This window comes from Chenopodium quinoa, unplaced genomic scaffold, assembly GCF_001683475.1.
Source record: "Chenopodium quinoa cultivar QQ74 unplaced genomic scaffold, ASM168347v1, whole genome shotgun sequence".
Classification (NCBI taxonomy): Eukaryota; Viridiplantae; Streptophyta; class Magnoliopsida; order Caryophyllales; family Amaranthaceae; genus Chenopodium; species Chenopodium quinoa.
The window spans coordinates 3399671-3468632 of NW_018744080.1; the positions used below are offsets into that span (position 1 = coordinate 3399671).

The 68962-nt window shown below is 37.8% G+C and overlaps 7 protein-coding genes across 7 annotated transcripts; 3 read left to right on the forward strand and 4 right to left on the reverse strand.

Moving 5' to 3' along the window:
* Positions 1-15389: 15389 nt before the first annotated feature.
* LOC110691600 (DEAD-box ATP-dependent RNA helicase 35-like) lies at positions 15390-17316 on the reverse strand. The gene is made up of 2 exons (XM_021868556.1): positions 17076-17316; positions 15390-16012 (listed from the first exon to the last, which is right to left on the reverse strand). The coding sequence occupies exons 1-2, from the start codon at positions 17314-17316 to the stop codon at positions 15390-15392; spliced, it is 864 nt and encodes a 287-aa protein (XP_021724248.1).
* A 2520-nt stretch (positions 17317-19836) lies between these two features.
* Positions 19837-22668, reverse strand: LOC110691519 (60S ribosomal protein L35a-3). Its single transcript, XM_021868456.1, has 4 exons — positions 22514-22668; positions 21623-21851; positions 21491-21539; positions 19837-20072 (listed from the first exon to the last, which is right to left on the reverse strand). The coding sequence occupies exons 1-3, from the start codon at positions 22579-22581 to the stop codon at positions 21498-21500; spliced, it is 339 nt and encodes a 112-aa protein (XP_021724148.1). The 5' UTR covers positions 22582-22668; the 3' UTR covers positions 19837-20072; positions 21491-21497.
* A 2519-nt stretch (positions 22669-25187) lies between these two features.
* LOC110691520 (thioredoxin reductase NTRC-like) lies at positions 25188-35989 on the forward strand. The gene is made up of 10 exons (XM_021868457.1): positions 25188-25597; positions 27515-27722; positions 27826-27931; positions 29739-30004; positions 31943-32222; positions 33269-33376; positions 33943-34029; positions 34133-34237; positions 35234-35364; positions 35629-35989. Exons 1-10 carry the CDS (start codon positions 25315-25317, stop codon positions 35687-35689), a joined length of 1635 nt encoding a protein of 544 aa, XP_021724149.1. The 5' UTR covers positions 25188-25314; the 3' UTR covers positions 35690-35989.
* Positions 35990-36583: 594 nt separating this feature from the next.
* Positions 36584-37378, reverse strand: LOC110691521 (40S ribosomal protein S16). The gene has a single exon (XM_021868458.1). The coding sequence runs from the start codon at positions 37220-37222 to the stop codon at positions 36776-36778; it is 447 nt and encodes a 148-aa protein (XP_021724150.1). The 5' UTR covers positions 37223-37378; the 3' UTR covers positions 36584-36775.
* Positions 37379-38205: 827 nt separating this feature from the next.
* On the reverse strand, positions 38206-43857 carry LOC110691522 (short integuments 2, mitochondrial-like). Its single transcript, XM_021868459.1, has 8 exons — positions 43410-43857; positions 43201-43305; positions 42293-42370; positions 41276-41417; positions 41089-41159; positions 40742-40838; positions 39958-40172; positions 38206-38671 (listed from the first exon to the last, which is right to left on the reverse strand). Exons 1-8 carry the CDS (start codon positions 43572-43574, stop codon positions 38405-38407), a joined length of 1140 nt encoding a protein of 379 aa, XP_021724151.1. The 5' UTR covers positions 43575-43857; the 3' UTR covers positions 38206-38404.
* A 6099-nt stretch (positions 43858-49956) lies between these two features.
* LOC110691523 (mannose/glucose-specific lectin-like) lies at positions 49957-51944 on the forward strand. The gene is made up of 4 exons (XM_021868460.1): positions 49957-50051; positions 50806-51009; positions 51241-51507; positions 51642-51944. The coding sequence occupies exons 1-4, from the start codon at positions 50031-50033 to the stop codon at positions 51669-51671; spliced, it is 522 nt and encodes a 173-aa protein (XP_021724152.1). The 5' UTR covers positions 49957-50030; the 3' UTR covers positions 51672-51944.
* A 6312-nt stretch (positions 51945-58256) lies between these two features.
* On the forward strand, positions 58257-59682 carry LOC110691524 (horcolin-like). The gene is made up of 4 exons (XM_021868461.1): positions 58257-58372; positions 58496-58702; positions 59056-59319; positions 59445-59682. The coding sequence occupies exons 1-4, from the start codon at positions 58352-58354 to the stop codon at positions 59469-59471; spliced, it is 519 nt and encodes a 172-aa protein (XP_021724153.1). The 5' UTR covers positions 58257-58351; the 3' UTR covers positions 59472-59682.
* Positions 59683-68962: the final 9280 nt, after the last annotated feature.

Sequence of the window (68962 nt, forward strand, 5' to 3'; positions counted from 1 at the left end):
GGTTAAAGGTAGATGGAATGGGTTATGGGCTGGTGGTCTGGTATTTAGGGCTGGGTCTAGTGGTGTGGGATGGTGGTGTGGGGCAGTGGTTTGTGTGATGAGTGAGGTGCAACAGGTGGTGGTGTGGTGGAGTTTAAGGCTTTGAGGTGGTGTAGGATTAGGGGTTACTTACTTGGTTAGGGGTTACTAGGGGTTACTAGAGGGGTTACTTAAGTGAGGATACTAAAGAGGTTACTAGATGAGTTACATGGGGAGTTACTTAAGTGGGGTTACTTGAGGGGTTATTTAAGTAGGTTACTGGAGGGGTTACTAATGTGACACCTTGCCGCACTAGAAACTTATCGTTAACAAAGATTACAAAGATGAAACTTGGTGTGCTCAAATTCTTAAGCTAAACGGTCAAGAACAAACACATATCCGAACGCCAAAATAGGCATTGATGAATGATGATGACTGAGAACACATGTCTTATCCATATCCCTCTCACCAATTCCCTATCCTTATCTCACACTCTTATCCTACCTCTCACACCGAACACTCTGTTAGTTCTTCTTGTTGATGAAATCTCACTGCATTCTCAATGAGCTTGTAGTATATCAATATAAGATCTATAACCAAAGTCTATCAAGCAATCTAAACTCATTAGTCTGGTACAATCTTATGCTTCGTCCATTTCTTTTTAATCGCTTTGTTTGGAATTTTGCACTATTTACGTACTTCCTCTGTTTTTTAGTTGGTACACTTTCTAATAATTGATTACTTGCATTATACCACCATTCCCTACTTCGGTGTTTAAGATATTTAAGATATGTCTCCCCATGCCTAGATTCCTAACAAGTTAAGGGATTACAATCCAATGGGGAAAAATTTATTGGAGGATCCATTACGGGGTAAAACTTTCATTTTGTAAAATTGGCATCAATACTAGAGTAAAGGTTTATATCCCCTCTATCCTCCATAGCAACACAAGCTTAAACAGATTTACACCAGTGTTAACACTTGCTTGAAGACCTTGAACAAGCTACTCCACTACACCAACAACCTTATGCTTGTCCTCACCTTTGTAAAACTCCCATTAAAACCACTTTTCACTAGAGCTGTCAATTCGGGTAATCAAGTCGGGTTTGGGTCAGGTCAAATTAGGTCTCGAGTTAAATCAGGATCAGATTATGCCGGGTCAATCTAGCTTCAAATCAGGTTCAGGTCAATTTCAGTCCTAGTTAAAACGGGTCGTTCACCTTTTCAGATATAGGTCGGGTTCAATTCGAGTTAAAATCAGATCGGGTTTAATTTCAGGTTTGGGTTGTGTTGAGTCGGGTTTGGATGGGTTAACAAGATAGTACATTCGGGTTCGGGTTAGTGTTGAGTTGGGTTTTGGTTCAAGTTCAATTCTAATAAATATCGATGTGGCCAAGTTGAACTATATAATTACGTCTTCCATAATTTGATCAAGCATCATCAAGATTTAATTAAACCTATATACGAGTAATAGAGAACAAAATTATATAAGCTGAACAAAAGATTTTATTAAATCAAATTGAGGGTTTACAGAATTATAACAATATATAAGCTGAATAAAAGATATATAAAATTTTATTAAACCTTCCATGACTCGGGTTCATGTTTTAATTGGATCAAGTACTAGTTCGGTTCGGATTGTTTTCGGGTCGGATTAGTTGACGGTTACTATTAGGTCGAGGGCAGGTTCGGGTTCAAGTCATAAAGTATTGGATCAAATGGGTTTTTGGTTAAGATCAGGTTTAGGTCAGGTTACAGGTCACTAGTTTCACCCCATTTTTCGAGTACAGGCTGAGTTCAGATCTTTTCCGTTAAAATCGGGTTCTCGGGTCGGGTCAGTTTTTGATAACTCTAGCTATAATCCACACTTTTTGAGGAAATTTTGAAGTTTCGAGGCTCAGTGGCAAAAAGTGTTGAGACCCTAAGGGATATATCTCGGGGTCATATACTGCCGTTTGAAACCATATATGATCATTATATGTTGTCATAAACGTACGTGGTAGGCTTGAGTTTATGAAAACAATGCAAGTTGTGAACCCGTTTAAGAGCATATTGGACGGTTCCACTGAACCAATTTGACTCCCGGAGGATATAAGGGACCATGGTAAAAATCTCGACAATTTTTATTTCCGGGCGAAAAAAGGTCAAAAAATTACAAAATTGAAGGCTATAATCCACGCTTTTTAAGGAAAATTTGAGGTTTCGGGGCTCGGTGGCGAAAAGCCTTGAAACCCAATGGGATACATCTCGGGGTCATATAATGCCGTTCGAAACTATATATGATCATTATATGTTGTCATAAACATCTGTGGTAAGCTTGAGTTTACGAAATCGGTGCAAGTTGCGAACGGGTAAAATGACCGTTTCAGGACATATTGGATGGTTCCACCGACCCAATTGGACTCCCGGAGAGTATTAGGGATCATGGTAAACATCTCGGCAATTTTTAAGTCCGGGAAAAAAAAGGTCAAAAAATTACAAAATCGAAGGCTATATAATTCACGCTTTTTGAGGAAATTTTGAGGTTTCGGGGCCTGGTGGCGAAAAGTGTTGAGACTCTAGGGGATATATCTCGGTGTCATATAATGCCGTTTGAAACCATATATGATCATTATATGTTGTCATAAACGCCCGTGGTAGGCTTGAGTTTACGAAATCACTACAAGTTGTGTACGGGTAAAATGACCGTTGAAGGGCATATTGGATGATTCCATCGACCCAATTTGACTCCCGGGGGATATTAGGAACCATGGTAAACATCTCGGCAATTTTTATTTTCGGGCGAAAAAAGGTCAAAAAAATACACCGCCTTATTTTTCCGGTACTACAGTGACTGTATTAACAAAATCAAGGGGTACCACCATGGTGGGATTTCTTAGGCATTTTATATAGTTTAAACGAAAAAAAAAAAAATTACCGGTACCGCTTGCCAAATTTGGTACCACGGTGGTTTTGGAAAAATCGGGCGGTACCACCACCTTGTTACCAGATTTGGCAGGCGATATCGTCCATTTTTTTTTTTTGAATTTTTACCTCCGACGTTGGCATTAAGGGTGATTGGAAGTCATTTTCTTTGTCCGCCATGCTGTTTGACAAACTTCGTTGCGTTGTGGATTGGTGGTGGTGTGGTGGGGATTAGTGGTGGCATGGTGGGGATTGGTAGTGGTGTTGTGGGGATTGGTGGTGGTGTGGTGGATGGAATGGGGATTGGTGGGATTGGTAGTTCATTGTTATTTTATTCAAAATATGACATAAGAGCCAAATTAGGTTGCATAGTAGTTTCTTTTAAAAAAGAACAAGGGTAAAATAGGAATTCCCTAATTTGAAACAATTATACTTTTAAAATGTATTATACTCGTACTTAATATGTATTAAAATAAGTATAATGTAAAAGTATACAAGTACGTATACTCATGACGAAATACATTCAATAAAATGAACTTCAATATACTTATTACTTATTTTTATTAAATATTCCATAATTAAATTATTTAAGAAATTGAATATTTTATTTTTTTGATAACTAATCGAATACATATATTAATTCAATAAAACAATTCATTTCAGAATCATTTAAATATTCATGGTTAAATTATTTCAAAAGATCAAAATATTTTTCACTCTCCATATTCTATTATTAATATTAACTTAGATCTTTAATAAAATAAAACCGCTTAAATTTTAGAAATTTATTAAATAAACTAAACTTCAGTAATACTCAATGATAATTATTATTTGTTAGAAACATTTTACGAATTAAATCACATTATCAATGATACCCTCGTCGTTTTGACTTTTATCAATGATATCCTTCATTAAACTTTCATTATCAGCGGTACCCCTATAATTTTACCTTAATTGCTACAGTAACCATGCCGTTAAATAAATGTTTTGTATAATCATTTAACAGCTTTAATGGGGTGGAAAATGTCAAAAATACTTAAATGCCCCTATCATTCAATCTCCCTCCAAAAATCCCAAAAATTTTCCCTCCTTTTTTTCCTTTAATTCCCTCTTTCCTGTATAACCTTCACCCCTTATTTTTGCTCCTCCTAAAATCATACATTAGACCACTAAATGAAGTTGAATTCATAGTAGTGCCAACTAAAATCTCATACACAACAACATTTGGACATGTCCTAAACAACCTCATTAAGTCACCATCATCATCTATTGGCCAGTGTTTATCTCATCTATAAGCATAAGCAAAAGTAGGGTTCAGTATAACTACTCCCTTTTTTTTTTTTTTTTTTAACTTATCTTCAAATTCTATGATTAAATCCATTAAGTTACATTCATCTATCATCAGGGTCCACTTCAATATCAATTCTATGCACCTTATACTTAAATCGAAACACAACCTTCACATTCTCATTCTCATTCTCATTCTCATTCATTCTTTCTGCAAAATCAGTATACAATCACTTAATTTAACCACACCAAAACATCACAATACAATTTCACACACAACACCAATTTTAATATCTGAAAAGATTAAAAATTTAGCAATTACTTTGCAAAATCAGAAATAGCACTGTTACATGCAATCATAAATACAATTTCACACTCAAATGTATTTTAATATCAAAAAAAAATTAGCAATCTAACATGATCATATGTAAACTAAGCATAATTCAGAGCTAAATTTAACGTTTGTTTAACGACATGGTTACTGTAGCAGTTAAGGTAAAATTATAGGGGTACTGCTGATAATGAAAGTTTAATGAAGGGTATCATTGATAAAAGTCAAAATGACAAGGGTATCATTGATAATTTCCCAATTTTAAATTATCGAGGTAATTTAACAAGTTAAATACTAATCATTCAAATTAATTAATTAATTAATAAAAGAATTAATTGTTCTCGAAAAATGAGGACTGTTACAATATGAGTAAGCACCTGGTGCAAAAAGGACACAATGCTCCAGCATGAGGAGGCCTGAGAGTTAACATGATTGGCATTATACGTTTGAATGAACTTTGTGAATAATTTTATAATGAGTCAAAATTTATTAAAGTCTTGAACAATAATGCTTAAGAAACTCGGTCTATGTGTATAAAAGGCAGTAATTTAAGCAATAGGAAGAAAGGAAGCACACTATGATTTTATGAAGGTTGTTTTCTCAAATGTGTTTTGTAAATGAGATGAATTGAAACTGAAGACCCACGTATTGTTCAAGTGGTCCACTTCCCCCTTAACTGATTTTATATTTGTTGGCTTGGTTTGTATTGGCACTCTTTGTCTTCCATGGTTGACCCCATGTTCTACCAAAGAACTCGTCACATGACTCTTTGTTATACATTGACTCTTTGGTTTGAGTGGTAGTAATACGAAATTCAAACAATGAAGGAGGATGTGAAGAAGCAGACAACAACAACATAGGCACAGATGCTAAACTCGAATCAAGGATGAATTTGCTTATTTTGTAGTTGCTGGAACATTATCTACTTCCCTCAGACATCTTTTGGAAGCATTTTTATTAAGTGTTTGGGTCCAATTTAGTCCAATTGGGCCTAGGCATTAAATGATCCAATTAAAAGCCCAAGGTCAAGGTTCAACTCTCCAATTGTGCTAAAGTCAAAGGTCAGCCCTCAAAGCAAGCCAATTGGGCTAAGGCCCAACCTCTCCATGTATGAAGAGGTATAAAAGCCATCAATATTCATACATTCATTATTATTCATAGATTCATATATTCTCATATATTCAAGCAAAGCCTCAAGCAACTAATTCTCTTGCATAGTGTTCTCTTTCTACACATTGTACTGACTTTAGCATCGGAGGGGCCTTCCTCGGCAACACCCCCGAGGCTAGTTTACGTGTGTTTACTGTGCAGGAAACCTTCGGCCCAGCATAACTTGGACCGAATCCAGTCTTCTCCGTTTCAGCGGACCTTCGGCAAGGTCCCATTGTTTTCACCCGAAACAATTTGGCGCCGTCTGTGGGGAAGACTTTCAAAAATCTTTAAGCCAAATTTCTAACCAAGATCATCTTGCAATTATCTTAGTAGCAATGGCTAAGAACCGCAAGAGCAAAAGCCTCCGTCAAGGAGCGGGCGAAAAGCCTAAAACCCCTACACCATCACCCTCGCCGGACCGGAACTCTCCTAAGGGTGCCAGCTCGGGGGGGGGATCATACAAGGAGGATTCCCTTTCTCCCGTAATTCATGACTCTCATTATAGGCCGAGTCACTCTCGGTCTAGCAGGGGTGAGTCCGATCATAGGACACATTCAGTGCCCCAAAGCCAACCATCTGCTGCGCACCCTCATTCCCATACTCGGCCGAGGACCCCTTTGACGGGGCCCAGCTCGGAAGAGGTGGCAAGAGCGCTGGCAGTGCTCATGGAGGCGATGAGGGCACAAAATATGCCACCACCTCGTGATCGAACTCCTCCGCATACCCGGCATCAGCGGAGGAAGTTAGACCATGATGGTGGGAAGCTTCCTTCCTTCCGGGAACTGGAAGAGTGGGAAGAGGATTCCTGGAAAAATGAAAAAGAGAGGAAAAAGAACCCTCAATTTTTAAAAGGATCCTCATCCTCAAGACCAGAAGCGCATAAGAGCAGCAGCTCAGCTTCTCGGCCAGAATCTACTCACCGAGAACCTGAGACTGTTCGCCGAAGCGTCCTTGACCGACTCGGCGGCAAGGAACCGAGCGTGCGCAGTCGCCTCTCGTTCCCTGCAGCCGAGGCCCAGACTTCCCAGCCAGGGACGAAAACCACTCCTACCTCTCTAAGAGGGCGGAGCGCGGTCCCTTCGGCCAGGAACAAGGGCAAGGCCGTTATGCTACCCGCCAGTTCACCATTCGAGCAATGGATACTGGAAGAGCGCGTACCCACGGTTAAAATACCGTCACACATCACATATGACGGGACCTCGGATCCGAAGGATCACGTGGCCTCGTATGAGACTCATATGCATCTTTGCCCCAGATCCGAGGCGACTTGGTGCAAATATTTCCCAACCACTCTCAAGGGGGTCGCGCAAGCGTGGATCTCCAAGGGAGTAAGGCAAGGCTCCATAACAGGGTGGGATGATCTGTCCTCCAAGTTCAGGAGCAAGTTTTCCACGGCAAACCGCCGAGAGAAGACTACTGCAGAGCTCATGAGTCTACAACAGGGGGAAACCGAAAGCCTCCGAGACTATCTGACCCGTTTCAGTAACGAGTCATCCAGCATCTCTCAGCTGGACCAGGGGCTAGCCGTTTTTGCAATGCAGAATGGCCTTCAGCCCGGAAAGTTCCTAGACTTCATGGTCATGCATACCCCGCAGACCTTAGAGGAAGCTCTGAATGCCTCGGATAAATTCATCCGAGCCGAAGAATGGAACAAAGCGAAAACCCAACCTCAATTTGGGGGAGGGAAACAAAGGCAAATACCCTTATCTGAAGGCCAAGGCCATAAGGCAAAGGGAAAGTCAAAGGCCTCGGAGCAATCTTTGGCCAGCGACCCAAAGAAGGAAAGATCTGCCTCATACACAGGCAGATACGAGTCCTACACTCCGCTCTCTCTTCCACGCGCCAAAATTTACAGCGTGACGAAGGTGGAGCAGAGTTACCGAAAGCCGAGACCACTCCCAGAGTGGTATCAGCGAAAAAATAAAAATCAGTGGTGCGAGTTCCACGAGTCTTCGGGACACAACACTGAGGAGTGTATCCAACTGAAGGACCAGATAGAGGACATGGTCCGGAAGGGATACTTGAAAAAATACATCGCGGATCACCGCGAGAAAAAAGAATCCGAGAAGTCAGCAAAGGACTCTCGGCAAGACCTCGACTTCCCCCGGAAAAACAGTAAAAAGCCGGAGGGGAAATTCCCTCCGATCAATGTTATCTCGGGAGGAATATACTCTCGGAAGGAGCACAAGCGACACCTTAGAGCTTTGACTCACCAGGTGAACAACGCTGACATTCAATCTCCCCAGTCGCCGGTGCCGAACATGACGTTCACAGCCGCCGACTGCCGGGGGATTACGCTCCCTCACAAGGATCCGTTGGTGATCATCGCCACGGTGGCCAACCACGACGTCAGTAAGGTCCTTGTTGACGGTGGCAGCGGAGCAAACATTCTGTTCCGAAAGGCCTACAATCAAATCAAGCTGAAGCCCAAGCATCTTACGCCGGTACCCTACCCGGTATCCGGGTTCAACGGGGCTTCAACTTATCCAGATGGGAAGGTGACACTTCCTGTCACCATCGGCTGCGATGAGGCAGCCAGGAACGTCATGATTGAATTTTTGGTAATTGACGCTCCTTCAGTGTACAACGTGATTTTGGGGAGACCCATAATTCATGAGATCCAAGGGGTCGTCTCAACTTATCATCAGCTGATGATTTACGTCTCAGACGCCGACTTCCCCGAAAGGATACAGGGCAACCAAAAGGACGCCCGAAGGTGCAACTACCTCAAACCATCCAATAGTCGCCCAGATGACAAGGATGAGGAGGAGAAAGAAAAAGAAAGAGAGCCGAGCACAAAAAAACCAAAAGGCCTAAGTGCTTCGGCCCAAGGATCTGTACCCAGAGGTAAAGGGCCCGAAAGGGAAAAGGCTAGCTCTTCAGCTGAGCCGCAAGACTCAGAGAGCCAGCCGAAGAATAAAAAGACTGGGACACCTGCCGACATTGGCAGCAGGCCAGATTATGAAGAGTCCAGTCCATCAGCAATGGACATGGACCAACAGACTGAAACAGTTGAGTTGGCCGAAGGAGATGTTGAGAAATGTGTAACAATCGGGATGGACCTTGATCCGAACACCCGTTGTGAACTTATTCAGCTCCTTCGGGACAACAGAGATGTGTTTGCTTTCTCGGCAGCTGATATGCCCGGGATAAGTTCAGACCTCATCTCCCATAAGCTTAATGTTGACCCGACGTGTCGACCAGTTAAGCAAAAGAAGCGGAATTACTCCGCCAATAAGAACCGAGACATCGCAGCTGAGGTCAAAAAATTGTTGGAGGCGCTGGAGGAGCTCCCTGGAACCCTTTGGTCCCTTCGGACAACTGAAAAAGAGGCAACGGGCCACTCACCTTTTGAACTGGTGTATGGTGCCGAAGCCGTCCTTCCAGTGGAAATTGGCTCTGAGAGCCTTCGAGTGCACCACTTCTCGGCTGAGAATAAGCGACTGATGAGGGAATCTCTTGATTTCCTTGACGAAGTAAGAGACTCAGCCCGAGACAGGATGGCCGCTTATAAGCAGAGAGTCAGCAAATTTTATAACCGAAGGGTCCATGCAAGGCCTCTCAAAATTGGAGACCTTGTCCTTCGGAATGCTGCTGCAGTTCAGAAAGGCCGAATCCATGGGAAACTCTCAGCTGCATGGGAAGGACCTTATGAAATCTATGATGAGCTTCAGCCAGGGACATACCGACTTCGGCAGTTGGATGGAACTGAGTTGAAAAATCACTGGAACGCTGATGTACTGAAAAAATACCATGTGTAAACCCTTCGGGACAGAACAATCTTTGTAAGTACATTTTGAATTAATGAAAGGCCTTGGAGCCGCCATTTATATAAATATTTGCAACTTTTTATCCTTTCAAAGTTTTCTTCGTTCTATCTACTCTTTAAGGGTTTTTTATTCAGCCTCGTCTGAAACCTTCGCCTTCGGGTAACTGGGTTTCAGATTGCTGACAAAACTCGTCTTTTTAAAGAACACTGGTCTTTCAGCTGAAGTCAAACTTCAGTAAGACTTGTTCTCCAAAGACATGAGTCCATGGACAATTCTGGGATATTGCCTTAACTGAGCCTTGTATCCCAGAGAGCCATTATCCGAAACATTGCCTTAAGTTGGCCCTGTGTTTCGGGTATCCATTTTTCAAAGATAGACAGAAAATCAAGGATAACAGCAACAGTTGAAAATTGTTTAATCAGCCTCGTCTGAAACCTTCGCCTTCGGGTAACTGGGTTTCAGATTGCTGACAAAACTCGTCTTTTTAAAGAACATTGGTCTTTCAGCTGAAGTCCAACTTCAGTAAGATTTGTTCTCCAAAGTCATGAGTCCATGGACAATTCTGGGATATTGCCTTAACTGAGTCTTGTATCCCAGAAAGCTAATATCCGAAGCATTGCCTTCAGTTGACCCTGTGTTTCGGATATCCAATTTTCAGCTGAACTCAATCTTCAGTAAGACTTGTATTCCAGAAGCACTGCCTTCAGTTGGCCCTGTGTTTCGGATACCCATTTTAAAGAAGTGAAGAAATTGTTTATTCAGCTGAAGCCATACTTCAATTTCTGGGGGGGCAAGAAGCACTATCAGTGCAAGTTTATGTTCGGCAGAATGAAAGAAACAGTAAAGCATTCAAAAACAAAGCAGCTGAAGAAAAGAGCATTAAATTACTCAGAAATTGAGCTACAAGTTCAATTAAACTGTATCGGCAGCCGCCCACAAGCGGAAAATAACAGCTGCCGAAATACGTACATAAGCAAAAAAAATAAACTGTTGTACGACAAGGCAAGCTGAAGCAAAAAACAAGGCAAAAAATTCAGAAAGCGGCAAGTCTAAAGTTAAGCGCATGATGAACCGCAAGATTCTGAAGACGACTGCCCGAGTTCCTATGCTTCAGCCCGAGGATCAGACTGATCAGCGTTGTTGAGCCCCATGGTGGCCTCAGCCCCAGCAGCAGAAGAAGCAGGCTTTGCACTCTGCCGAGCCTCCCTTTCCCTCTGTTCAGCCTCCAACTCCATTCTCTCAGCTTCCTCTTCGGCTTCCTCAGCCTTAAGAATTTCAGCTTCGACTGGAGTTGCATACTTCATATGAGGGTCTTCAGGATTCTGGACCCATTCAGCACATTTGGACCAGTCCAGCTTCGGCTCAGCATGAAGGCAGACTCTTCGGCATACTCTGAACCCGTTTCTGAAACCCATTTCATATTCTTCCTGGGTATAGACACGGACTTTGAGTAGAGCCTCCGCATCAGCCAGCTTCTTCTGGGTCTCCTCCAAGTCTTCCTTGGATTTCTTCAGCTCATCGGCGAGCTTGGAGGAGGAACCTTTCAGCTCATTCAGCTCCTGCTGAACTTGGGAAGCCTTTGTCTGAGCCTGGGCCACTTCTACTTTTTTGGCCATCAGTTGATCCTCGGCCTCATGGAGTTTAGCTCTTTGAACTTCAGCAGCAACAGCAACCTCTGAGAGTTGGACATCCCTGGCTTGGAGCAGCTCTTCAGCAGCCATTCTGCTGGCTTCAAGAGCTTCTAGTCGTTGCTGCACTTCAGCTTGTGCAGCAGCTCCTTCCTGAATACGGCTCTCAACGGCAGCCTTAAATTTGGAGACGTCCACTCCCATGTGCTCCTGGAGGAATTTTTCCCCTTCCATCAGTGGGGGAAAAACTTCCTTCTCCATAGCGTCGCAGAAGGTTTTGAGGGCTTCAGCAGCTTTTTTCTCGTACTCCTCACCCTTCTGCTGCTTCTCTTCAGCTGCTGCTTGCTTCAGCTTAGCAAGCTTTAATTCCTCTTCAGCTACCTTCTTGTCGTGCTCGGCAGCATCTACCCTATCTTGTAGGGTATCTATCAGCTCTACAGTGAGAGTCTGATTGTGCACGAACTGAAAACAGGAGCACAAGTTAAAAAAAAAATAAAGGTAAATAAAAATAGAGCTGAATTTTAGAGGAAATAAAGGCAAGGAAAATCACCTGCATCATCAGCAGTTGGTTAGACCTGGCTGGGTCAGGAACTGATCTGCTGGATTCGCCCATCCCAGCAGTGGCCTTCAGCGACCAGATTCTTGCCCTATCTACTTCAGACATGCCAGCAAAATCGCCGAAGTAGGCTGCAGCACCTTCACGGTTCTGACCCCATATGAGGTCCCAGATGTGATCTGGGATTGGAATTCGGGGGGCCGAGAAACCCATTTCTCCAGATTGCAGAGTCTGGAAAGAAGGAAAGGATGACGATGGAGCTTCTTTAGCTTTGGATGGCTCAGCATCATCCTTCTCAGAAGAGTCAATTACTATGACCTCTTCTTCTTCAGGGGTGAGGACGAAAGCCTCAACCTCTCTTGCAATGTCTGCCGTGAAACCCTCAGCACTGGGCATCACGGCATCCTTATTTTTGTGCTCAGCAGCACTCTCCTGAATTGCTTCTTGGATCCCTCCCTTAGATTCGGGAGTTCTCTGATCCACCTCCATCCCAGGAGGTGGCGGAGGGGTCTTTTGAGGTGATTGGGGTGGTGGCCGGGGAACCCTCGGCGATCCATTGCCTTCCTCGGGTTCCCTTATTTCAACGCCGATGGTCATCGGCCTCCGCTGAAAGTCATGAGGGCCGATAATGGCCATTCTTCGGCGCCTTTTCTGAAGGGGCTGCTCGTCCATGTCTGAGTCTGAAGACTCTTCTTGTATTTGGTCTTCGGGATGAACAGGGGCTTTCCCTTCTCTGTGTCTGTTACTCTCTTCAGACTGTAACAGACAGGGGGGAGGAAGAATGTGAGTAAAAAAAAAAAAAAAAAAAGAAGAAGAAAGACAAAGTTAAGTCTGAAAGCTCACCGAGGTCTTCAGCAAAGCCTCGTCTTCTTCAGCTGCCCTAGCTGCAGCTTCTTTTTCAGCAGCTCTGGAGGACCCTTCTCCTCCTTCGCAAGCTTCGAGAACCCGTGCAACCTCTTCGGCTGTACGGGCAGCTTCAGCTTCTTCGTCCAGCAGCTGAAACCAGGGGTCTCTCTTCTTCCACCAAGGCTTCTGCCTCTGATACAGAGCAACAGCCTCAATTTGGAAGTGGGAAGAGTCTAGATGAACTTCCCTATGCCTCGGTTCAGTGATAGACGGGGCCCGATCAGTTACAACTCGTTCTCGGTTGACACCAAGACGAGCGTAGTTAATGCCAACGTTGGTCTCGTCCCGCTCTGAAAAAGAAAAGGGGAAAGGTCAGTTCAGATAGGTTGGCACAGCATAAAAAAGCGAAGCGAGAGAAGAAAAAGAGAATTAAAAAGCCTCGGCCCCAACCGAAGAAGCTTACCATCCTTAAACTTTCGGCTGAGGCCAACAGCTGCTAGCATGTTCTCTTGGAAAACATAATGCGTATCGGGGAGCCAAGTCTCCGGGATATGCTGCATTCGGCCGCTGCCCCCCCGGTTCGGCAGCTTGCCGAAGATATGTTGTTGATCAAGGTTCGGATCCGGCCCGTTATCTGCGGGGGGACCTAGACTTCCCATGTCGGGATCAGGCTCAGCAAGGTACCGGGGAGCGCTGAAGACGCAAGGGTGGCCCGGATCTGTGGGTGCCCTAACCCAAATCCATTGACCTCTCCAGTCCTTGTCTGAAGAGTCGTTCGGCCACATGGTTAGGTACTGGGGCCGGGACTCAATCCGGTACCACCCAGAACCATGACTTCCGTGCCCACTTTGAATATTTGGCACTAGCCGATGAAGCTTTTTGAAGCAGTGCAGGTTCGGCACATACTTGAAGAACTTGCAGACCCATAAGTATGTCATCACCCTTCGGATGCTGGTGGGAGTTAACTGACATAGGGAGATATTGTAATGGATCAGCAAGTCTCGGACGAATACGTCCAAAGGGAACCTCAGCCCGTACTGAAGCTGTCTTGTGTACACCCCCACATACCCCGGGGGTGGACGATGGATTCTATCGGATGCCGCGGGCATTCGGCACCAATACCCATCAGCTTCAAAAATGCCGTAATGCAACTCAATTTGCTCGGCAAACCGATATTGTTCGGCATTCTCCACCCACCATGAGTAGGGGCGGTTCTTTATCATGGCCGAAGCTACTTCGGCATTCTCCCACTCTGAAAACCCGGGGAGGATATCCCAAAGGACAGCGGGAACTTCATCGTCCCGTCCAGAAGCGCTCGGCCCCTCCGTTCTCTGAGGAGGAGCCGAGGAAATTGGAGTCGCCCTAATCCCTTCAGCAAGGTCAGACTCTGGCCTTTGTCCATTCCAGGTCCCAATCCTGTTCCTAGGATCGGGAATTGGCCTTGCTCTTCTTGGAGCACGGGCTCTACCTCTAACTCCTCTTGCCATTGATTATTTCGAAGAAAAAAGTCGAAAAAAAGGGAAGGAGTTCGAATTCGAAGAAAAATAAACTGAAATCAAAGGAATTTACCTTAATCTGAAGCGAAAGTTGCCGATTTACGAGTTCGTAGTGGCAAGTCTCAGTTTCTAAGCTTAATGCTCGGGGAATTTGCGAAGTTTTGATGCGGGTTCTTGGTTTCTCTCGAGAATTCTGGGTTTGTGTTGGTGAATAAGTGAGGAGAGATGACGCGCCTCTGTTTATATCTCCAGGAATGGGATACGGGGAGTCCGCGTTTCAATTTCTCTTAAATACCCCACTAAGTAACCGTTAAACACACGACCTTGCGATTAAACTGCCCATTATCCGTCCAACTTCCACCATCATCCGCCTTAACCGTTGTTATCTCATTAATTACGGTTTAAATTCAAACTTTTGGATTAATTAAATCATTTACTTCCCTCCTTTTCTGAATTAAATCAAACCCGACCCGTCATCCTTCCAAATCGGGTCTGGGGGGCAAGTTGTTTGGGTCCAATTTAGTCCAATTGGGCCTAGGCATTAAATGATCCAATTAAAAGCCCAAGGTCAAGGTTCAACTCTCCCATTGTGCTAAAGTCAAAGGTCAGCCCTCAAAGCAAGCCAATTGGGCTAAGGCCCAACCTCTCCATGTATGAAGAGGTATAAAAGCCATCAATATTCATACATTCATTATTATTCATAGATTCATATATTCTCATATATTCAAGCAAAGCCTCAAGCAACTAATTCTCTTGCATAGTGTTCTTTTTCTACACATTGTACTGACTTTAGCATCGGAGGGGCCTTCCTCGGCAACACCCCCGAAGCTAGTTTACGTGTGTTTACTGTGCAGGAAACCTTCGGCCCAGCATAACTTGGACCGAATCCAGTCTTCTCCGTTTCAGCGGACCTTCGGCAAGGTCCCATTGTTTTCACCCGAAACATTAAGTAAATAGTAATTATTGTGGAATGAAGCATGTTTCAGACGATAATTGTAGGTACATTAGTTCTTTCTGTAGACTATGGCCAAACTGAATGCTACAACAGTCTAACCTGCACTTGTGTCATTAAGGTGTACCATCTGAACTCATTGCGCTGTAAACTGGGCCTAGCAAATCTTCAAACGGAGTCTATATAAAGACGATGATACATACTTCGTATGTCAATTCAAACAGCTAATTTCACTTAATTTTAAGATATATTAAGTTTACTTGATTCAAAAATTCCAGAGCGAACTCTAAATGATGTTCCAGAATAACAGGGTGAGCCAAGTACTACATCATGCATTCGGACTTGTGATATAATGTAATGTGAATTCTGATATGATGAAATTAAAACTAAAATCTGATACCTAACTGAAACACAATCCAAAGTCGGTTTACTGATATTTCAATCCGGATTTATATTTCTGCCCTATAACCCCCACCTCCAAAATAATAATCATGTTTAGGATTTAGGAGTTGCTTATTTTGATGCTCCAATTTTAGATAGTTTTGAGTCCTATGACCTAGGCCTCCACAATAGGCACATCCAGTGGCTGCTTCTTCTGTTTGGAAATCAAGTAGAGCCAATACTGGAGGTACTCTCTGATTGGCTTCTAGGAGAAGGTGTTTTTGATCAAGCAGTGTAGTCTCACTTTGGCTATTATTTATGAAGGTTGTTGCGGTTCCTGTATTTCCAAATCTTCTTGTCCGACCTATACGGTGTACATAATTGCCAATCTCAGCGGGCATGTCATAGTTAATGACATGTTGGATATCAGGAAAATCCAGCCCTTTTAAGGCCACATCAGTGGCGACTAAGACATCTTTGTTCCTGGATTTAAAAGCCTTTATCGCGTAATCCCTCTCTTGTTGATCCTTGCCACCGTGGATTGCAACTGCATCAACTCCTTTGAGTAGGAGATAATCGTGGATATTGTCTACATCAAGTTTGTTCTCGGAAAATATGACAAATGGGGGTGGGGATTTTTGCAAGCACTCGAGGAGTTGAACTAATTTTGCATCCTGTTTCACATAACTTCCTGGATGATATCAAGATTAGCAGCCCCAGGTCGACCAACATTAACAACTATAGGCTTCACCAGTGCACTTTTAGCAAAGTTTTGGATCCTTGTCGACACAGTGGCAGAGAACAGGACGGTCTATATTCTCTCAATATTAACATGGTATCGGAGCAAAGGAAACATTAAATCCAAATTCTACCCAACTTATACTCCCACAATATAAATATCTATCTTAACGGTTTTTTTTTTTTTTTTTTTGGGAAAAGAGGATTCAACAAAAAATAAAAATAAAAACATATGAAAAGCTATTTATACCCCCTAAGTTCTGCGTATATAAAATTATATTAGGATATATTTTTAATTTGTTAACTGATAATATTTATCTTAGAGTCCTAATATTAGGCATACACTATTATGATAGATTTTGAAGGTCAGTCCTGTCCACTAATTAGAACATAAACGCATTCTTTCTTGTCATATGCAGTAATTTCAATACTTGTATTTTTCTTTGCCAGATATTTCAATGAGCTATTTTTTTTTGTGGAAAGCTCATAAAAGACTGCTACTCATACGTAATAGAAGTGAACAACTAATCTAAGTGCAAAGCCAATTATAGCAAGCAAGACAAACAAGATGAGATGAACCTTTTTGTTGCGATTCACTTTCATTTTAGCAACCAAGAGAAGCTAAACCTCATAACACAAAACAAGCAGCCAGACAAGCAATAAGTTGCTGGCATTCCAAATCATTGTCAATCCTCAAATTATATTACTCTGTATATGAGACTGCTTATAAAAGAAAAATGGCAGCAAGATAGACCACTACAAAGAAAGTCTCCTATATTTGGCAATTACTACACAGCCATTACAACATTGGCTTCAGCACTATACTCAAGTTTTTCATATGTTCATTGACAGCACCATTGCTTCGTTGTCTTCTCTTGTCCCGGGACTAGAGACGACACAAAATTCAAGGGGTATCCATTTTCAGATAGACCAATACAAAGACAATCCGCTATATTTGGCAATTACTACAAAGCAATTTCAACATTAGCTTCAGGGTTGCACATTCAGCACCATACTCAAGTTTTTCATAAGTTCAACTTTTGAGAGCACCATTGCTTCATTGTCTTCTCTTATCCCGGGACCAGAGACGACACAAAATTCAGGGGGTATGTACTTGTTGACGTTACCATAAAAAACATTGTCATCCGCCTTTAAAACGTATGTACAGTGTGACAATTGGCACAAGCGACGAAACTCTGGTGTTGATAGCCACACAAAACAGCTTTCCTTGGATTCAACTTCGAGAATAAACACCATTTCTGTTTTCTCCTCAACAAACAGAAGTGGTTGATCACCGATCTTCAACTTATACTCAACCCCTTGAGTAATTGTAGTATGCTCGTGGCAAAGAGTCAAGTGATGAGTTAAGCCATCATAGTTGCTGAAGTTGCAATTTTTAAAAGGGCACTTGGTCTTCAAAAATTTGCAGGTCCTTTTATGGATGTCTCTTCTCGTGTATTTCAGTAAACGAGTACAGCCTCTATTATAGAATTTACAGTTGACTTTTATTGAATTTATGACATTTTCGAGTGTTCGATTGCGCGCTACAAAACCTTGGCGGCACAAATGACATTGCACACAATTTGATGAAAGCAGAAGGCATTGTTCACAAATATTAGAATGCTCATTCGCACAGATTAGGATCTCTCCTCTTAAAGGATTGAAGCAAACAGAACATTCCAATTCAATGTTAAATTTCCAAAAAAAAACGTAGGATTTTCACGAAAACAAACATCAAATAAATGTCGATTACGTTCATTGGATTCAAAATTAAAGAATTTTTTATTTAAACCAAAAAATATGCAAATATAATAAATTTTAAAATAAAAAAAAAAAAAAAAAAAAAAAAAAAACATTATTATATCTCTCCTCTTAAAGGATTGAAACAAACACAACATTCCAATTCGGTAGGATCTATAGTCCAATAATTATAATCTGTATATACAAATTTAAAATAAATTCAATGTTAAATTTCCAAAAAACATAGGATTTTCACGAAAACAAACATCAAATAAATGTCTATTACGTACTTTGGATTCAAAATTAAAGAATTTTTTATTTTAACCAAAAAAAATATGCAAATGAAATAAATTTAAAAATAAAAATAAAAAAAAAATTAAAAATTAAAAGTTAAATTAAAGAAATAAATAAAATACCTTCTTGAGAATCCATCAAATTGAATAAGGGAATTGCGTTAGATGAAATGAAAGATGATGAAGTCAGAGGAGAGAGAAACAAGAAACGCAGAAAATCAAAATTTATGGTTGGAGAAAACAGAGAACAAGGGTGAGGAGTAGCAAGAATCCACTTCTTGATGAATAAAAGGACCAATTACAGATTGAATTGAACAATTGATTACGTTTGACGAACGAAAAGATGATGAAATTTGCAGGGAGAGATGAAACAAAAGTTGCAGAGTTTTGAGTTTGTAATTGCAGAAGGCAGAGAGCAAGAAATAGGAATAGCCGAGTACTTTTGAATTAATAGATAGGTTTAATGGAAATTTTAGGGATTTGAAAAGAAATTTCATATTATTTGCACTATTTACTTAATAACCGATACTTTGTATATGAATTTCTCTTAAAGTTGGGCAATGTTGAAGTCACAAAATTTTGGTGAATTTATTGGCGAAAAAGGTAGTTTTAGAACTTGTTCTTTTCATCTTATTACCAAAATTTGTTGAATCAAATTAGATCAGACCAACTCGTTTTATTTACGTTTGCTTATAAATAAATAACTTTAATTACTTTAATTTTGTATTAAAAAAAATTACAAAAATGAGATATATAGAAAGTAGACATTAATATGAATCTAACAAGACCCAATTTAATGATATTTTCATATACAATGCATCTCTTTCAAGGTCCTTTATTTGATCATCATATGAACTACACAGCCGTCCAGCTGGCAAGGAGATAGAGGATATGTTGCCATTGAAACTTATTTAAGGTAATAAGAAAATTGATTATGAATATACATAATCTTGTAGGACTTTTACAACAAAAACAACCACCGAATATGGATCTCATTAGTTGTAAGGGTTTGGCAAAGCTTAAATAATTAGTCTTACAAGCCCTTACTAAGCAAAACTACCCGAAAATCCAATCCGGTTCCTGATCCAAAAAGTAGGATACTCAATTCAAGATTCACATCGGTTTGGGTATTTGATCCGAAAATTAAGCTATTGGGTAATGTACTGGATATGATTAAAAAAGTAATGGATGCCTAATAATCAATATAATAAGCTTTTTTTACTTAAATTATTTTCTCTAAAACCTAAACTCCTAAATTGTAAACTAAGGCCCTATTCTTTTGGACTAAGAGAGTATGAACTGAATTGAAATGAGCTGAACTGAAAGAAATTTTAGGTTAATAATTGAATTTAAAGAAACTAAGTTAAATTGAAACAAGCTGAACTAAACTAAAATGAAGTCCAAAAAAATAATTTAATTCACATTGGGTTTACTAAACTTTCTCAAGGTACGTATAATTTAATTCCTTTGTGCTCAAATTTCAGCTTTAACCTTGCCGATCTAAAAGTATTGGTCAATTTCGATCTACATTGTTATTCCCTCTTCAACACTAAACCAGGCAGGGCCTAAAGGTTAATCTTGGAGACCTGCGAGCCATTGCATCGCGATTTAGCCCACTTGTAAGTCAATTAAACAGCTAAGCATCTTAGCTTGTGATTTAGATGGTAAGTAATTAGACAACTACCTACAACAACGCAAATCAGAGGGTTATACCAACACAAAGTTCCCTCCATCAGATCAGGCATTTGAGAACAAACAGAAAACATCATTAACTTGGGGCAATAACTCTTTCGCCATTACACAAAACCAGCAGTATGTTCCAGAACCAAATGAATCATCCTAACACAAAAATTTTGACTTGAACAAAAAACTATCTTACTACAAACTAGATAAAATAGAAAATGGCTCGGCATGAAACTCCAGTGAACAGCTCTAGTCCAATAATTCCTCACTTTACCATCATCTTGCATATCCAACTTTCTGAAAGAGGTCATTTGGCAATCAGTTAGTCCTTGAATTTCGTTTAAATATCATTAGCTCAAACTAACCCAGCAAGTCCAGATGATACACACAAAAAAATCATACTATTGCCTGATTTGCATATCTTCATACAAATATAAGAGATTGTAAGCATGAAGAAAAGTATGAAATTGTGAGATTTTGAGAAATTTGAAGTAACCCAACAACTCAGAAATAAGGATTAAGACATAGCAAAAAGGAAAATTTTACATCTGAAATAAAAGGACTGATTATAAAACAATCCATTCTAGGTCCGACCGAAGAATCGAATCCAAAACAGAGGTGTATGACTACTTGTTATGCTGTCAAAATAACGACTCTTTTGACAATGACAAGCTAAAAAACACTATACAAGCATTCATCCTCCAATTCAAACAATCACAAAGAGTACCATATAACAACATAGAATGCAATAAATAATGCCATGTATTATATTAAAGTAGAGAGAATATAACTTGTAAAACAGTCACTCTTTTGGACTCAGGGAACATGTTCCCAAAATATAACCATCTAATCATGAAATGGCAACATAAATTCACTTCTGTACAACCATTCCATAATATCCAATAAACTACTTCCCTTTTGTTAGGGTGAAAAATCTCATTTTCACGATACACCAAAGAGCAAATCCAGCATAGTATAACACCTTAGAAAACAGTCACATAGACATTGCACTCCATAACGCTACAACATATTGGCACAAGAGATTGAACTAGCTAATTAACTAATAGTCACGGCATGGCAATATATAACACATATACCCAAGTATCCAAAAACTGCTAAACCTTTACTAGAATTCGTCATTCGAATCTTTACATTCCTTTGTTTCTCCAAATTCCAACCAAGCACCAAAGAATTCATAATTACTTTTGATTAAATCAAGCAAGCACTGACAGATACATTTCTAATTAACAATAAAAGCTAGTTCTAATGACTTGATGAGCACTGTCCCAAACAGCCTCTCATGATATGCTTAATTTCAGAAGTATACTCATAACTTAAGAGATGCATAGTTTCAAGTTTCGATTATATATCTTACACCCAACAAAATATATCTACTGAGTCTGAAGAATTTTAACATGGAACTTATACAAAACAAAGCATAATAACAAGTCACTTCATCCTTCTGAGGCATCAGCTTCACAGTTACAAATTAAAACAGTATTAAGCATCACATCAGATCAGATCACATTAAGCACAACATTTACTTCTACTCCCCTTCCCACATCACATTAAGCACAACAATCCAAACATCAGCAAAAATGATACTATAAATTTTCTTAAAAATACATACCAATCTACCAAACTGATCAATGGTATCAAATAAAAAAATAAAATAAAAAATAAAATAAAAAATAAAAAAAAACATCACAAATTACCTTCTTCTTAGATGTTGCTGGGATACATCATAACTCTAACCTTGTCTCCCTACAATATTATTCAAAAAAATCAATAATTTCACCCAAAATATGAAGTTGGATTAAAAAAAAGAGAGAGAGAAAGAAATATACCATAGACTTAGGGGGAAGGTTGGAAGTGAACTTAGCGCGAACAACACCACTGTTACCATGAGGCCTGCAAACCTTACCCCAAATGCAACGGTAGTGGGATCCATTCTTCTTAGTTTCAGCCTTGTAAATGTAAGCAATCCTCTTTCCCAAATACCATGCTACTTCTTCTTGTGTGTTCACTCCTTCGATCTGTACTAAGGATGTATTGGGGTACTGGTTCGATTTCGACCTATTTTACATTCAAATGACCCATTTACAACTTAAGCAAACCAAACAATACCCAGAAAACCCGGGTTTAAGGCGGTCGAGTCGCAAAAATTATAGCTTGTTAGGCCAAAACCTAAGGAAAGTGCCGCCCCATTTCCCCATTGGAAAATTAACAGTTTTTCTCATTAAATCAAATGAAACTCTTTGAATTCTCTCCCATATTTCATGTTTTGATTTCCAAACAAAATAGTCTGTAATCAATAATCTCAATTAACATTCTCCTAAAATCTCTTTAGTCAATTATATCTTGAATTGACTGAATTGTCACCTCTATTAATCCCTTTTAATTCAATTTCTCAAACAACCCACCTAAAGTTAAAGTTTTTCAATGGCCAAATTTCCATATATTTATACCAGTATCAAAATCTCTCAATCACAAACTCTCACATTCTACAATATCGTTTCAATTCATTACAAAAAGGGGAAAAAATATCACTGCAGTTCAATTAAATTTCCAGGTTTTATCTATTTTGATTTCAACTAAAGATCAAAGCTTTAGATAAATTTCTGTCGAAAATAACAACGATGTAACAACTTTAATATAATGTAGATTAAATAATTGTTCTGTAAGAAAAATAAGATCGGAATTAATTGAAAAGAGAGAGAGAATAAAAGTGGATATACCTCTTGTAACCTAGGATTGAACCTCTGACATAGAGCCTAACACGCTCACCTTGACGTCCCTTCACCATTTTTGCGCAGCTTTTCTCAAGGAGTGCGAAGAGGAGATTTTAGTTGCAGGAAAATGAGGAAGGCGATAAAGAAAAACCCTAGGAAACCTGTTTTTATAATCCTATTTACAATACGGGTTATGGGTTTGGTTTGTTTGAACTTGGTTTTAACCCATATTTTAACTGGATTTGGGTAACAACTAACAATTTTTTTTTTTTTTTTTTTTTTTTTTATCATCGGACTTGTTATTGTAAAGACTCAAGTTTATAATTTGATAAATCTGATAAATGTTTATCAAATGACATTTTGGTAAAGAAAAGCCTTGGTTTCGTGCTACACGGTTAAAAAAAAAGTATTTATCTTTCGTTTTAGGACATCTTATTGTCACGAATCGATAATTTTCTCGATACCCTGGCACAACAAGTCTTAAATGCATGAGAACCTCCCACCCATGTGTGCCTTACTTATGCATGTGTTTGTGGTGTAGGTTAGTGTCATTATATGTTGTTTCATTAGCTTGTTGTGCATATAGGGAAGACTAGATCGAGCCTCAGGGACTCAGGAATCGCATGAGCGATTTGTGCTCGTCCCATGACATGGCGCTCACGTAGTTACGTTTGTGAATTGACGGTGTTGGTTAAAGTTTTCAATGATGTTAAAATGTTTACTTTTTTTTTTTGCAATGGTAAGACCTTTAGTGATACATACGAGCAAATACATATTGATATCCTATATCAACCAAAAACGTTGATATAAGGGCCTTATCGTCAAATCAGTCAATAAAGTAAGGGCACTACTGGAATAGGGACATCAACCCGTTATATTTGCTCCGTTTTTGGTTGCAAAGCACGTTAACAGAAGTTAACTACTTTAACTTTTCGTTAACATCATTTTCTCTCTCCTAGATATTGCAGCTGGGGTCTTCTCTCATTGCAGCAACCATGGTGGACTGCTGTTAACTTCATAACTTCAAAAGTGCAACGCCGGTGCGATATCTGCTCCGATCTCGGTGATGACTGTAAATGTAAGTTCTTAACCGATTAATTAGACTTACCTTGCGTTTCCGGGTCTAAGTTTAGCTACACTTCCATGGCGAAATCTAGCATAATCTCTCTCCTGCAATCCATGTATCAAGCCGAAATACTGTTGCTATTTTCGTGTTTGAGCGACGTTGGGTGCAGTATTATCCCCCGCCGACAACCATATTCCTCCCGTTTGACGAACAGCAACCTCTATTATTCTCTCTCCTCATCCATCTGGGAGGTCAATTGTTCAGCAACCTCAATTAGAAGAGATGGCGTTAAGAATCCGTCAAATTCAAGTACCGTTATAAGAATATAATAAAAAATTACAAAACGGGGGCCACGTCATACTTCCACTACTGAAGTAGTGGAATTCTGAAAAAGTTCACAAATATTACATGTTTGCCATTATATCAACAATATTTGGTTGATATAAGATATCAATGGGGTGTGGCTCTGATACATACCTTCGGGGATTTTAACTCTGACACAGGTGTACTCGTTGTCAAATTGTGTTATTAAGTGGATCCTCCTTGTGGGGACTCCTTCCTATTTTGGTCAATCTACTGGCCACCTCACTAACAATTGTCGATTTTGGAGTCTATTCTTAATGTAGTTGTTGTAAGACTGTTATATTGAAATAATAAATCTGTTTACAAATACTTGGCATGATAATTTCTTATTCTAATCTAGATTAAATTCTCAAGCTAATGTACTGTCGTCAATGGAGCCACAACAAGAAGGTACCGAGTAAAAAGCAAGTATTATTCCAATACATATTATTATAAGTAGTATTATTTTCCTAAATAACTTGCATTATAACTAGATGAATTCACAATTAGTATTCTTGTTGCTCATGCATATTTAGTTCATAAGGATGCACATTTAGCTTAATTCCTGTAACAACAAAGGATGAGGGACAAAATAGAGGGGTCTTAAAGCTGATGAGTAAATCGAGAAATATTATGCATAGTTTAAAGTAAATTTATGCACAACTAGTTTAAAATTTATGCACAATTAATTCAAGGTTTTTTTCGGTGGAACACATATATCATCTTGATGTATACAAAGGATAAGGGAGAGAGAGAAGTAGGTTGTATTAGGTGAATGAACAAGCAGAGTAAATATTCTGCATATTAGAAGTAAAACCGTGCAAAATTTATTCAAAATTTATGCACATCGATTTTGAGTAAAAAAAAATATTTGCACCTCCACTTCAAAAATTATGCACATTCAGTATAAAAATTATGCACGTAAAATCCTTCTCACTTTTCTCATTCTCATTTCCCTTCGTTTTTATTTAAGTGTCCCAATTCTTTTTTTTTAGAGCAAAGTGTCCCAATTAAAAACAAAGAGAGTATTACTTTGATTAATTTGAAACTTTTAAGGGGTTTTTTTTTTTGGTGTTCCACGTAGTTCACTCTTTGGGATAATACTGATTTAGAAATCAGTTTTGGGTGTTTAGGTTTCAATTCCCTACCAATTATTTTTGCGAGGGATCGAACACGCGACCTTCCCTGCCAAGTATAGCACCAATAACCACTACAGAGCACAATTCCGTAACATAGGAAGCGAAGAGAATGTAGTGGCCTCGATCTCTCGCAAGTCAAAAGCGTTATCTTTTGGAACACAAACAGCCTCTCCTCTACAACCACTTGCCATTATTCACACAACTTTCAGTGATAAGCAGAGCTTTGCTTGCTTGCTTACATCTTGTATGCTCCCAAGCAAATGACGACTCGGATAATGGGACTCGGCGTTGGACTCGGTACTTCAACCCAGTCCCCTCTAACTTCATCTTCTTCCTCGTTTTCTCTCTCTTCAACCCTTTCAACTTCTCTTCGAACTAGTAGCAGTAATCTGCTGTTTGTAAATACTTGTTTCAATCGTCGATTAAGTATCCGAGTCAACTCAGTTCGAGTTTCCTGCAACTCCCTGAGTTTAAGTAAATCTTCTTCAGCTCTTCGTGTTCGAGCTTCTGCTGCTTCCTCCCAAGACCGCCAATCTCCTAAAGGTTTGATTTTTTCAAATTTTATTATGTTTCTGGATTTTATTTTTCTAGTAATTGCAATGATGCGAACTGGGTTTTATAAATTTGGATTGAAAAAATGATGGTTTTTAAGAATTGTTAGAAATGGGTAGTGTTTCGGGGTTTTCTGATGTCCTGCGGGAGAGTTACAATTCCGAGACTGGAACCGGACGCCTGTACCTGCAAAACAACGGAGACTCCTGGTGGTGGGAGCTCCGCCTCCGACGGTCAAGTTAGTACTTGATTAAGGAGTAATTAATGCGGAAATTAATGTGATTGGGTCTCTCTAGTGAGAGTGTTTAATGTGTGTAATCTGCGTTTTTAGCATGTTCTCCCCCTTAATGAGGATTAAGGGAGGTATTTATAACCTCGGAAAACGTGCCAATCCTAGGTTTAGGTTAACCTAGGGCTGATTGGGCTTCCCTCGGAAGTTGGGCCTGGGTGGCCGGTTTCTCCATTAGGCATGGAGTATGCCACGTGTCATGACATAATAGGTCCAAGGTGGACGAATAAGCGTGTGCCACGTGGCAAGCCCTAACAGTTCCACCTGGGGGACACTTGACAGGACCTGATTGGCCCACGTGGCGCATTCCGATTGGGGGGAGCAAAATCCCCTAATCAGGTAGTATCTTATTTGTAATTTTTTTTTTGGGTAAACTATTAACTGCAATGTTGAGAACTGTATTCTGGAAATTGAGGTTGAAGAAATGGTGGGATTTCTAAGAATTGTTAAATTTGCTTGAATTTGGTATTATATTGTCCTTATAATTGAAAGGCGCCATTTTTTTTAGAATGTAAAGTTGACCATAGTCCATGGTATGATATTGAAGTTGATAGATTGGTTTGAAGTGAAGAATTATTGTGAAATTGGGTTGAATATGAGTAATGTATGTGTAAATTTGTGAATAAGAATGTGTCAAATGAAGCCTAGATATGTACCCAACAAGATAAATGCTTGCCCCAAGCAAGCGTGTGCTGTTCCCTCATCTTTAGAGTATGATGATATAAGTTTCATCGTCTAAAAGTTGATTGTATTAAAAGCATGTGGTGTAGTTATTTCGATCGCTACATGGAAGTATGATGACATATAGTTTAGGTGAGGGTTCTTAATATGAATGTGTATCTTGGAGTTAGTAATAGCACTAAGTTGACTTTGTCTCTAACTGTTTTCACTATAATTCATTTGTACAAGAAGTGCTAAGTGTTACCACGGAAGTTCTTTTGAGACACAATTTGATGCATTGAGCACAATTTATGTGCACTGATCCTTTGACTTCGCAATTTGATGCATATACCACGGAAGGCCTTCAACAATTATTAAGTTGACAAGGAGAAAATTTGACCCTTCTTTGGTATGGTTTGCAATAAGATGAGGCCAGGTGAACTGGTAAATTGTTGACAAGTAGCTTTTGGAACTAACTTCTTTGTTCGGCCACATGTTTTTATCCAATTTAACTTATGGAGATGTGGCATAATTTGACTAGTAAATGCAATTGACAGTAAAAGAATTTGCGGGGATTGAATATATTATGTGGAAATTAGTAACTATGGATATATTAGGTGTGAAAATCAAGAGTTGCTATTATTTGACATAGTATGCTAACAATGACTAATTACTCTGAAATTTATGACTAACCCAAGATGTTGAATTGCAACTTCCACACTTTCATTTAAGAGTGTTGGGGTGTAGAATTTTATAGTGTTATTGTTTGAAAGGACTGTATAATCTTGAGTTAGTGCAGAAACTGGAAGCCCTTATCTTTGTGCTTTTAAATGATTAGTTTTGTGTTCCAGTTGTTTGGGCTTTGACTTAACTGAGATTGTTGGGATAATGTATCTTACACAGCTGTGTGCTTGAGAAGGGGAAATCCTTGTATAATGCTATCTACTTATAACTTGCAGGGTCAGGTGTTGAGAATGTGGTGATAATTGGCTCAGGTCCTGCTGGATATACGGCGGCAATTTATGCTGCCCGTGCTAACTTGAAACCAGTGGTCTTTGAGGGATTCCAAGCAGGCGGTGTACCTGGTGGACAGTTGATGACCACCACAGAAGTAGAGAACTTCCCAGGGTTTCCTGATGGAATTACTGGCCCTGATCTAATGGATAGGTGAAGATTTGAACTATAAAATTTTCTAATTTAAAATATATAAGTGTCATAAAGAGAAATTTAACTGTTGAAGTTCCTAACTTGAATTTCTTTCTGGATGTAGAATGCGGCGACAAGCAGAAAGATGGGGAGCAGAGTTGCATCAAGAAGATGTTGAATTACTTGATGTAAAAAATAGTCCATTTACTGTGCGGAGCAGTGAGCGTGAGGTGAGATTTTTCATACTGTTGCTCTGTCATCATCTATTTAAGTTAGGGCATCTCATTTGTGCTCTTTTTCTACTTTTGTGAATGAGATATATGTTTTAAGTCCTGATAGGTTTTGGGGTGGTTCAGGGTGGTATTGGCTAGTATTGCGCTTTGGAGTGTAGTTGTGATGCTTAGACAGGCTAAACATTATGATTGAGTTCCTTCATGAGCTTCCAGAAATATTGCTGTTCTGCCATCATCTATTTAATTTGGGTTGATCAATTTTTGAGATGATGATGGACTAAGTAACTGGGTGGATTTTTGGGCATGATATCAACCGCTTTCTTTTCTTTTTGCATTTTCCTGGCCTCTTTATAGCACTGTCTACTGTACAAAACACACCTATCATAATTAGACAGAAATCTTGCCTCTTAACTTCCACACCCTGCTTAATTCACTTGATAGAAGTTGGGGATCTAGCATTCTAGCAGTCTATTAGAGTTGCTAAATTGGATGTGGATTCTTTGCTTTCATATATTATAAGTGGCTCCGTTTTATGGGGAGGAATAACTTGACTGTATACATGGAACTTTTAGTAATGAATATGCCTTGAATTGTTGATTGAGTAGTTGGGCTATATATGATGAGATACATACATGACCATACACCATATAGGACACGTCTGTGCACCATATTACTTACTCAGCAATACACACGATTACATGACCTTGTGCTTCATAGTACAGAATCATGTGTAGTCCGTACTACTGCTCAGCAATACACACGACCATGTGATTTATAGTACACAACCATGTTTAGTAATATGCTTCTGTGCAATAGTGCGCAACTATGAAACTCATGCGCTCATGCTTCGCGCGACTCTGTTATTGGGCTGGGGTTTTCTTTTTGGGCCTTAGCGCAATTTTGTTTCCAATTTGGGAGTAGTCTAGCTGTGATTATGTTCATTATCAATCTGGAATATGTACTTCCTCAAGAGTAATAAAAATTTTCATCTCGCCTGACATTGGACATTGCCAATGCATTGTTGATGAACCACATAAATCCGTGTTCTTTTGTTTGTTGATTTCATTATCTTTCTTGCATCCGTTATAACAGGAATTATTTGTGATGATCCGTTAGAACGACCTATAGATTATAAGGCATAGACCACATGATCACAAATGATATAGCGGTTTCATCAAAATAGGCTGAATTTCTAGGAGGATAGATATGCAATCATAAATCATCAATGTATAAAATGGCAAGAGTGTTTAGTGATTCAGATATCAGGTTTAGATGGTAGTTTGATGACTGGAATGTTAGAATTCTATGAATGTGAGTGATACAAAGGCTCAAGTCCTATTACAATCATTTAGTTTTACAATGTTCCAAACACTCCAAAGTTCCAAACTACATAAGAAGATGACATGTTAGTGCATTGTGGCACAGTGTCAACTTAGAAAGGGGAGATATGTGGGAAGATATCTTGTCTTTGCCATGGAGTTTAAGAATAGTATAGGTATGTGACTTATTTTATTTTCCATGATATGAATTTAATGTTTTATGGACGGAGTGAGTAATTTCTGAATTTCCTTCTTTCTAAACAAGTCAATTGGTACATTCTACCTTGTTACAAAAAGGTTTAAAGCTCTTTTTTTTTATTTTTTTTTTATTTAATTTTTTTTTTTTTAATTAAAAGCCTTACATGTGAAGAAAGTTGATGTGCATCTTGATGCTTTAATCTGGCCTTTAGGATTTTCTGGTTTGTTGCCTATGATCGACTACTGATTGAATTTAATAAAAAATTCTTCATCATATTCATTCTCAGATAAAATGCAATTCTGTGATTGTTGCCACGGGAGCTAATGCTAAGAGGCTTCGGTTGCCTCATGAAGATGAGTTCTGGAGCAGAGGAATAAGTGCATGTGCAATATGTGATGGGGCATCACCATTATTCAAGGGTCAAGTCCTTGCTGTGGTTGGAGGAGGTGATACAGCTACTGAGGAAGCGATTTATCTGACCAAGTATGCTAGTCATGTTCATTTACTTGTGCGCCGAAATGAATTGAGGGCATCTAAAGCTATGCAAGATAGGTCAGTGTTCATTATGCCTTCATTGAACTTCATCACTTCTTATTGCATCAATATGAGTGTCTGAACAGAGTTTATTGCCATCACTTTTTTTTTTTGGTCTTGCCAGTTTCAAATAGTGTTGTCTTGCCAGGTTCGAGATGAGCTATAATGTTATATTATGAGAGCTATTCTAACATTTTAATAAGAGTATGGTTTGGAGTACTTAGTTCAGACTCTAGATCCATTGGGACCTGGCTGCAAAAACCGTGTGTGTCTACCCATACGCCCCCTAGTTTCTAGGTATTCTTAGCTCCATCTCTGCTTGAAGCAATTGTGTCAAATGTTGCCACTGCAGGCCTTTTATTATTATTATTATTTTATTTTGCCTTAAATAATTAGCATTGTAGTCTCTTCATCAAGTTGCTATTTTGTTGATGTGCAAGTAATGGTAGTTGTATTCATCATCTTTCATTTAATGGGAAAAGTAGAGTGATTAACTTTGGAGTTCAAGATTGATTGATTCAGATAAAACAAACAAATAGTTTCTTATGTGCATATGATTGGAGTTCCAAAATCATTGTGGCTATTATCCCTTAATTTGTTAAAATCATAGGCCTACAGGAGTGCTTTAAAATGTATATTTCTTCATTGTGTTGTTCTTCACCCTTAAACAAGCCATTATTTCAATAATGTCATCGGATACTTCACCCTTTGTTTACGAAATAAAAAGATTGTACATGTTGAAGAGCAAACGAAGAGTAAAGTAGGAACAAAAGGTGAATTCAATTATAACAACTTCTAACAACTTAACAAGTGCTACAAAAATTAACCAAATTGCTTTGAATCAATAAAATAGATAAACTTTTAAACCCCTGAAGCTCAGCCACTTCTGCTACCAACAAAGCTAAATATATTTTTATATCTTATCAAAAAGTGAACCTTATCATCGAGGAATGCTGATAAATGAACCTGGGAATAATTGAATCAGTGCTCACCAGTCACCAGTCACCAATATGTAGAAGACAATGACTGTCTAATGGTCTATGTGTTGATATTCATGCGATAATTTTATGGTGATGGAAGGTTATATTTTGCTAGCAGATTTGTTCTTATTTTGGAATGTGTATCTGTTTGGTTTTTTTAGGGCTACATTGTTAATAATAGTTGGGATTATTAAAATCCAAAATAGAAATCAAAAACGTTCTTTGTCCAATAAAATATGTGAACCTGGGGAGGGGCTGCATAGCAGTAGTTTGGAATCTTGGATTATTTACTTCTAAAGTTCTTTTTACCTTAAATTTTTAGTATACCATCCCTAATAACTCGATGTTTTGTTTCTAAATTTTTTCCCTTCCTCATATACTTCCATTTTCTCACCATTCTCCCTTTCAACTTCTGTTCTCCTAACTTCTTGTTTTCTTTCCTTTTTTCCTTTATATATTTATGTATGTTATTCTATAATAGGAAATATGTTGAGAGGAAAAGTTTGGCAAAGTGGTAGCATTAATCTTAGATTGCCTTAGAAAAAAGCATATTCCAAACTGTTTGAGAAGGGGGTTATCTATGCTAAGGGTTTATTTTTATCCCCCTTTTTAGGATTATTTGACTTATTTCTAATTTCTCTATAATAAATGTATGCGTTAAAATACTTCCTTGCCGGCCATAAAATGATTTACTGTCATCTGCCTTCAAAATGCTGTACCCACAACAACAACAATAACAAAAAATAAAAATAAAGAAAATAATAATAAAATAAAAAAAGAAGAAAAATAAATAAAAGGAACTGCCTCATCAAGGACGTTTGCCTTTTAGCAATTATTTGACCGGTTCATGGTGTTATAACCTGGGCGCATCGCTTTGTGTCTAGATAAGTTTACCAGAAAAGTCGATTTATTGAGTTTTCAAGTTTTCAACTATCTGAATGTTTGTTTAACAGGTTGATTATGGCGAATGTTTCAGAGTTTTCAACAACCCAAACATCACCGTGCACTTCAATACAGAAACTTTGGATGTGGTTGGCAATGCTAAAGGCCAAATGTCTGGCGTCCTGACTCGAAGAGCTGATACTGGTGAGGAATCTGTGATCGAGGCCAAAGGTTTATTCTATGGCATTGGGCATTCTCCAAACAGCCAATTGCTGGAAGGTCAAGTTGAACTTGATAGTGCAGGCTATATTTTAGTGAAGGATGGCACTGCAAGCACCTCAGTAGAAGGTGTTTATGCAGCTGGAGATGTACAGGTACTGTTCTCTGTATTTAATTTCATTTGCATTACTAGAGTAATATTGTTATTTTCTTTACTTTGACCTTGAGTACTAATTATTAGAGCTTCTAAAAAATGATGAAGTTGAGGTTGGTTGGGAGAAAATAAGTATGTTGGTGGGATGATGCGGCTATTATACTAATAAATAGCAAACTCCGCATCCATGAATTGGGAGTATTTTAAAATCACACCTAATCTGGAATATTCAGGATGCTCTTCAAATTTGGAAATTTTCTATGGTACCTTGAGGTTTGATGAAAATTTCAAAATACCCCTGGTTTTGGGGTTACCTGAGGACTGAGGTACCCTTGACGCTTGATATCTTTTAGCCAAAATGCCTTTATGAATGACAGATTGCTATCAGACGACGTAACATATCTAGTCTAACTTCATCTCCAATTCATATTGACCCCTGTAAGCCCCAAGTTCAATCATCATTCCTCCTTTTATTCTTAAATTTTCTCTTCCCAAAATTTCTCTATTTTGGATTTCAAAAAGTTCCTCTATCACCATTGAATAATTGGCGTGGTCTTAAAATCTTGATATAGCAGAGATTTATTTTGTTGATTTTAACCTCATTGTATCTTGTAGTAGCTGGTCAACAATTTGAATGAAAAATAAGATATTTTTTAACTACGGTTTTCAGACTCCAATTAATCTTAACATAAAATGTTTTTTTTTTTTTTTTGGGAGAGCACTGGTTATGTTGCCTATAAATTTTTTAATTACATTGCAAAATGATGTTTCAATTAAAAATTGCCGAACACCATAAATCCTAAAATTAAATGTTTGCTAGCAAATCCTTCATTAGCGTAGAGCCGTAGATGGTCTTTACTACCAAGAATTAGATTTAGGGTTTCGATATGATAATAATGATATGCATACTATTTGATCTGAATTTACCTGGTAATAGAAATTTTTTGGATGAAAGTTGTCTGGTTACTGCATTATACATTTAAGTGATGCTTCAAGCTATAGCTATCTTAGTCTGAAAAGTTCTTACACGAGTAATTGGACAAGCAGGATCACGAGTGGAGACAGGCAGTTACTGCAGCTGGATCTGGGTGTGTTGCTGCTATGTCAGTTGAAAGATATCTTACAAGCAAGAATATTCTAATTGAGTTTCATCAGGTACTTGATCAACTAAATTGTTCACTTATCTTACATACTCCATGGAACTTTACTGCATAATTTATCAAATAAAAGAAAGTACTCCGTAGTAGGTATTTATTATGTCCTCTTCTAAGCTCTATAATCTATTTTTAAACATACATGTTTGCTTGAGCTGTCAAATCGAGACTAATGTCCATGAATGTTTTTGATGTTGAATGGCCTATAATATACAATTTCTATGCTTCTTTCTTGATTTGTATTTTGTAAATTTTTCACCTCTTACCCCATTTAAGTATTTACAAAATCTGTCTGCTCTATCTATTGCTACATAGTAATAAGGGAACAGGAGGGATGCTTTTAATGCCATGTAAGAGTAAAGGCAAAAAGGTGATCTTATAATCAGCCGTCATTTCTGTGCTATTTGTCTACATCTAATGCCTTCTTCTGTGACCTTATGTTGACAGAAAGTTTGCGTACATTGCCACTTCGTATAATATTACAGATTGAATTATATTGACGTTAGCATACTCTATGTTAAGTTTCAAATTTAAGAAATTCATGCTTCAATCACTACTTTTTTACAGCCACAAAGAGAAGAGGCTAAAAAGGAACTTACTCCTCGTGATGTACAAGAGGGTTTTGATATTACCCGCACCAAGCACAAAGGCCAGGTGTCTTTTCACAACCTCGTTACTACCCTTGATGGCATATGATTTTCTATTTTTTTTCTCAACCATATTTATTCATTTAGTTGATTCTGCTTTTCATTGGCAGTATGCTTTACGGAAGTTGTATCATGAAAGCCCGAGGCTTGTATGTGTTCTCTATACATCACCAACTTGTGGACCATGTAGGACCTTGAAACCAATACTTAACAAGGTATGGTTACTCAAAATCTATATGTATGTATACTTAGATTATAGTTTGCAGTATGAATTGGAAAGGACATACAACTGTGTACACTGCTCGTAGTATTTCTGATGCATATTATGGGGTTGAAAATGGTCAGAATTTTGTGTTTGGAAGGCAGATGGAGTGGGAATGGTTTTTGACTTTCTGAATGTTTTTGAGTGATGGTGCAATTTCGCAGTCACCTTCCCTTCTCTGCCCCCCACTGGCTACATCAATCATTACCACCTACGTCATGCTACTGTCCATATCTAACAACTAAAACCTCGCCATCCTCAGCCCACCACATCAATCTAACCACTACTACCATACCTCTGATCTCATCCCACCACCATCAGCAGCTGCATCCTACTGTCCCCACCTAACCACTACCAAATATGGGACTGAATGTAGACAGGTAAAGAAAAAAGATTTAGAAATTGCACCACCACCAAGATTATTGTAAAGATAAAATATTCCAGATCTGAAATCTCTCTTTATCTCAGAAGCAATACTGCAAAGGAGGTGGTGCGTGACTGCGTGATGGATGTGGTGGGAGCGATGGTGGTTTATGGATCTAGTGATTAGGGTGGAGGAGAAGGGTTGAGGAGAAAGGAATTAGATTTGAGGGTCAAGGTGTTGGCGGTGTTTGCATTTTATGGGCGGGTGGTTTTGGTGGGTTAGGGGTGATGGGTTTCAGTGGGAAAGATTGTGGTTTCCCATGAGGATGGCTGAGGTAGGTGGGGACCGTGGGGGTGAGTAGTGGTTTTAATGGGGAGGGTGATGGTAGGTTATGGACATGGTGGTTTGGGGTTGGGTTAAAGATAGAGAAGGATTTTATTAGGAAGGGCGGAAGGACTTGTTGATTAAGGGCACATGTGTAGTTTTGTTGTATAGTTAATAACTATTTATAGTTTGGTCAAGTATTGTGATTGCCATATTATTATACACCTTTACCTTGTATAAAATCTTCTCTTGTAATGGCAGGTGATTGATGAATATGACCAGAGCGTTCATTTAGTTGAAATAGACATCGAGGAAGATCAGGAGATAGCAGAGGCTGCTGGAATTATGGGTACACCTTGTGTACAATTCTTCAAGAACAAGGAAATGATTAGGTTGGTCATCTAACCTGTAGAGTAGAGTCCTTCACTGTTATATGTATGCGACATCATTCTCCATTCCCTGTCTTGCTTGGTGTTCTGATGACCTAACCTTTTCCCACAACTGTTTTGATATCATCGCTTTCTGTTAGTTCTTCCAAAAAATAAGGAACTCAATAATTAGGGTGTGGAGAATTTTTGAGGTTGTCACAGCTAATTAGCAACGGGTTCTCTGAATACACAATTGACTGAACATGACCTATTTTTATGCATATCCAGGTCTATTCCAGGAGTCAAAATGAAGAAAGAGTACAGAGAATTTATAGTGGCAAATAAGTAAGGTCACTTCATCTTGGCAAATACCATTGCTTTGCGGTTCAATTTTGTACCTCTTCAGCCATATTCTTGACAAAAATGTTGTCGTATTTGTACATTAAGGAGAATTTTTGGAACACCTTATTCGTATATTAGGCATTTTTAGCCCTCAATTTTTGACTTCGGGTTTGCAAATTCTTGTCTTTCTTTGGACAAATCGACAACTTTGTGAAATCATTACAGCTACCAATTGTTGTGTAGCATATATGCCAGTTTTATGACTTTATTTAATTTCCTTAATGATATATGTGGTTTTATTTTTCTTTTCCTTTGACGTAAAGGATGCTGTTATCTAGCAGCATACTTATGGATATAACGAAATAATGAATGTTTCTAATGGCGATACATCTCTATTACCATGTGTATTTATTTTGTATATATCAAAGTATCTTGTTTCTTTTGACGGGCAAACTTAGATGTTGGTTTGAGCAGAAGACTTTGGTACAGAGTAGTAGTGTACAGAGTAGTAGAGAAGCAACACTACATTACTTAGAGCATTTACGGAATATTTTCGTGTAAAAAAATTGCTCAGTCCATTCCTTGCGACATTGCACCAAATGAGACCGGTACAGAGTAGTAGTTGATTCGCCTGATTGTTACATACTTACATACCAGAAGACTAGGAAAGCATCTTTTGTGTACTCATGAGTGTAGCTAGTTCGTGAACTATTCGAACTCGGTTTGAAATTTCTAAGAGCTAACAACAGGATAACTCGTGAACATGCTTTCGATACACGAAACAACATTGAATTAGGGCCCGCTCTCATTGACTGAAAATGAACTGAACCAAATATGATTGTTATGGCAAGTTGAATACGAGTTTAAGCTTGAGCAACTCAATCTCAAACATTAAAAACCATAACCAAAACATTTACGATATCATCAAAATATAAATCTGACGATTTATCAAAACTTTCAAGTACTTACAAAATCAAAAATTAGGGTTTCAAGTTTCTTTCAACTAACAACAAACAGAGCTCATAATCATTAAAAATAACACTAACAATCCATAATAAACTCAGAAATCCGCCATTAAAACAAGGTATGTTCTTCAACGGTAAGACTTCTGGAACCTAGCACGAGCACCACGACCACCAAACTTCTTAGGCTCACAACGACGAGGATCAGCAACAAGCAAAGTACGATCATACCTCACAAGAATATCTTTGATCTCCTTCTTCGTTTGTTCGTCGACGAATTTCTGGTTGTACGCAACAAGAGCTTTAGCAATACTCTGTCGAATTGCGTAGATTTGAGAAGTGTGACCTCCTCCTTTGACGCGGATTCTCATGTCGACGCCATTGAAGCGCTGACGACCGAGTAGAAGGATTGGTTCGAACACCTTGTATCGGAGGATTTCCGGTTGAACTAGCTCGATTGGTGTGCCGTTGATCTTGATTAGACCTCGGCCTTCTTTGCAGTAGGTGACTGCGACGGCGGTCTTCTTGCGACCGAAGCATTGGACTGAGTGGAGTTGTTTGGGGGCTGGAGTCGCCATTGTTGGAGAATTCAAGCTTTTTTCAGAAATGAGTTGGGGGTTATATTGGGATTAGGGTTTTGTGGAGAAATTAGGGTTCTGAGGTGCTGGTTTTGGGCTTAGGGTAATAAAAGGAACCACTTTTAAAATGGAGGGAGTTATTTCAACGATCCACTAAACTATTCCCATAGGATTTGTACCACAAATGCTCTCAATATTATATTATTAATCTTGTCACAAATTCGTAAAAGTTACTGCTTGCAAAAGTTAACACGAAAGAAATTGAACACGAAAAAAAAGGGAAAATTGTTAAGGGTTTACTACTCGTTCAAGGCCATCACAATTCACAATATTTAGGATTTGTTCTCTTCACCTGAAACGAGTAGATTTGGTCTGAATTTTTTAATGTCTGATCTGAATTTTTCTGATCTGGTCTGATCTGATCTGATTTAATAATTTGACTAAACTTTAACCGCATTTTAATACTAATCTATAAAGAAAAATATCATCAAAATGGATCTTGTTAGATTCGTCTCATTATGAACTTTTTAAATATGTAATTTTTATAAAAAAAAATTAATACGCAATTAACAATATTTAACAATAAGTAAATGATAATCAAAAGTTATGACCAGTTTGTGTAGAGTTTCCCAATGCGACTAAGTCGATCTAAGAAAAAAAAAACATTTTATGGAATTAATCATAAATATTTTGAATGAAGCTAACTCTTTTTAATACAACACGAACCAAGCACGGAAAAAGCAGGTTAGTATATTATACAGGTCAACATAATATGACATGTTTAATAGTTAAATGGGTTGGGTTAGTATTCCTCAAACTGTTTATGTTTGATCATGAGCATGACATGTTTGTTAGCTTTTTAAAAATACTCTCTACTAATAATAATATGGCAAAAGAATCAAACATATGAACATAAGAAATTTCCTATTATTATTATTGCTAATTGCTATGAAGTTTTGCACTTTCGAACCATTTGGTACTTGGTAGGGTGTAATAAAGAATTGTAATAGTACGTAAATTTGTAAAGAGGTATATACCAATATTCATGCAACAATGCCCCATGATTTGACTCATAACTCATAGGTCTCTATTGCAATATATTGTGACAAACAACCAAATGTTCATTCTTCACTTGCTATAGTAACAACAGATTCGTTTATCAGTTCTAAATAAGATAACAGCTTACAAAATTGTTGAAGATACAGGTTGGCATACATCAGGAACATCATCAAGGATGAAATGGCCAAGTTTACCCATCCTAAACAAAGTCAGAAATTTTTTCGAAGCCTTTGCACGGCTTTCTGAAGCAGTTTGTGGTATTTTAAACGCCTTTTGTAGTGCATCAAACTGCAGTTCTATGAGGCTCTCCATATTGTTTTCATCTTCAAGGTCGCCATCAAAATTTAAGAAAGAATCGGTAAGCGCACATTGCACTTCTGTTACAATATCCTGCATACATAATTCAGATTAAGGGTTTCATGTTGCAAGGTAAAGCAGACCTATGTGCAAACTAGCAAAATCATCCACAAGACTATGAACATGTTGAATCTATGTAGAAACACAAGTTGGATTAGCTCACAAAGAAGATTGGGCGAACTACATCTGACAAAGAAGCACCACGTCATGCATGAAGCAAAATATGTACTAAGGACACAACAATCTGATGATGAAACCTCACTAAAAGAAAATTCCAGCAGGCATAGGCTCCCCTTGTAACCTCCTTGGCCTGTACTGGCGATAGAACTTAAGCTTTTTGTGATGTTTACACAAATGGTAATAAAGGTTCCAAGTTCCAACACACCTATACATGACAATAGAACATATTACGAGTGATGAATAAAAGAAAGATACCAAATAGCTATTCCACCAGTTTGAGGGACTGTGGACTTATCTCTGTTACACAACCAATTGTGACTTAAGATGCAATCTGTTAACCTTAAATCTGGTTAGTGCAAGCATTGTAGAATGTAGACCACTACATGATCTAAGAAAGTAAAGTGCTCTTTCATTTAAATACTATCTCTGTCCTGCATGCCTCTTCCACACGACCACACCCTTTCTGTGTTGCTAAAGACATCTGGAAATTAGTGGCTCCAAAAAACTGAAATTGGCGTTCTCATTTACAGCACTCAATCTTTTGCTGGTTATCCGTTATAATTAAGCAAATCCCACCATACAGCACTTTCACATAATATCTTAATTTTAATTTTAATCAGGAGCAAAAAACCTCGAATTTGGCTCTCTTTCTAACATCCTCTCCTAGTATCTTTAAGGGTATGAAAATTGAAAAGGATCATCATACAACAATCCTTAGAGTCAAGGCAACCTCCGCCCACCCCCAACTTTTTCCTTGCAATATCATTCAACAAGTGCGTCACTCATTTCCTTTGTCAATAAGACTTGACACCTAATCATTTGGTGTTTATGTTTGTGAAATGTAGATAAAAGAAACTGAACCATGGTAGTTGGGACAACTGCAAAGTAAATACACTGTATGGACCAAATAAGACACATAAAATCAAGGCTTCACTTATCAGGGATTGTGTTAGGTTTCCAGCTATGTATTGATACAAAATTATAGGCAACATACGCCATCATTCATAGTCTAAATGTCTCATGTATGAATCGCTGCTCAGAAGATATTCATTGGAATCCAGAAAAGTTAAAACCTAATTTATCAACGTACCCTAGTTCCAAGCTTAAGAAACTAAAAGTTGTAAAAGTAGAAATTATACCTCAATATAATAAACAGCAGAATCATCTTGTGGCTTCCTTCTGTTTGGCAAAAGATCCTTTATGCTGTATTCATGTTTTCCCTCAGAACCATTCTGAAGTTCTTTCTTCCGATCATTCAAATTCTTCCAATAAATAGGAGTCCCACGGCTGTTGAATACAGCAAGCAGATATTGAGCAATACGCTCTTCACCTACAACTGAATCCTTTACAGATCCTGCAAGGACACCAATGAATTCAACAACTCAGAAGAAATTTGAGCGCTGTGATCCCTCCTTTCAAAACATGCTAGCCCCAAATTTGGCTAGATTAATACTTCAGATTGTTGTATTAAAAAAAGGGCAGAATGAGACAGCAAGAAAAAGATGCTACTCTAAATTCTGCGTGAAGAGGGAAATGCATCCAGGAACATGAAACTACTTAACTACCTAGATGAAGTATTGCAAAAGAATGCCATGGATACACTATCTACAATATATCTAGGACTGGTTACTTATTCTGGTATTAGCATGGTGTAAAACAGCCAAAGTGTGTAGGACTGGAGAGAGCACAAAACAAATGCATAGTTACAGGAAATCACTATTTTAAACTTACAAACAACGAAAACCTATTTACTAGTTGTAAGAAATATTGAATATATTTAAGAATGTAGACAGCCGCTAATGAACAAAGTGACTATCAAGTCCAAAAAGTTAGGTAGCTTACAACTCAAACTGAGACATAACGCAGAGGTAAAGAGAGTTTTATGATCCAACAGCATAAGTAAAATCAGATGAAGAAACCAACCGGTTGCAGCTAATTTCAAGCCTGTCTCTATATCTGGAATACTAGGAACCAACACTCCTGGTGTATCAAGAACATAAATGCTAGGCTGATGCGCAATCTGTGCAAATTGTAAACAATGTTTAGAGTGTTACCCCCTTCAAAACATACTCACACAGTCACACGGTATATAATACAAGATTTGCATGCGGAAGAGGCGTGGGGGAAGGGGAGGGGGGGTGGGGGGAGCAGACAAGATGCTAAAAAAGTGAATTCTGATTCTGAATAACTCAACATGTTTTTAGATTTTTACTGGTACCTCTAAATGATTTCTGCAAGGAGGCATTGAATAAAATAAAAGCACACTTGACCTTGTATCCAGCAATATCTTGAGTAACTCCAGGCAATGGTCCCACAATCGCCTTTTTCATTCTCTCCTGCACTATGAGAAACATTTAGGTTTTCATCCATTTGGTGAATATCCCTTACAATCAACAAGCTGACAACTGCATAATCAATTTCAGACAACCAAAAAAAAAAAAACTTGGCTAAAATTACCAGGAAAGTGTTCAGCTGAAATCCGATGGATGTTATTAATTAAAGCTGACTTGCCAACATTTGGAACCCCAACTACCATAACAAGAAGTGTAGGTTCCCTGGAAATGACCTCTTTAAGCTTCAGCTCCACAAGATCCAGCAACTGAAAACGTATAAATCAGGAAACCAAAATAAACAATTATCCATAAATCGAAGAAATATCAGACAAGTAGTTAAAACTTAATGGTGATTAGGAAAGGGAACAATGCCAACTAATCAATTTCAAATCCTCTCTAAGGAAGAGCTGGACTAGAGTATATTATAAGTCCAAAGCTTAGGAAAAAGGTTCTTAAGAATGATAAATCTCATGTTCTAGCATTGATAAAGGGTTCTCAAGAATTCTTATGGCCCTCTGATTTGTTTTTGTTCAATTATGAGGGTGAGTGAGTGTGTTTGTGTGTGTGTGTGTGACAGTGAGAGAGAGAGCGAGAGCGAGAGCGAGAGAAATAAAGCAGCTCTCAGGACCTTAGACTACAAGAAACTTTGTAAGGACATGAGAGGTGGAACTGTGGAAGAAACGTGAAACTGCACAGTTGGACATCACCCTTAGTTATTTGACGTATAGCTTCCTTGTATTATGGCTACATTTTTAGGGTCCTACTAGGTCAATTAATTTGCAAAAGGAACACCTTTGCACAGTTATACTCATTGGACGTTAGACCTTCTCTAAAAATAGAGTATATAGTAAATGTAGCACCAATTACACCTACAATTGGAAAAGCAAATTAAAAAAATTTCGATGACACAAAAAGTTTCAGGTTGTTTCAACAATGCAGTCCACTCCCAAGATGAATATCATTACAACATATTTGGGTGAGCTTCTATTCCTGGGCATTCTAACATAGCAACAGTAAAATATTTAAAGAATTTATGCCACTATCGTAGATCCTTAGTAAGTCAAATTAAAAGGCATGATTATTGCAAATTAAAGTAACCACATGAACTCATGAAGCAAACAAAACTTTACACTTAACTAACCTTTTTAACAGAAGTCTTGCTATGAGCATTAATCGAAAGGCAATCTTGTTTGTCAGACTCGAAATATTTTATCCATTTCTGCTCAAAAAAAGTAAACAAATAAGAAAACGAAACCCAAACTCAGACATCAGTAAGTTAGTAACCCACTTAATAATACAACTGTCTTCAACTGCATAAGCCATAACTGCAAAAGCAATGCTATGTACAGAATACAACTAAAAGATCATTTTTAGCAATGTAATAAAGTATCACAATGAATCCAGCTACAAATTATCCCAGCATTAGGTCCAGGGGTGGTAGTGGGCGACCGCACAAGGCCCCCAAGATACAAGGGCTTCAAGTAAGATATATATTAATTGTTTGCATTGATAGCAAGGAATCATATTAGGCTCATTGGAGAAGTATGTTCAGCTCAATGCTTAATAAATGTTGGTTTATTATTCTCATGTCGAACAATTTGTTTTTTAAATCCTTTGGTTTCAATTTTCCCAACATTTTAAAAGCATTTTGAACTATGAAACAAGGGCCCAATTTTAAGAAATCGTACAAGCCCTATTTGTCTTTGCCTCGCCTGCACTAGCTATCTTCCACCACCACTACTATAAGCTATCACAACATCAAAACCAACAATGTAAAAGCCTTAATCCTAAATAAATGAGGTCGAATGGTCGGCTACATGAACCATGAATTTATCTCCAAAGTACGTCGACAAAGAACCTCTTCCCCAACTCACCATCTATCATCCAACATAATAACATTAAAAAAAATATATGCAACTTCATCAAAACATATTAATTAATCATACATTCATACACAAGATCTCACCAATTACTCAAAACTAAGATCAAATTAAAACAGATTATTATAAAATCAAACCAAAAAACAACAGGAAGAAAACAATAACATACAGGTAAAATGTTAGGATTAGCCAAATCTTTCTTGTTGAGAGCAAGAATACGCCTTTTACCAGTAAGAAGCGGCTGAAGTTCCTCATTTTGCGAAGATAATGGAATCTGTAAATCATCATAAATTCATAATCATACCATCAAAAATTCAAATCCCAAGAAAAAAACTGAAAACAAAATTCAGAAAAGTGAGAAAATGAAGAGATGATTACACGAGAATCGCGAACTTCAATGACAAAATCAGCGAGCTTAAGACGGTCTCTAATGGCGCGAGAAGCAGCAGCCATGTGACCAGGGAACCAATTGACTGGACCACCTCCTTTGTTGAACCCCATTTCTCCTAAACCCTTCTTCAATACCTTCTTAAGTACCACCATTGTTGAGTGAGGTTTGATAATGGCGGAAAATTGTTGAAGAATGAGTAGTTTGTAGTTTGTAGTGTTAAAGTTAAACCCTTTTTTTCTGTAAAACCCCTCTTTGTTTTTCTGGGTTGAAGAAAGATCATATGAAAGAAAAATTAGATATTTGATGAATTGTTTACATGGGCTTTTCTGTTTAACTCTCCGGAAAGAATAAACGATGTTTTTTTTTTTTCGAAGAATAAACGATGTTTATAACAAAGCTCGGTCCACAAATAAATTACTCCGTATGACACTGAAAATAGTATAGTGCACCCGGAAAGAACATTAAGCATATTTTAAAGAACATGGGAAAAAAAAGAACATGCTAGTATTTGAAAAAGAACATACATGTGTTTGACAAAAGAACATGTTTGTGTTTGACAAGAACGTGACATTACAAAGAACATAAATTCTGTACAAAAAGAACATGTTATTTTTCATGGTTACTTGGGTGGTTGAACGTGTTTGAAAAAGAACATTATATTTGACAAAAAAGAACATGTTCGTGTTTGACAAAGATATAGGTGATCATTGGACGGACTGGGGTAAAGTTAAAAAACAGCTCACTTCTCGAGTCGGACCAAGTTTTGGGCTGAAGTTTTTGTGCCCAAACCTGCCCAAAATGGTCCGGTCGTGCGGGCTTTTCGGGTTGAGTTAAAAAAATCAACTAAAATAATGCATAAAAACGCAATCCCAAACTCGCCCAAAAATTTAAATTTACGGGCTGGGTCCGACCCGATTTGGGGGCAAAAAAATTCTGCCCAAAATCCGTCCAAAATCAAGTCGGGTCAGTCTAACTTTGATCACCTCTAGCCAAAGAACATAAAGGCTTTACAAAAAGAACATGATAATACAGTAAAGAACATGTTGTTTTTTCTAGTTACTCGGGTGAATTTTTTTTTTTTTTTTTAAATGTACATACATTAAAGAACATTTTGTATAATATAAAGAACATATATTTCAAACTCAAAGAACATAATAATCAAATTTAAAGAACATATTATGTTCATGTTCTTTATAAATATCTATAATGTTCTTTTTTTCGCCCATGTACTTTTAAATATACCTAATGTTCTTTCCGGGTGCACCATGCGCATGGTGCACCAACCATACATTAGTATGACACAACCGTACAACACTGTTTAGCAACAAAATGTTCCAATGGTAAGCTACAACATCTTGTAATTTGAAAAAAAAAAATAATTGTACACATATTAAAATATGAGTGCAGTTTATTTTAATCAAGCATGTATCTTGTTTGGGCTACACTTGCATGCATGTTGCTCAATTTTATGTTCTCCCATGGTAAGCATGTAGCTAGAAACTTTATTTATATTGCAAGCAAGTCATTACAATTAAACCATTGGAGATGCTCTTAAAGTGGTAAATAATGTAGCTTATTTGAATAAGTTTAGCTTATTTGGTCAACATTAGCTTATTGGCTTTTAAATAAGCTAATATTAGGTTGGGTCTCGTGTCATGCACTGTAATTTTAAAAAAAAAATAATATCAATTTTTCAATATAATTGGTTATTTTGCAACAACTAAAAAAAAAATCTAAAAACAATGTGGACAATCTTTGATCAAATCTATATCTATACTTCTATACTTTAGTATTTAAAAACACAAATCATCATCCCCATCATGCCACATGTAATTAAAATTTATTTTTCACCAATGCCACATGTCACCTCCCTTCATTAATTAATCCCCTTTCTTATTATTTTAAAAAAGAACTAGCTTTAATTCAATACATGTATGAATGTTCCCTTCAAAAAAAAAAAAAAAACATATATGAATGTTATTTGATTCATTTTCCCCCAACTTAATATCTCTACAATTACATTCAATTATCACCCCTTCTTCTCCTTTATAAACTATTCATTTTCCAATTAAAACATATTATAAAACAAAAGTTACTATTGTACCCCTTATAAACATCTTGTGCATTGCACGGGTCAGAAGGCTAGTTAAAATATGAAAGATAAGTGGATTTATCTAATAAGTATAAATTGAATAATTTAATATTCTTAAATACTCAGGTTTAAAATCGTCTACTAAGTAATTAAAATACTTATGTGTAGATAATGTATTCAAATATATAATTATACATAGTATTAACTTTTTTTTTTTTTTTTTTTGAGAAAATAGTATCAACATGTTTTGAATGAAGCAATAAACAATACTGTAATATCTTCATGAGATTTTTTTTTGTGTTTATATTAATATTATGAAGTATATTCTAACTAATTTTTATATATTAAGGTAGTAAATACTAATATTTCTATAAATAAAATAAATTAATAATTTATTTTCACTTAGAGATGGGAAACAGCGGGATTATTATCATTCAAGGGGTAGTAAAAGTATATACACTATATTAATATAATGACATACTTCATGTAGTATATCATTATATGTTGCAAATCATATTAATATTTTCTATTATACTCATAAATGTTTGTGTGAAAAGGTAAATCAATTCTTTTACCTTTAAAGTCATCATCCTTTTTATTAATATATATAAGAAATTATTTTCGTATAAGATTTTATTCTGTTATTGATTTTTTGTTTTTTTTTGTTATTTCTTAAAAAAAAAAAAAAAAAAAAAAAAAAAAAAAAAAAAAACAGGAGATGACATGTGCCATTGCTGATGTGTCTTTTAGTATATAGTTATTGTCTTATTGATAAGGTGTTTGGTCAAAAGTTTATTAAAAGAGCTTATTTCACTAAATAAGCTCTTTTTCAAACACTCCTTTTATGAGCCTTTTCAATTAGCTTATTCAATTCTTACAGTGAAATGACACTTATATCCTTATTTAATCTTAAATCCTATATGAACTATCTACCCTCTCAACTAGCTTATTGGTCATTTCACATGTAAACATATTTAAGCAATAAACTATTCTCAAACACTTTAATACAATCAGCTAATAAAATAAGTTAGTCAATTTAGTCAAAATTAGCTAACACATTCAACTTTAGCTTTTCACCAAACGCGCTCAATATCATTATTGTTGAAAAAATTGATCAGACTTGGAAAGAGTGAGTTTTGAAACATTTTAATTGCTAGTTTGCTACTTGTGCCAATGTACATTGTTGCGAGTATTACAACATTTACATTTTATATAATGATAAAAATTATACTCGTGGGCAAAGTAAATATATAAATAAATAGTGAAAAAAAATCAGACTATTGTAATTTATTAGAAACAAAAGGAGTACGGGCATGTTTTCATTGACTGCAATGAGCTGAACTGAACTGAATTGAATTAAACAAAACTTATTAGAGCTGAACTGAACTGAACTGAACTAAACTGAACTGAATTGAACTGAACTTATTAGAACTGAACTGAACTGAACTAAACTTATTAGAGCTGAACTAAACTAAACTAAACTGAACTGAACTTATTAGAGCTTTACTGAACTAAAAATAATCGTATGAGAACAGGCCCTACATTACGAGCTATTACATGAGTATTATCTGAACACTCCATCTGATGCAAAAGAAAAATTGTATATCTGATGCAAAAGAAAAATTGTATATATTCAGTAGAAACCAATCAAATTAAGTAAAATCATTTTTTATAATAACTCCGGGCCTGTTCACATTTACTGAATTGAGCTGAACTGAACTGAACTGATTGGAGCTGAACTAAACTGAACTGAACTGATTGGAGCTGAACTGAACTGAAATGAATATTTTATGAGAGAGGGAAATTGGGAGCTGAACTGAACTGAACTGATTGAAGCTGAACTGAACTGAACTGATTGGAGCTAAACTGAACTGAACTGAACTGAAATTAAGTAAATATGAACAGACCCTCCATTTATCCCAAAGACAAACTTTTTTAAAATATTAGATGTACAATAAAATATTGTACATCTGTTATAAAGTTATTCTAAAATGAGCAAAAGTTACCCCTGAAATGAATAAAGTTACCCTAAAACCGAGTGTATACAAAAGTTTTTCTATCCCAAATTAATGTGCTCACTTGTCTTTTTTCGTTTGTCCAATTTAATTAGTATGTTTTTTTCTCTCTTTGGAAAGAATTTACAACGTGGTATTTCTCCAAAAATACTCTTCCCATAGTTAAAAATTAAATCCAAGAATTTAGGGTTCGTTTGGCATTACTGTGATTTTCTGTTTTTTGGTTTTTTGTTTTTTAAAAATATATTATATATGTCACATAATGAATCAAAAATTATTTAGACTTAGGGCCTGTTCTCATTGACTGAACTCAGCTGAACTGAACTGAATTGAGCTGAACTGAACTGAAATGAATATTTTATAAAAGAAGGAAATTAGGAGCTGAGCTGAAATGAACTGAACTGAACTGAATTTCAACGTAAGAGAACAGACCCTTATTAAAATTATGATTTTGAAAATTGACAACTAAAAAGTGGAAACACCTTTTTCTTCTTTTTTTTTTTTCCTTCTTCTTATTGTTTATGGTTTTTAGTTGTTGTTAAAAAAAAATAAAAATAAAACTCCCCTGACGAGGTACACTAAATTAGGACAAATTAAGTACAAAAAAAAAAAAAAAAAACAAAGTACGGAGTACTTCTTCCATTTAATACTTAGGTTGCAAGTTGCATTACACTATAACTAGAATTTTTTGTTGTTAAAAGTTGTACTCCTCCGTCCCTAAATTACATTCCTACTTCTCTCTATTATGTGAGGAATAAATGCTAGAAATAGAAATGTAATTTAGGGACGGAGAGAGTACTATTTATCTTATTTGTCTTAAATACCGTAAAAATTATGCGTGTTGCAATTATAAAAATCAATAAATTAAACTCCAGAAATAATAAGGTTGGTTAAACACAATTTCATAAATATTGAATCAAATATACGTGTTGCATACTATTTACATGAATTATCCGAAGCATTTTCTCAACCTTGCAAAGTTGCGATAGCAAAATAAATAAAAGAAAACATCAAATTTTCTAAAGAGGAATGAAGTAAAAGAAATATTTTGTTAGATATAATGAGCATAATACCTCATTCTCTTGTGACAATGACAATTCTAATGTAGTTTTTATTTTCTTTCTTTTTGAGCAAAAACACTTGTCAAAGTCCCACCTATTTTCTTTATGAGCATGTAATTAAAAATTTAAGGAAAGGTGAGAAATTATGCATCTCAAATTATAAATTTAAACTCGATCTAAGCTTGTCTTTTATTGATGGTCATCAATGTTAGCGTTAATAATCTTAGTTTTGGTATTACTTTCAGTTAAGTGGCTTTATATATATGCTTCATTAGTCATACCTAGTCTGTGTGAATTCAATCTATATTAATCTAAACGTCACCAAATCAGCCATTGAAATAAAGCTAACGTTATTGGATTCTCGAAATTTTTTAGTTGACACCTTTTTTATTATTATTTTTTTTCTGTTTATGTTAGCTAACGTAATATTTCAATGATTAATGTCTTTAATTATCAATAAGTAAACATTAATGTCTCTTATAAAAATATACTTTGAGGCATATCTATTATCTAACAAGACCTCAACATGACTATGTTCTAAATCACAAAAGCTAGTCAAATTAGGATTTATGAATATTGTCTAATAACAAAATATGTCAACTAAAACCGGAGGAATTGAAGTATTTTAACATCCAAAATAAGGGTCATGTACTATGTATATAAATTATTAAGATTGATTTAATTTGTTTGTTTATATTATCAAATCGACTTATCTCTTCCTCGATCAAAGTATATGGCGTATAACTTTGTTGCAAGTAAAAGACAACGCATGAATGAAGTACTATGCATAAAAAGTTACTTTATACGTGTAGTATGTATCACAAACTAAGTGTTGGACTAATAAAAAAGATAAAACCTATCAGGCTTAAGAATGAATATAACGTTCGATCCTAACTATGAACACTTTAAATAAGAAGTTGAATGGAGGTATCTGTACCTTTATTAACCTTTCCTCAGTCTCTGTAGATTTACTTGAGAGAAATTCCAAAATTATGTATATGACAATAAGACTTATATGAGTATTGAGCTCCAAGCCTCCAAATGTGGGCACACTCTTCGTGCTTTTGACGCAGAGAATATATTTCCATGCAAGTGCATCAGATCAACATAAAACTCATGCATGATTCAACGTACAATATAATATACATCATACATCCATAAATTGTCCATTAAATTTCAAACGATAAATCCCATTTTCTTTGTTCACATGCATGTATAAAATCATATTGTTAATTATCTAAACGAATATATATATAACTCCGTACGTATAATATGGCAAACATGACGGACCACAACTCCACAAGAATATGTTCATTCTTAGTGATCCAAACATGTGTATAAATAGATAACCTCTTCAACCAAAGCACATCATAACTCACTTAATACTACTACTACTACTACTTTGTTTTTTCCAAGCTTCATCAATCATCTCTCAACAAAATGGCTCAACAAATCGCCCAGGTTTGTACAGAGTTAGCTTGCCGTGATCCCATACACTACAAGAAAAATCACTTTTCGTAGCGATTATTTCGTAGCGATTGTTCATTCGCTACAATATGCAAGTATATTTGTGAAATAATTAAGGATGTCGTATCATTTTTACAATCGCCATGGTTTTCCCATATAAAATCGATACGGAAAGCATAATAATACATATCCACACTATTTTTACACATTTATATAATTTTGAGAAATCGTATCATTTACAATCGCCACTAAATCCTAAAAATCGATACGAAAAGCCTTTTCAACACTAGAGATATAAATATTGTTTGACAAAGAATACATAAAATATGTCATAGCTTATTGGTGAAACATTTAATATAAGAGTTTGAGGTTACATGTTCGAATCTTGTAAAGATCATACACATGTTTTTTTTTTTTGAAGAAAATGAGTTGAACATTTATAGCGATACAATAATCACCACGATTGGATGTAGTTTTTCGTATCGATTATTGAGGCCAACCCCAGCGATATTGAAAACCACTACTAAAGGCTAAGGCAACGGGGGATATTGTATCGAATGACCATTCGTTGGGAAAGCTTTTTGTTGCAATTACAATCGATACTAAAGGTTAAAATAATCGCTACGAAAAGGTTATTTTCTTGTAGTGATAGTTTTTCTCTTTCTTTGCACATAAATTTTAATTGATTTCTTCAAGCTTAATTATTTGATTATATATGTATGTTGACGTTAAATTTATATTTTAACAGAAGCAAATGATTGAACAATATGGACCTTATGGTTCTCAATGCCCTGAAAACTACAGCTTTCAAATTCAAGAAGGTGAAAGTATCAAGGAAGTTATAATAAGGCATGGGTTCATTGTGGATGCAATTGGGTTCGTCGTAGCTAAGCCGTGTAGTGGAGGTACCTACACCAAGATGTTTGGTGGCAATTGTGGAAGCGAGTCCAAGGTTAATACACAATACCCTACTTGTACCTATTCAAGTCTTCAAAAGCATTTAATCATTCTCATAAAGTATATAAACCTATCTTAGTCTTATTAGTTTTAATTCAACCATCAACTTTAATTTTTGGCTGAGCTGATCCTTTCACACGTATTTAACTCTTAATTTTCAGGCTTCTAACATGTTATTCATTGACCGTCACTAATTCACTTTATATGCATGTATGTACAAATATAGATTGTGCTCAAGTGCGGTGAAAAAATAACTGGAATTAGCGGTACCTACGGAAACTACAAATATCAACACAACCAATGCGTAATTGCTACAATGAAGATCCACACCAATTTCTGTCCAACCGGGTATGGACCATTTGGACAAGGAAAGGGAATTGAATGCTCACCTAAAGAATTCTCAACACCCATGCCACTCGACGGCCCTATCGTCGGAGTTTTTGGAAGGCACAACAACTATCTCGAGTCTGTTGGAATTTTCGTCAAGAAAATGGTAAGACATGCACGATTATTCATAAATTGTTAAGATGAACACGTTCAAAGATTTTTCATATCGGATATTACTAATTCTTTTTTATTGTACACACCTATTAATACTTTTATTGGTTTCCATGTAAAATTGATCAGGATTATTGCCCATGCGCCAATGAAGTATGAAGCTGAAGCTACCGTGATAGCCTCTAGCCTAGCTTCACGGTTTTGCCTTGGAGTTTATACGTTTCCAATAAGTCACATACACGTACTTTCTAGTACAAGGCGACCACTCAAGTGTGATTATTTGTCACCAATAATCTGCTTGAGTGATTGTTGTAACATTTTCTACTTTTAATGTATGAATACTATTTACAACTCTTGGTATATCAATGTCTTATTACACCATCTCTAAAAGCTAAGGAATTGGTATACCAATGTCTTATACTTGGAGGTTAATAATGCCTATATATAAGAATGCAATTGTTGTTAAAATTTGAACTAGTCCGAGAACCTTACAGGTACTAAAATGACTCAAATCAAAATATAATCGAACAATTGATAAATCGATGACCTTTAAGAGCAAACCCCCGTTTATAACCTACATAAACAAATTGGGTTTATCAAATGACATTTTCGTAGATAAGTTGCATTGAAAATTATTGTGTTTTTTATTATAAAATACTCTATAAAATTTTTACTGTTTGTGGGTCACTATGATGACAAGTTGGAAAATTTTTCAAATCTACCATCGTAAACTCTCCATTTGCTACTATAGTACTATATATTCATCATCTTGCTTCTTCCTCCCACCTTCTTCTTCTTCATATTTTTTTTTTCTTCATCTTGTTCATATTTTTTTCTTCCCACCCACTTTAATCTTCTCCCTCCCATCTCTGCCCACTTTCACCCTCTCTTTTTTAAGTCCGTTCAACTCCATTTCCGCTGGCTTTGCCGGCAAAATTAAACGAAAATCCTAATAGCAAAAGGAAAAATTAATGGCATGGTTAACCATAAAGGGTAGCTAAGTTTTCTTCCTTCCTTTACTAAATTCTATTTTGCAACACCATTTTCGGCGGCCAAAATTAAACAAAATCCCAAATAAAAAAGTGAGAATAAAGGGCATGCATAGTTAACCCTAAAGGGTAAATAAGAGCATGTTCTCATTGACTGAACTCAGCTGAAATGAACTGAACTGAACTGAATTGAACTGAACTGAACTGAGCTGAACTGAACTGAACTGAATATTTTATAAGAGAAGGAAATTAGGAGCTGAACTGAACTAAACTGAACTGAACTGAATTGAACTGAGCTGAACTGAACTGAGCTGAACTGAACTGAATTTCAACGTAAGAGAACAGGCCCTAAGCTTTTCTCCCTCCATTGATTTCGACTTGTTTGGAATCATATAGTGAAAAGGTGTACTTTCCACCATTGAAATTGAAGGTTGAAAGAGGAGAGAGAAAACAATAAAGGGTTGAAGGAGGAGAGAGAAAATAAAAAAAAACTAAAAGGTTGAAAGAGAAGAGAGAAAACAATAGTTAACCAAAGTTAGATGTAATTTACCTATACACCCCTTGATGAACAATTCTTGTTTATTATCAAGGTAATAAAAGGCACTTATTAGGGATGGCAATGGATCCGGACCCGACCCGGATCCGTGGATCTAGATCCATTTTTCACGGATCTGGGTCTTTAAATTTTGGACCCGACGGACCCGGATCGGATCCGGGTCCTGCTGACAAAAACGGATCTAGATCTGGGTCTGGGCCCTTGACCTGGATCCAGATCCGTGGACCCGTTTTTTTTATTTTTCATTTTAAAAAAAACTAAAATTGTTTGTTTCTTTATTAAAAATGTTGATAATGTTAGTAATGATAAAGATTAACCCTTTCAAGAGATGAATTTTGGATGCTATATGATACACATAATCGTTGTTTTTCACTAGCTCATATGTAACATCATTTTTTTTTTGTTGTTTATAATTTTAATTCAAAAAATGAGTGTATAAGTTGGTTACTTTGGGGTTGAACTTAACAACCAACAACGTAAGTTTGAAATAAATTTTTTGACCCGAAAATTACATTTATTGCAAAAAATTAGGCAAAATATATTGGACCCGTTTTGGACCCGACGGATCTGGATCCGGGTCTTCATTTTCTAGACCCAACGGATCCGGGTCGGATCTTGATCCTATATACAAAAAACGGATTTGGATCCGGGTCCAACCGGACCCGTTCCAGATCCGACCCGTTGCCATCATTAGCACTTACGTTATTTTATTTTTTTTGCTAATTCTGAGTTCAATTCGGGCCCCTAAGAGCTAAAATGACCCCTAAAACCTTAATCGAAATTTTTTGGACATGTAAATCGATGAAAAGGTTGAATCGGGCTGCAATTTACAATTTATTCGAACTTTTGGGCTACAATTTGCAATTTTTTTAAATGGCTGCAATTTGCAAAATACGAACTTTCAATGGCTGTAATTTGCAAATTTTCCTTTTGAGAATGTTTGTTAATGCAAAGAAATTTTAATCATTAATACATTAAATTATCAATAAGGATTAATAATAGGAAATTTATTTTAACAAGAATAATCCAACATTTGCCTCATTCTCCTAAAATAATCTGACATCTATCTCTATTAACTTTGGATAATCCTAAGTTTACTAAATATTTTCTTTTGGCAACCCTTGTCGGTCACCTTACCCACTATAACCGATTGTCAAGCCACGTGCCATTTTATATACTACCTCTGGTTCTTATTACTCGCAACAAAGGGATATTTCATTTTTCACAAATAATACCCCTTTGTTGCTAGTAAAAAGAACCAGAGGTATTATATTGGTTAAATTTTTTATTTAAAATTAATTCTGATAATTTAAATTAACAAAAAAAATAAAAAAAATCTCCTTTTCCTTTATTCTTCCTTATCGTTTCTTTCCCTTTCCTCTACCTTCTATATATGGATGCTTCACCCCTAACCGTTAAAATCAACTACCTAGGCCAGGCCATGCCACCTCGTCATTGTTAAAGGATCAATTCAACCAAAAGCTTAAACTGATGGTTGAGGCCAAAAAATATGTTTTAAACTCTATCACTCCCCCTCACATGAAAGACCCTTGAAATGTAGATGCAACACAGACCCTCTCATACCCGGCGCGATGAGATTTGAACTTGTGACCTTAATGTCACGCTGACTCTAATACCATGTTAAAGAATCAACTCAGCCAAAATCTTAAACTGATGGTTGAGGCCCAGGAATATGTTTTAAACTCTATCAGTCATTACCATCGCTATGCACCCACCCCATCATCACCCACCACCACGAATCACAAACCACCACCACCACCACCACCACTCACTACTCACTCACCATATTTTCCCTCATTTCATCACTTCCCACGAATCTCACCGTCCTTTTACCACGAACCACCACCACACACACTCCAAATCACCCACATATTTAAAACCCCAAACAAACTAGGTTGACAATGGGCTAGTGATGGTTGTTTCAAGGATATTGAATTGCTTGGGAGAGAGATGTAAGGTTTTGGGAAATGGAGGGGTCAGGGGTGGTGGTTTTGGGGTTAGGGGAGGGAATGGTGGGGGAAAGGGGATTACAGTGGCTACATATGTGAAGGTGGATAAAGGGAGTGGTGGGTCACTGGTGGTGAGAGGGGGGGAGGGTGCGTGAGGCGGTGGCTAGAAGAAGGAGGAGGAAAGGTAGGGTGGGTTTTAGGTACGGATTGGCGGTTTTTGGGTGGGTGGGGTTGTGGTTTTTAAAGGATGGTGGGTGGCTCTCATAATAGCCCCATGCTATTGATGTCATCAATTAGAAGGAAGCGAGAATAAAGCCCCGTTCACTTCCCCTCATTTTTGCTGAACTAAATTGTTTTTAATGACGTGAAATTATTTTTGCTTAACTTAAATTATTTTTACTTAACGAAAGTTATTTTTGCTAAACTGAAATTATTTATACTATTTAGTTAATTTCTTCTTTAAGATTACTAATTTTTATTGAACTGAAATTATTTTTATTAAATATTAATTTTTAAATGTGAAGTGAACAGGATCTAAGAGGTAAAGAAAGGTTAAAAAAAACAATGTTGACTTATTCTGTCGGTTGCCAGTACAATAGGTTTGCTAAGAGAGACCGAGAATATATCGATTGTCCAAACTAGTTTGTCTTCTCTCTTTGGAAAGAAATTACATCGTACTACGGAGCATTTCTCTAAATATCACTATACCCATTGTTTAAAGTTAAATCTCACCCCTCTCAATCTTATTACGGAGTGTATATATATATATATAAAGCAAATTCTGAAGTAACAATTACTTTGTATTAAAAAATACGGAGAAATTTTATGTATGTAAAGCAGTAAAATCAATAAACTCCAGAATATAATGTTAGTTAAAATCAATTTTATAAAAATCACATGTACGAGTAGCATACTTTTTAAATGAATTATCTGACGGGTGATTCTACCAAATATCATCGACCTTTTTAAAATTACACCAAATGCCATTGAGTTTTTCAAAATTCACCAAATGTCATTAGTGGCTAATGACTGTTAACTCCATTAGTCATTATGGTTAATGATGACACGTGTGATCTAATGATTGATTATTTTTAATTATTTATTTTAATTAATAAAAAAATATAGTAACATATTTTCTCAATTTGAGTAACAAAAACTGTTACGTGCGTTAAGGTTTTGAGGATTATATATACTTTTTATGGATCCAAATTTATTTCGAAATTCAAAAAAAAAACATAAATGTCCCGTTTTGCGTGTCAAGAAATTATCGATTTGCGTGTTGCTATTATTGAACCATGAAAATTGGGCAGGTAGGGTTTTGGGGGACATTTGGTCCCTTTAAGGGTCCAAGTTAAGTTCAAAATTGGCAAAAAAAAAAAAAAAAATGTAAATCCCTGATTTTGCGTGTTTATGTTGTTATTATTTTACCACCAATTGCTAGCTAATCAAGGAATTTACGCTATTTTTTTCCCTATTCTAAGCGTTATTTATATCTATTAAGGGTAAAAGGACCCCCAAAACTTTATCCGGGTAATTTTTCAGCTTATAAAATAATGGCACACAAATCGAGATATTCCTCGACATGCAAAATGGGCAATTACCTTGCTAAAGCAATTTTCGTCACGAAAATTGAGAAAAATATTATTTTTATCAATTAAAAGAAGTCAATCATATCTTGACACGTGTCATCATTAACCCTTATCACTATTAATGGACGTTATTCATTAATGATATTTGGTGAATTTTGAAAAATTCGATGGCATTTGGTGAGTTTTGAAAAACGTGATGGTATTTAGTAAACTCTTATAAAGCACAATGACATTTGATAAAATCATCGATTATCCTCTCTAAAAAAAAATCATCGATTATCCGAAGCATTCTCTCAACCATGCAAAGTTGCAATAGCATAAAAAAATCCATCGAATTTCCTAGAGGAATATTTTGTTAGATAAAATGAGCATAATACCTCATTCTATTGTGACACGCTGACAATGACAATTCTTTTTTTTTTTTTGAAGAAGACAATTCTAAATTTCTAATATTGTTATTATTTTCTTTCTTTTTGAGTAAAATCACTTGCCAAAGTCCCACCTATTTTCTTTGTTCTTAAGTATGTTGGAAAGATGAGCGGATTATGCATGCAACTCAAATTACAAATTCAAAAGTCCATCAAAATTTATCTTTTATTGATGGTCATTAATGCTAATGTAGTAATCTAAGTTTTGGTATTACTTTATGTTAAGTGACATTATTGCTTCAATTTGTCTTACCTATATAGCTAGTGTGAATTCAATCTATGTTTATCTAAACCTCACCAAATTGACCAATGAAATATAGCAAACGTTTTTTTTCAATCTTTAATTAAGCTTGATGGTCATCAATGTAACAATGTTATAATGAAATAAAAACTTAAGCTGATGGTTGAAGCGCAAGATCGGTTTATATACGTACTCTATCACATTATAAATAATTTTGATTAATATTATTTGTTTGTTTAAAATATCTAATCTACTTATCTCTTCCTCGGCCAAAGTACGTATGTGTCGTAAGATTGTGTTGCTAGTAAAAGACAATGCGTGAAGTACTATGCATACATAAAAGTTAAGCTACCCTATATTGATATATGTATAAGTATCACCTACCAACTAAGTGTTGGACTGATACTTTGGAAGTAAAGAAATAACCTATTAGCCAGCCTTAAGGTTGAATATAATGTTCTATCCTCGCTATGAGCACTTTAAATAGAAAGTTAGACGAAAATACCTTTAATCTTCCCCCTAGTCTCTGAATGTCTAGTCCATTAGACTATTTATGACAATATGACTATTGAGCTCTAAGCCTCAAAATGTGGGCACCCTGTTCATGCTTTGGACGCAGAGAATAAATTTACATGCAAATGCATTAAGATAAAAACTCATGATAATTTGAATATACATACATCGATCCATCCATCCATGCTGGATCGTCCATTAAATTTCAAACGACTGTTCACATGCATGTATGAAATCATATATAATGTCAATTATTTAAATAAATATATTATAATATGACAAATATAACGGATCACAATATTCATTCTTAGAGATCCGAATATATTATAATATGGCAGACATGATGGACCACAATAATATGTTCATTCTTAGTGATCCAAATATATTATAATATGACAAACATGATGGACCACAAGAATATGTTCATTCTTAGTGATCCAAATATGTGTATAAATAGGTAACCTCCAATCCTCAACTAAAGCACATCACAAGATTCACAACTCACTACTACAACTTTGTTATTTCAAAGCTTCTTCAATCACCTCTCAACAAAATGGCTCAAGAATGTCCCAAGGTACTTATGGATTGGAGCTAAGTTAGCTTTCTTTGATCCCATAGTTTTTCTCTTTCTTTGCACATAAATTATTTGATTATTTATGTATGTTGACATTAAGTCATTAGCCTTATACTTTGGCAGAAGCACATGGTCGAACAATACGGACCTTATGGTTCTCAATTACCTGAAAACTACAGCTTTCAACTTCAAGAGGGTGAAACTTTCAAGGAAGTCATAGTAAGGCATGGGTTCATTGTGGATGCAATTGGGTTCGTCGTAGCTAAGCCATGTGGAGTTACCTACACCTTCACTAAGATGTTTGGTGGCAATGGCGGATGCGAGACAAGGGTGAATACACAATACACCTTCTATCTACATGTTTTTAAAAGCATTTAAGCTTGATAATAGAGTACATAAACCAAGAATCTATTCTGTTTACCTTATTTTTACTTATTTTAGTTGTAATAACTAATAAGTTCAGTTTAGGAAAAATAAGTTCTGATAAGAGTTAGCCAAGTACAAATTACAATTAAACTAAGTTTTAATAAGGTCTAATAAGTTCAAATAAGTTAAGATAAAATAAAATAAGTTCAAATAAGAAAAATCAGGCGAATAAAACACACTCCAAGTCTGGGCTTTAACCATGAGCTTAAATTTTTAATTTGTAATAATTCATGCTCCTAACATGTTTTCAAAAATAGATTGTGCTCCAGCATGGTGAAAAAATAACAAGAATTAGCGGTACCTATGGAAACTACAAATATCAAAACAACGAATGTGTGATTGCTACAATGAAGATCCACACCAATTTACGTCCAACGGGGTATGGACCATTTGGAGAAGGAAAGGGAATTCAATGTCCTCAAGAATTCTCATCACCAATGCTACTAGACGGTCCTATTGTCGGAGTTTTTGGAAGGCACAACAACTATCTCGAGTCTGTTGGAATTTTTGTCAAGAAGATGGTGAGACATGATCATTTATAAACTGTTAAGAACACCAAGATTTTTCATAATGGATATTATTGCTAATTCCTTTTTGTTGTACGCACTTAATAATGTTTTGTTGGTTTCCATGTCAAATTTATCAGGATAACCCATGCACTAATCAAGTATGATGCTGAAGCTACCGTGATTGCCTAGCCTCTAGCTTTCACGGTTTTGCCTTGGAGTTTATACGTTTTGAATAAGTCACATACATCATACATGTACTATCTAGTACAAGGTGGCCTCTCAAGTTTGATTTGTCACCAAATAATCAACTTGAGTGATTATTGTATCATTGGCTATTATTATTATATAAATACTCTGATCTCTATTGACAAATGACAAGTCTTGGTATATCAATGTTGATAAAGTATATAAACCGGTCCTGGACTTCAACCATCAGATCAACTTACTATTATCTCTAAATGCTAAGGAATTGGTATATCAATATTATGCATATGTATAAGAATGCAATTGTTGTTAAAATTTGAACTGATCCAAGAACCCACCATTTACTAAAATGACTCAAATCAAAATATAATCATCAAACAATTGATGGAACTGCTGGTGACCTGTTACCTAAATCGCGCTCAACCTAATCATCAACATGTTGACCCAATACTTAGACTAAAACCCAAAATCAATTACGAGTACAATTTAACACAACGTAGCCTGATTTAATTTGTGGTATCCCTTAACCCAATGTTATTTTGATACCTACCCATCTAGAATATGACATGAAGCCAAAAGTTAACCTGGCTAATTTTTAACCCAATTGGATATATTTAGAACATGTTCGACCAAAGTTCACCTTGAGAATTTGTTTACAATATTAAAAATAGAAATAGTTGATTCAAGAGTATTAGTACATCAGAATTGTTTGCTAAAATTCATTTTGCTTGTGGTTTACAAGCGTATTTATGCTCATTGTTTGGATCATAATAAAAAACACTATCATACAAAGGTTTAATAGCATGTTAATTAATAGTTCTAGCTCTGTTAAATACGAGTCTGGGTTGTACCCGTCAGGGGAGAATGCAAGTCCACCACTTTACAAGACCAAGGAGGTTCCACCTCAAAACCATATGACAATGAGGGGAGTAGCCCCTTAGCCTTATATTGTGGTGGTAACTCTTGAATTTTTTCAATGTGGGATTCCGTTACCACTACACTCCCCCTTTAGTGTTTTAGCGAGGGACAAGAGAATGCTCATATGTGGGTTGTTCCTGGGCTCAACAAGCTCAAACTGTAGAAAGCATATGTATTTAGATAAAAGGTTGTTACTCACCAAAAGTGTAAATAAAAAGGTTATTTTCAATAACACCAACTATTGGATCAGTTAAGCCTGACCAAATAGCTTGCGCGGTGGAGGAAATGACGATGATGATAAAGACGACGATAGCAATGACGACAACAATGGTGGATCTCCTTCTCCCCTATAGGTGACAATGACGACATCAATGGCGAAGGAGATAAGCAAGGTATTCATGGCGGAAGGGAGAGAACCCTTCTGTGATGTATAATTGTTGAAATTGTATGTCCCATATGATTGAATGCTGGATTGTGATCATTTTGACGACAAATGCATGTATTTTGGTTGAGAAATGAGCAAGTTATGTTATACCCATGACCTTTAGTATGAGCTCTTCAATGGAGGTTACACCATTGTTATACATATCCTCCATCAAATAATTTATCTCCTCCAATCATTTATACATATCATCTACTGGATGGATGATATCCTTTATTGACTGGATGGTATTATTTATTGGCTATATGATATTATGGATGGATGATATCCTCTATTGACTATATGATATCATTTATGATTGTGTATATGATATTCTTTATTGGCTAGATGATATTCTCTATTGGCTGGATGATATCCTCTACTGGCTGGATGATATCCTCTATAAAATTATTGATGAAACATTTTCGCCAGTCCGGATTGATGAAACATTTCATCAGTCCGGACTGACACAATACCTTCTCTTTCAACAATTAAAAGTTATTCTAAATAAAATAGATGGAGTAATAACTTGTAAATTTTTTTAAAATGTTATATAGAAAGTACCCCGTAGTAAGTTAAGTTGTTCCAAATAAGTGAGAATTTTCACCAAATAAATAACTAAATAAATGAGTACATTAAGAAGCAAATTAAATTGAAGATTCATGGATTTTATAGAAGTAGTGTTAATAATTTGGATGATTTTAAAAGGAAAAGGATGCGAGTTGATTAGGGGATTTTTATCCACCAATCACCGTCTGACAAGTGGACCAACCAGGTTCCGCCACGTGTCCTTCACGAAGGCCAACAGGAGCTTGCCACGTGTCAGTCACAGATACGTCCTCCACGGACCACTTAAGACACGCCACGTGTCCACCCATGCCAAGTGGGACAACCGGCCATCAAGGCCCATTTCAGTCTAGAGGCCCGATCAGCCCTAGGTTTACCTTAAACCTAGAGAGTTGCACGCTTCCCAAGGCTATAAATACTCGATTAATCCTCATTAATCAAAAAACAACAAAAAAACAACCGAATAATTAAGAGATCAAGCAGAGAAGAACAGACTTATTAACAACCGGCTAATCTCGCTAACGACGCAGATTACCAACACTAAGCACTCTCACCTAGAGAGATCTCATTACTTTACTTTCTGTATTGATTACTCCTTAATCAGGTACTAACTTGACCGTTGGAGGCGGAGCTCTCAGGAGTCTCCGTTATTTTGCAGGTACAGACGTCCGGTTCCAGTCTCGGAATTGTAACTCTCCCGCAGGACATCAGAAAACCCCGAAACATTTGGCGCCGTCTGTGGGGAGAGTACTTCAGAGATGGCATCCAAGTCTGTACCGACTCCAGAAGAGAGGCGTCCCCTAGACGACCCTCAAGTTCAGTCGGACCATGATACCGAAAGTGAATTTGAAGTTGAAACTCATACAGCTCCAGACGGGACCCTAAGGGCCCGCCGTACCCGTCATACTGAAATAAGGGAACGGGAGTATCTTCAAACAGGAAGCGAGCCAGCAGGCGCACCGCTTGCTCGGCAACAGCCGACTGATGGGTCTGCTCCCATCACAAGGAACGAACTCATGACCTTCATGAGGGACTTCAAGGGAGAGATCCAAGAGTTGATCAACAAAAAACCGCCTGCTTCAGTCAAAGAGCAGTCGGCCAAGAAACCTTCCACTTCACTGAGGAGGAAGCCAGTTCAAGGGCGAGAGGCGACTCCCCATCCTAAATCCAAGAAGCGGGAACCGTCTGCTCTTGATTTCACAAAATTCCGTTACCCTACGGGAAATAGGAAACCGGTTCGTCATATTCAGGCGGACGGGTCAAAGCAAACGTTCACAGATGCTCGGCACCTGCTAGAGCAGAAGAAGAGTGACCGATTATCAGAGTCGGCTTCTACTTCAAATTTTCAGGACAGTTTGCGAAACGCCTCGATGAGGCCAACTCAGTCGTACCATGAGAGTCAGTCAGGCGGCACCTCCCGTCAGTCCGACTTTCATAGTGCCCAGGCGGTACCAAACTTACCATTTGTGCCGCAACAACAGTATTTTATGCAGCCACCTCCATTTGGTGGACCTGCAGCAAAAAACGTCCAACCTATGGACTGGCAGCTACGGCTGCTTAGACTTGGTGAACAGCCGTCGGCCTTCTCCAAGGAAATTACTGAAGCCGCTCAGCCGGCCAAAGTAAAAAATGTTTTAGTAGGCGCCTATGATGGCACTACTAACCCGGAAGACCATCTGATGGCATTCACCAACCTGATGTACCTTCAAGGGTTGGATGATCCCACTTGGTGCAAGTGTTTCCCAGCGACTCTCAAGGGAATTGCACAGCAATGGTTCGGCAACCTGCCGACTGGTTGTGTAAACAGCTTCAGGACGCTTGCTTACTTATTTGCCTCCAACTTCGCAATGAACATCCCTGCGAAGAAAACGACCCTTGATTTGGGAACAATTCAGCAGGGTGAAAAGGAGGGGCTTCGTTCCTACATCAGGCGGTTCAACCTGATGAGAATACAGATTCAAGGGTTACCGGATGAGGTAGCTTATACTGACTTTTTTAGAGGTCTCAAAGACGGGTCTACCTTCAAATTTGATTTAGTTCGAAAAAGGGTGGCGACTCTTCAAGAGGCCTTGATTGAAGCAGAAGCCTATATACAGGCGACTGATCTGTGTACGATGAAACAGTCGGACGGGAAGAGGTTCGACAATAGAGAGGGACGACAGAAACAGTCGTCCAACAAGGATGAAAAAAGAAAAGGGGTCTGGGCGGCTGATTCCTCTAAACAGCCGGCCCAGAAAAAGAAAAAAGGATTCAAACCATACTCCCCAAAATATGTGTTTAACAAGGATAACCAGTTTATCCTAAAAGAAATAAAGGGACGGCTCTCAATTGAGAAGCCGCTCCCCATGAAGGGTTCTGCGAGCAACCGGAACCAAGACAAAATCTGTGCTTATCATGATGACATTGGTCATCACACCAATGACTGCATCAGTCTCATGCGGTACCTAGACCGATTGGCTGATCAAGGTGATCTTGACACTTATGTCAAGAAATCTGCGGGAAACACTTCCTCAAAAAAGCAGTCGGCCAAAAAGAATCAGCAGGCCGACAGTTCTGATACAGATGATGCAGTCGTCTACACCATTGCAGGCGGCTTCTCAGGAGGCGGCCCCTCTATTAGGGGCAACAAAGATAATATAAGGCGGTTAGATGTAAATTCCGTTCACCAAGAACGACCGTCCAAATATACATTTCCTGAGATTGTCATCACTGAAGAGGATCTAGGAGGAATAAGGGGGCCGCATGACGACCCTCTCGTTATTGAATGTAAAGTGGCCAACCAGAGAGTTGGTCGAATCCTCATAGATACCGGGAGCTCTTCAGATCTCATCAGCAGCAAATGTCTATCAAAACTGAAATATCAGACGGACTGCATACATCCGGCCTCCCACCCTTTAATAGGGTTTGGGGGAGGAGTCGTCCACCCACTGGGACGAGTAGATCTACCCATCCGCCTGGGCGAAAAAGGGGAAGGACGACACATGGTAGTCCGGTTCCTAGTGGTAGAGGAACTCTCTGCCTACAACATGATTCTGGGTCGACCAACCCTGAATAATTCCAAGGCTGTTATAATCCCGTCACTTATGCTGCTTAAGTTTGAAAGGGACAATGGAACAGTCGGCTCCCTTAGGGGAGATCAGAGGATGGCCCGAGAGTGCTATCTCTCGGATGTCAAGCCCACTGTTATGGCCACTGGGTCAAGTGGAGAAAAAACAGACCTTGACAATGTCAAGGAAAGTGCGCCTGTTCAAGAAACAGGCGACAAAAAGAGAAAGGCACTCCAGACTGAGTCCGCAAGAAAAGCAAGAAAATAGCAATCATTGGCAGAGGACCGGCCGGATGAGTTCCGCCCTCAGCCGGCTGGTGAGCATGCGGACCTGATATTAGACGACTCCCATCCTGACCGAACAGTCAAAGTAGGGACGGCTGCTCTAAGAAACCTTGGTGCCGACTTTCACAACTTGTTGAAAGAATACAAGGACATCTTTGCATTTGAAGTCCATGAAATGCCAGGCATTAGTCCTGATCTGGCAGTACACAAACTCGCTGTGGATCCGAAAAAGAAGCCGGTACGGCAAAAGAAGCGGAACCATGGTGAAGAGAGAGGTCAGGCGGCAGCCGCCGAAGTCAAAAAATTACTTGATGCAGGGTTCATTCGGCAATGTTACTTCCCAGATTGGGTTGCAAATGTGGTACTTGTTAAAAAGCCGAATGGCACCTGGCGAATGTGTGTAGACTACACAGACTTGAACAAGGCGTGCCCCAAAGACAGTTACCCTCTGCCTAAAATTGATAACCTGGTCGACTCAACAGCCGGCCATGCCTTGATGAGTTTTATGGACGCCTATTCTGGTTTTCATCAAATTCCTTTGTGGAAGAAAGATCAGGAGAAGACGGCCTTCGTCACTGATCAGGGATTATACTGTTACACGGTCATGCCGTTTGGTCTTAAGAATGCTCCGGCTACCTTCCAACGAATGATAAACACAGTGTTCTTTGATCAGATTGGGAGAAACGTCGAGGCATACATTGATGATATGATTGTCAAGACTAAACTTCAGAAAGATCATCTGACGGACCTCCGAGAGACTTTCGCCACACTCAGGCGGCACCATGTCATGCTCAATCCCAAGAAATGTGTATTTGGAGTTGAGTCTGGGAAATTTCTCGGATTCCTTATCAACCAGAGAGGAATAGAGGCGAACCCCGAGAAGGTACAGGCGGTCATTGACATGCAGTCGCCTCGTACCGTTCGAGAGGTTCAGAAGTTAACAGGTTGTCTGGCGGCCTTGGGAAGATTCCTAAGCCGATCAGGCGACAAATGCCTATACTTTTTCAAGGCAATTAAGAAGAAGGCAAGGTTTGAATGGGGGCCGGATGCTGAGGCCGCCTTCCAGAAATTAAAGGTTCACTTGCATTCCTTGCCGAGGCTGGTTAGCCCTTTGCCCAAAGAAAATCTCTACATGTACCTGGCCGTCTCTGATCATGCGTTAAGCGCGGTGCTCCTTGCTGAAAGGGACGGCTGTCAACTCCCGGTCTACTTTGTCAGTCACGTACTGAAAAATGCCGAGTTGAGGTATCCCCTAGTGGAGAAATTTGGTCTTGCACTCTTCATGGCTGTTAAAAAATTGAAGCCCTACTTTCTGGCACATGCAGTCGTCGTGTATACCGACCAACCGATCAAGCGGCCCCTTACCACCATGGAGTCCTCCGGACGAATGATCAAATGGGCCATAGAAATGCAGAGTCTCGAAGTTACTTTCGAGCCTAGAAAAGCAGTGAAGGGGCAAGCCTTTGCTGACTTTATCGTAGAGATGACTCGTCCTCCTGACTCTCAAGTTCCAGACCAAGTCTGGAAGGTATATGTGGACGGAAGCTCTACTTCAAACGGTTGTGGAGCAGGCGTCGTATGTCAATCTCCAGAGGGCGACAGGTTCGAGTATGCTCTACGCTTCAGTTTCCAGGCTTCAAACAATGAGGCAGAATATGAAGCTTTACTAGCCGGGATCCGCATGTGTAAGGCGGCAGGGGCAAGGAAAATAGACGCCTGTTCTGATTCACAACTGATAGTGAGTCAGTACAATGGCGAATACGAAGCAACACATCCGGCCATGATCAAGTATTTACAGGCGGTCCGACAAGCAGTCGGCTCCCTTGAGGATTTCCATCTGATCCAAGTGCCGAGATCAGAAAACAACCAGGCAGATGCACTTTCGAAATTAGCATCATCCGCCTCCTCCGATACTCCTCGGACTGTGTTTTGGGAAGTAATGGAGAAGAGAAGCATCGAGGAAAATCCTATTGGAATTCTAGACAGAAGCTCAACCTGGATGGATTCAATCAGGGCATATCTGACAAACGGTACACTGCCGGATGATCCTCAACAGGCGGCAGCACTGAAAAAACGAGCCTCCTGTTTTTGAAATTATACAGGGAGAACTTCACAAGAGGGGGCACCTTCAACCCTTCTTAAAGTGTGTTACTCCTGAAAAGGGACGAGAGATACTAGATGATCTTCACTCTGGTTTCTGTGCTTCCCACATAGGTGGTAGGATGCTTGCTCAAAGGACAAGGCGGCAGGGTTACTTTTGGCCTACTTTGGAAGCAGATGCAATGGAGATGGTGAAAAAATGTGACAAGTGCCAAAGGTTTGGCAAATTAATTCACCGTCCGGCTACTGACCTCACTACCATTCACAGCCCACTACCGTTTGCTAAGTGGGGCATGGACATTCTGGGGCCATATACGCCTGCTACAGGCGGCAGAAGGTACATACTTGTTGCCGTTGACTACTTCACTAAATGGGTAGAGGCGGAGGCTGTAAAGGGAATCAAGACGAAAGATGTAATTTCATTCATTTGGAAAAACGTCATCACTCGGTTCGGGGTTCCCATGTCTATGGTTTTTGATAATGGCCCCCAATTTGAGACGCCTGTTCTCAAAAGCTGGTTGGGAGACCAAGGAATTGCACATTACTTTGCATCTGTCGGCCGTCCACAAGCAAACGGCCAGGTAGAAGCCTTTAATAAAATCATCTCAGACGGTCTCAAGAAAAAGATTGAACGAGCAGGCGGCCTATGGGCAGATGAACTACCACATGTTCTTTGGGCCATTAGGACGACTGAAAAAGGGGCGACTGGAGAAACTCCCTTCCTCCTAACTTATGGTGCAGAAGCTGTTCTTCCAATAGAACACTACGAGCCGACTCTTCGAGTAATGCTATATGATGAAGAGGCAAACTGGGAAGCTATGCGCCTGGCATTAGACTCACTTCCTGAAAAAAGGGGCAATGCTGTTTTGCGCCATGAGATCTATCGCCTAAGAATGACTAGATCATACAACAAGAAAGTACACAGGCGTCCACTCAAAGTAGGGGACTTTGTACTTAGAAAAATGGAAGCAGTTGGTAGGGCCAATGAGTCTGGAAAACTAACTCCCAACTGGGAAGGACCCTACCGAATCTATGCGGAAGTCAGGGACGGTACCTACCGTCTGGAAACACCAGACGGACAACCGTTGCCTCGAACCTGGAATGTAGATAACCTTAAAAAATATTTCTTCTGAATGATGTAAAGTAAAGAGCTACTTAATAAAGTTTGCACTTACTATTCAATATTGTATTACGAGGGGCATGCCGTCTGTACCTTTACAGTCGGCTACTCTCCATTGAGTTTCACTATCTTTAGAGGGGCATGCCGTCTGTTCCTTTACAGTCGGCTACTCTCCATCGAGTATTTTACTCACAATACTTAGCTAAAAAGATAAGGCCTGGCCGATCCTGTACCTTACAGGCGGCTACCCTTCTTTTACTTAGCACCTACGTTCACCAAGAACTTACCAAGGCCATCGGCCGAATGATCAGACCAGGCGCCAATCCACCTGATCAAAACTAAAAAAAACTAATTCGACCTGTCCCAACATCATAGCAGGCGTCCGACGGCATCCCTCCGGATGAAATTCGTCGCAGAGAGCAGCTCCCTTTTGGGTGGAACATTGTTCTATAAACTAATTACACGGCACCTATACGACTGTCCCAAAGGGCAACCACGTAGCCGTTTTTGAGACAAGGATAACTCTATCACTAACCAAACCAGTGGTAGCAGTTGACATCTGAGTCAGATGACCGCCTGTATTACTTGGGATAAATGCAGGGGGTACCTATTGAGTTAATAGCCAACAAACATTGGCGAATCAAGGGGTCTAGCCGGCCTACGCCGCCTGGTACCTCTACTTCTCAAAACAAAGTGACGGCGACTGAGTAACTCCAAAGTTAACTCATAGTCACTCCTTCAAATTTGGTATGGAACCTAAAAGGTTTGAGTCGTCCGCCTGTTTTAAACAAACAAGGGCACTCGAACCCCTATTCCTACTGGATAACCTATTAAGTTAATAGCTTACATTGGTGAATCAAGGGGTCTAGCCGGCCTACGCCGCCTGATACCTCTACTACTCAATCAAGATTGTGACAAAGACTAAGTAACTTCCCTATGTTACCTTAATAGTCACTCAAACTTAGTATGAAGCCTAAAAGGTATGAGTCGTCCA

Excerpts from the sequence above, each read along its gene's own strand:
- LOC110691521 (XM_021868458.1), bottom strand. The coding sequence starts at position 37,222 with ATGGCGACTCCAGCCCCCAAACAACTCCACTCAGTCCAATGCTTCGGT.
- LOC110691522 (XM_021868459.1), bottom strand. The coding sequence starts at position 43,574 with ATGGTGGTACTTAAGAAGGTATTGAAGAAGGGTTTAGGAGAAATGGGG. Across the intron at positions 43,306-43,409 it reads TTGAAGTTCGCGATTCTCGT|ATTCCATTATCTTCGCAAAA; the intron begins GTAATCATCTCT and ends GATGATTTACAG. Across the intron at positions 40,839-41,088 it reads AAGATATTGCTGGATACAAG|ATTGCGCATCAGCCTAGCAT; the intron begins GTCAAGTGTGCT and ends CAATTTGCACAG.
- LOC110691524 (XM_021868461.1), top strand. The coding sequence starts at position 58,352 with ATGGCTCAAGAATGTCCCAAG. Across the intron at positions 58,703-59,055 it reads ATGGCGGATGCGAGACAAGG|ATTGTGCTCCAGCATGGTGA; the intron begins GTGAATACACAA and ends TTTCAAAAATAG. Across the intron at positions 59,320-59,444 it reads GAATTTTTGTCAAGAAGATG|GATAACCCATGCACTAATCA; the intron begins GTGAGACATGAT and ends CAAATTTATCAG.
- LOC110691600 (XM_021868556.1), bottom strand. The coding sequence starts at position 17,316 with ATGGTGTTTATTCTCGAAGTTGAATCCAAGGAAAGCTGTTTTGTGTGG. Across the intron at positions 16,013-17,075 it reads TGAACTTATGAAAAACTTGA|GAAGTTATGTGAAACAGGAT; the intron begins GTATGGTGCTGA and ends GATATCATCCAG.
- LOC110691520 (XM_021868457.1), top strand. The coding sequence starts at position 25,315 with ATGACGACTCGGATAATGGGACTCGGCGTTGGACTCGGTACTTCAACC. Across the intron at positions 33,377-33,942 it reads TTCTAATTGAGTTTCATCAG|CCACAAAGAGAAGAGGCTAA; the intron begins GTACTTGATCAA and ends ACTTTTTTACAG. Across the intron at positions 34,030-34,132 it reads GCACCAAGCACAAAGGCCAG|TATGCTTTACGGAAGTTGTA; the intron begins GTGTCTTTTCAC and ends TTTCATTGGCAG.
- LOC110691523 (XM_021868460.1), top strand. The coding sequence starts at position 50,031 with ATGGCTCAACAAATCGCCCAG. Across the intron at positions 50,052-50,805 it reads TGGCTCAACAAATCGCCCAG|AAGCAAATGATTGAACAATA; the intron begins GTTTGTACAGAG and ends ATATTTTAACAG. Across the intron at positions 51,010-51,240 it reads ATTGTGGAAGCGAGTCCAAG|ATTGTGCTCAAGTGCGGTGA; the intron begins GTTAATACACAA and ends GTACAAATATAG.
- LOC110691519 (XM_021868456.1), bottom strand. The coding sequence starts at position 22,581 with ATGGTGAAGGGACGTCAAGGTGAGCGTGTTAGGCTCTATGTCAGAGGT. Across the intron at positions 21,852-22,513 it reads TCAATCCTAGGTTACAAGAG|GTCGAAATCGAACCAGTACC; the intron begins GTATATCCACTT and ends AATGTAAAATAG. Across the intron at positions 21,540-21,622 it reads ACCTTCCCCCTAAGTCTATG|GGAGACAAGGTTAGAGTTAT; the intron begins GTATATTTCTTT and ends ATAATATTGTAG.